This window comes from Triticum aestivum, chromosome 7D (genome assembly GCF_018294505.1).
Source record: "Triticum aestivum cultivar Chinese Spring chromosome 7D, IWGSC CS RefSeq v2.1, whole genome shotgun sequence".
NCBI lineage: Eukaryota > Viridiplantae > Streptophyta > Magnoliopsida > Poales > Poaceae > Triticum > Triticum aestivum.
This window is the reverse complement of record NC_057814.1, coordinates 51,340,317-51,412,405: the sequence shown is the minus strand read 5'-3', so window position 1 is coordinate 51,412,405 and position 72,089 is coordinate 51,340,317. Positions and strand designations below refer to the sequence as shown.

Here is a 72,089-nt window from a genome sequence, read left to right as displayed (position 1 = left end):
TATTCGTGTATTGCTATGGGTTGCTACGGGCCCGGGTTTCTACACCCCAATCACCACACACACCGTCTTCAAAATATTGGCCAAACCATGGACATGCAACTAGGAGCCCCATGCAAACCCACTATGGACATGTGTGCAACTAGGAAATGCAAACTAATTTACTTCGGGCACTTCATGCAAGCATGCAACTCATTTAGTTCATGGAACCGTAGACATGCATAAAAACAATTAACATTTAGTTTTAGTGCATCAGAGAATGATCCATCACAAAATTTAGTGCAAAAGGCCAAAATAAAAACAAGTAACATTTTATTGGGCCCCATTTTATTTGCCGAAGTTAGAGGTGGGCTGGTGCCCCTACGCGGGTGGGCTGGTGCCCCTACGCGGGTGGGCTGGTCACGGCCCAACATCTATTCGGCAGCCCAATTTTGTTTTTTACTAGAAACTGAATTTGGGTGTGTACTCTGTTAACTGCAGAACAAAAACAGAGGAAATAGAGCATGAACACTGAATAATTTGTGTTCCAAATTGCTGCTTCAATTCAGATACATAACTTGGCATGGCGCACAGATCACATCCTCTACCCTGACAGGCCTAAATGCCCATTCTAATGACGGATGAACAACAAATAAAACAAAAACAGAGCAATGATACAACAATAGAATCCCCCTGCAATGATATTTGCTTGCTTCTGCAAATCGATCATCTGCATTAGATGTTTCTTGATCTTCTTCAGTTCCTCGGTCAGTTCGGACTCCGCATGCAGTTCAGCATTGCGCGCATACATCGCCATCGGCACGACTCTGCCCGCCCCTCCGCCCGAGCTCCCCGTATTCTCCACAACAATCGGCGGCACCCCGCCCAAATTGAGCTCCCAGGTTGCAGCCACGCTCGAATCAACGTAGCCCTCAAACTGAATCCTATCAACATATTCATCAATCCACTCGAAATGGTAACATTTCTTCAAGATCTGAAAAGAACAACATGAACCCTAAATCCCAAATTCGAGGAGAAAAAACAAAATATGGAGAAATCAGAGCAAAAGACAGCGAAAGAACGGGCTAAGAACTGAGATCTAACCTTGCCATCCCTTCCTGCCATTGGTTTGCTCAAGCATTTCACAAATTCCCGCCCAATATTGCCATTGTCATCCCTCTTAGTGACCAACCGTTTAAGAGGGTCTGGGCGTGGGCAGTCAGGGCACCTTGTGAGCAGGACTGGTCCATACTGTCGCCATTTTGAGTGCGTGACGGAGGGGGTAGACATTTGCGCTAGGTCGCCGGAGAAGAGAAAGATTGGGGAAAGGGGATGAATGGGCGGCGGCGGGCGGACGGGCACGGGCGCTCGTCTCTTCTAGCTGCGAGGAGGTGGGTCCCGCGAATAGACAAGTGGTGGGTCCCGCGCTTACGTGGATAAGTGGTGGGTCCAGCCCCCAACAGCTAACGAGGGCATCAGTTGAGTTTAACAGCCATGTCGTGCGTGGGCTATTTGCCTGCTCAAAATTGTCGCACCACAGCCATTCGCTCGAACAACGTCTCACTCTTGCCAATTCACCTCAAATGTGTCGCACAGGAGCTATTGGCCCATTGATGCTGCATGAATTGTCGGAAGTGTAGCGGTTATCTTCTAAGCTCGCTGTGGAATTTGTTGGTTTAGCCATTTGTCTTTTTCCTGCTATATTATAGTACTATTTTTTGTTATCCATCTTTAATCCCTCAGGCTTGGGACTCATTTATATTTAATGTTAAATGCCCATCGACAGTTTGATGATTTTTACAGAATGTTTCATCTACACCAACCTAGAGGTCTAAGGTAGTACTGTAATAACCTTGTCGTACTTATTGTTATTTTGCTTGCATGGTCAGTTGGGAGTACAACGTTCCCTCCAGAAAATAACGACATGTATCACCGCAGGTGTGGAGGTGTTGAACCAAGCTCTGGATAATCAAGCAGAAGTGTTGGCATGTAGGAATTACATATTCGCTCGCTGTGGCACTGACTATGTGTTATGTCTTTTGTTTACTTTCAGGTTCAACACAAGTTGTTAATTTTCATAGAGTTGAGCTCCAGTTTCAGATCAACATTCTCTGAATCTTCCTCACCATGGATTCAGCGTGCGGGTATCTGAATTTTATGCTGTCCAATTCACTCACCTTTGTTTTTATGGTTAAATTTTTATCACTTGATCCACTACCATTAACAAGTTGAGCTGGCCTCTTTGATTATGAGTAGCCGATAAAAGAAGTCCACCATCTTCATTGCTGACGTAAGTTATAAGACATGGAAGTTTATACCTCCTTTTCAGTTGAACTATTGTTATTTGTTACTGTATTTTTCAAGACATCCGTGTAAGTTATTCTGAACATTTTCCACCTCTATATGTTGAATCAAAGCTTCTAGAGAAACAAAGTTCAGTGATCTCTGTTATGTGAAGGTAGTTGGTGTTATATTTTTGTCACCATATTTTTTTCGAAAAGGAGGTTATCACCCGGCCTCTGCATCCAAAAGATGCATACGGCCCATATTTTTGTCACAATATATGATTTTGCTTTTGGAGACATAGAGCATCTTGTGGCAATTTGCCTGAAGAAACCAGTTTGGTTTTCCATTTATTGGGCATTTCTTGAAAAGCAACTGCATTGCAGGGATCCCAACCGAGGTGCTGTATACTGTTGCTCTTGGTATTTGGCACATGCATTCATCAGAGGTAGGTTGCCCTAATGATGAGTGTACAACGAATGATCTTTGGAGATCAATTGGCGATCAGATATTCTGAAAGAAAATTGATATATCATTACTGTTTGTGACATAAAGATACCAAATCTCTAAGAAAATACCAGTGTTACAGGCTAAGTATAAGGGCAACGAAACGTTAGCGTGAACATCTACAGATTCTGAAACTGTCGTCTGTTATCATGCTTTGCAGATAGTGCAGATTTTCAGAGACCGCTGAAATCCACGACTTGCTGGCGAGTGCTTCGTTTTTTTTACTTTCAAGTTACCTTCTTGGTTTGGCAATCTGATATTTATCCCCGTAGGCTTATGTTGGCCATACTATTTTACACAGATTGGTCTGCCAGCGATTAGGACATAAAGTTTGTATGTCATTTTTCCATACTTGAGACATGGAATGTTTTTATTTCGTCCAGGTGGAAGATGATCGTCGTTACATGAGAAGAACGTAAAAAGGTAACTGATCTTTCCGTTTCTTACAGATAGCAGCATAATATTCCTATAAACGAAACAAAAAATTACATAAGGAAATTAACAGTAAGTTCACACTAAAGAAGTGGGTCTCGAGTATGCCTCCTGTCAATATTTCACGTAAGCCAACTTAGCCTGGCAATGAATAATGGATTACCATCAACATGGATATTTTTCTGAAAGATCACCCTAGCCGGCCCATGCGATAAAGTCCTACCTTTTAATCATTTCATTTACATTGTTTTGAAGAAAACAATTTATTTGAGAACCTTTGGTTATACAAAAAATTACATCATAACATATCAATAGGGCGTGGCTACAACTACTACACACTTAAGTGGTGAAGGAAAGGCTTTTTACAACAACAAAAAAAGCATGAACCAAGCAATGGCAGTTCAACATGGCTCGCCAGCAAGTATGTACCCAGCAAAATGAATTTGCGAGACAAACAATGATCTTGGTGAAAATATGCAACATTTCCTCAATGTGGTACCTAATGTACCCCCAACATTCTCACAGCAAGGATCCCATCGTTACATACACAGGAGCAAAGCCACCCGTTGGACGGGTATATGAATTTGCAAAAGCCATTTACCACTTCATTACACGCACTAATCCTGCAGGGACTACACTAGGATGATTTAACTAGGGTGGTCTGCAATCATTTATTTTCATGCAGTTGCATCGCCCTATACGATATGTTCCATAGAACGGACTGTATATGGTGCCAATAAGTAGACCTTATTAGTAATGTATCAGCGTGTACCTTTCCGTTCATCAATACGTATCATGTATAGCTGCAATAAATGTACCCCTTTTCTGTCTTTTATTGATGGACTCATCGTATATACTATTTCTGTGTTCTAACCATGGACGATTCTATCGTTACAAATATGACAATGCCCTTTATGACCTGTATAAATACAATATATCGACGGGTGCGGCGTGCCGCCGCACGGGCTATGCTAGTTTAGAAACGAAGATTGGAAGAAATTTAGGGAGTTTTAAGTTGCAAAGGTTTTTAAGGGTTATGCGTCAGTGCACCCCTCCTTTATTAGATCAACTGTTGAGAGGAACTTCACAACGTGCTTTTTTTGTAAGAAAACTTCCGATCTATTCATTTTTAATTATGGCAGTACAACGAACACCAGAAATAATAAAAATTACATCTAGATCCGTAGACCACCTAGCAATAATGTGCTTAAAAAAGTTCCGCATCGTGAGAATAATGCTAGAGCTGCATGGATAACTTACGGGTTTAACGGATTAACTAATCATAGACCAATAGGACTGGAGATTAGAGGAGGGAGGGCCCCACCCTGGCTGAAATTTGGGATGGGCGGGGGGATTAGTTAGAAGGGTTCCGTAAAACGCCCGTAATAGGTCTGTATGTTTAGGATTATTCTTTTTGTGACGCATAAGAATAGAAATTCAACACACGGTAGTGTTTTTGGTAGGAGCCACGCACACCATGTGTTTTAGTTCTATATATGGGCTGGATGTGAGTTCGTTCTCACCTAAGGATATGCAGAATAGTTTAGAAAGACACCTGTAATACTTTGTCATATCACACACATGATACCGCTCTCCTGTAATTAGTTTATTTTTAGAAACCACCATTTGTGAGTGTAATTTACAGTCGCATGGCCGTAAGCTGTCTATAAATCCCATGACCCCCGCTGTCGCCAAACAGTTGGGCGGCACGCCAGTCAAGGGCTACACTTCCATGTACCCCTAATAGCATACGCCTCGCACACCTGCTGTTGATCGCCGCTATTCCGGGAGCGGCTGGTTCGGCGGCCGCTTTGGTCCCGCACGCCACCAGCTCGGTCATGCAGAGAGAAGATGGGGTGGCACCGCGAGGGAAGACCGTTGGAAAGAAGAATAGCGATGTACAATGGTGTGGCGGTGGCAGGAGATTCGTAAAGAGCCTTCAAGAGACAGGAGAGAACCGACAGGTGACATATAGGATCGAAAGAACCACTGGCGAACACAACGTGATAGGATTGGAAGAACCACTGGCAAACACAACATGAGGCAAAACAAAAACAAATCGGTCGGCTAGAAAACTACAATGGTCACATCCCCTAAACTACACGTGTGTTCCCCTCATAATTCGCCTAGAGGCCGAAAAAACCTCCGAAGGAAAAAGAGAAACCTCTGTTCCTCCTACAGGAAATAGAGGCCAAAAAATCTCCAGAAAAAGAGAAAACTCTATTCCTACCGGAAATAGAGGCTTTACCTTACGATCTTGTTAACAAAATTGAATTGGGAGCGCCCTGACTGGAGTACAATTAACAGCGGAATAAAGGTGTGGGACGAGTTGACCAAATGATAATGCTGCTACAACTAGCAGTAAGAGCCTCTCTAGCAATCCCTTAAAATCTCTTACCGTATAACCGTTTTACAGGATACCGCAAAACGTCTTTTTCTAGTTTTCACAGTATGATTTTGTTCGGGCGTAACAGATCCCGTAAAAATCCTTCATGGTCCCGGCAAAATTGCACACCCCCCCCCCCCCTCCCCCAAAAGCACCCGCTAAACTACAATTGGGTCATATCACGCATGGGGCGAGCTTGCGGGTGGTTGAGCTACTGTTGCGGCGGGGATCGAGGTTCAAGGCCATGGCGGGGCAACGGCGGTGGCGGGAAGATGCGGCGGATTCTCTATTTGGCCGGAATCGAGCTTGGGAGATGGCGGCAGCGACTGCGACGGAAGCGGTTGGGACTGAAATTTCCCTCCCGTCAAACCACGTGAGGGATAGAAGAAACTGTAAAAAGAGGGAGAAATCCTGAAAATATGGTGGACAAAATATACAGCTCCCCATATTTTTTTTACAGGACGGACCGTTTTACAAGACCTTGTCGGGACGATTGATCTTTCCGATCCTGTAAAACAGAGGTTATTTTGCGGGATGAGGTGATATACAGGATCTACTAGAGATGCTCTAAGCAGTTCAAAGAGAAAAATGGGTTCCGGATTATTATTTTTCTATACAAAGTTCAGCAAGGCGTTAACTTTCAGCAGTTCCACACCACAAGAAGCAGATGAAATGGCGAACCAACCTGTGGTTGGATGGTTAGAGGGACTGTGGTATCCCCAGCCCACCAGGGTTCAAGTCCTGGTGCTCGCATTTATTCCTGGATTTATTTCAGGATTTCCGGCGATGCGCATTCAGTGGGAGGAGACTTCCCATCGACGACGAGGTGCCTACGGTGACTTCGTAAATTTCAAGATGATATGCCGGCTCAGTCTTTCGGAGGTGCTCATAGGGGTAGGATGTGTGTGCGCGCGTTTATAGGGGTGAGTGTATGCGCGTGTATATGAGCGCTTGCGTCTGTACTGTGTTAAAAAAAAGCAGACAAAATGGGCCTGCATTTGGCAAGCCGGGTAACACTAGCATGCAAAGATCTCAATGAGATTTTGTTTATTTAACACAACATTCAGAGACAAGAGCCATATTGGCATATACAAAACGGCAAACCGACACAAGGCAGAACCAACGGGCCCACAACTCAGACCATCTCCAATAGATAATGTATTTTATATCAACAAAAAGTGGTTGATGTAATATCTACATAATCAAAAAGTGGTTTTACATAAAAAAAGGGAGCCAACTCCAACATGATGTATAATAGAGGATGAAAAACTAGTGGTCCAATAGATGATATATAAAACTAGTTGAACTACTACATCATTTCAAACATACCAAGTTCATTTGAAGCAAACATAGTTCTTGAAACATAATTAAACATAGTTCAAACTACTATATTGCACCAAACTACTACTACTCCGAGTCTACTTGAACTACATCAAACTAAAACTACTGATCGTCACTCTTGAACTGACCCCAGAACTCATCTTTGCTGGGGTCATCGCAGTCGTCGAGCTTCTCCTCCTCCTTTGAGTCATCCCAACATGACTAGTCAGACTCGACGGAGATCACCGTCGAGTGGCCAGCCTGGTCCTCCGTCACTGCCTTCTTTTTCTGCTTGACGGCACGCTTCCAATAGAACTCCTGCTCAGCTTGGACATACTCCGGATGCTCCCGCACGAACGCCGCTTCATTCATCGGTAGTAATGGTGATGCCCGTCTTCTTCTTCTCGTCCATATGTCGTATGTTAAGATTCTTCGACCCGATGAACTCTGCGTCCTCCCGGGTTTCGATCTCCGGTAAGTTCATCTCGTGCCTCGGCCGGCCGAAACGCCAAGTGGCGATGTCGTACGCACGTGCGGCCACCTCCAGGTACTTGAAGGTGCCGAGCCAGTAGCGATACCCGTTACACTAGAACTCGACATGAACTTCCCGGACAGTTTCTCCCACACCCCGAAGAAGCCGGTCTTGCTCTTAGAGACCTTATTCAGAGGCATGGCGGAGTTGAGGCGTGCAGCTTCCAAATCGAGAGATGGTGCGGCGACGGCCGAGCATGTGTGTCTTCCAAAGCGAGCGACAACGCGACGACGGAGAAGCTTCAAATCGCGCGGAGGAGCGGTGAAAAATCGGTGAACTCGTGCGATTTCGGGGCATGGGGCGGCGGATCCGGAGGCAGTGGGAGTGGGGAGGCTGGGTCTTCCAGCATCGGGGTCTGGTGAGCAGGCGGCATGGAGCGACGGGAGGTAGGGCGTTCTCGCGGTTGGGGTCGGGGGAAGGGGTGGGTGGCAGTTGGGCTTTGCGCGGTGCGGCCGCATTTTACATCTGGCGCGGCCAAGTGATGTATATTTGTATGACTTGGCGGTGCATTTTACATCTGGAGTAAACTCATATGTAATTTTGCATCTACATTATCTGTTGGAGCGACTTTTTTTAGCCTAAGTGATGTATATTTTTGTTAGTTTTAAACTTGCACCACCTATTGGAGATGCTCTCGGTGAGAGCATGAGCGGCTCAACCACGGGAGACCGCGCAAATCGACCACCAAAACTGTTGGCAAGCTTTGGAACCATCACAACTCCTCGACCTAAACCTTGCTAACCCTATTATTTCTTTACACGGGGGCTAAATGCGTTCTTCTGACCTCGAGATCAAATGCTCATGCTGTAAACAAAAAAAATTCACTACGAAAATATTATTTTTTGCCGAGTACAACTGTCTTTGCCAAGTTATCTTTCACGGGTTCTCGGTAACATGGCCTTTGCCAAGTAACTTGTCAAGTAGCATACTCGGCGAACAGTGGGACTCGGTAGAGGACAGCCGTTGTCCAGATCCTTTCGTGGTGGCGGGACAGACGAAGATGCATGGAAAAGATCAATCTCACTAACACAATGCAGCAGAAATGAAGACGTTGATGAAGACATGCTAAAATGGCATGATTCCTACATCAATTGTTGTCGAATGTGGATAATGCTGCACAAAGCACTCCCGAAGCATGAAATGAAGCAAAAGCCTCCCGAAATATGTCAGCGAGTCTATTTAAGCAAGTTTCAATTTCCGACGGAGAGAAATACATACTGGATCAAAGGGGCATGAAAAACATGCTAAAATTGCATGATTCCTACATAGAAGTTGTTGTAGGAGGTTAATAGTGCTACACATAGCACTCCCGACTCATCAACCGAAGGAAAAGCCTCCCAAAATATGTCAACGGGTTTATTAAATCAGGTTTCAGTTTCGGATGAAGAGAAAATCTACAGACTTGATCAAAGGGCACGAAAAATGTGCTAAAATGCATGATTCATGCTTATAAGATGTTGTAGGAGGTGAATATAGTGTTTCGTAGACCAATCCCAAAGTATGAAACATGGCATGGAGGCAATAATAAAGTGTTATTGTATTTCCATGTTCGTAATGTTTATATTTCTGTGCTATAGTTGCCATGGCCAGCCTCAAACATCGCCGCAGCTGTGTCATCACACACTCGGCCGAGGAAAGTGGGGGGGGGGGGGGGGGGGGGGGGGGGGAGCGGACGCATCCACGACCAGCATATCGCTTGCCAGTGACGGGTGGCCCGACCACGTCGGCGCCTCCCATCCCTCCAGGCTCCAGCCAACCTCCCTACCGGACACCCCCTGTGTCGCCCCACCACGGAGGCCGGCGCAGATTCGCGCGAGGCCACTGACGACCGTTGTCCACCGGCAAGGGAGACCATAGCACATTGTTAAAGTAACAAGGATGCTGACAATAATGATAACGCATTGTTGGCAAAACAATGGTGTTGGACAGACCCTACTTCTGAAATACTACGAGATCCAATCGTCACTTTGTTATCATTATTAATTAGTTTATTAGTTTATTACCATATCATGTGTTAACGTATCCTCGTGTCCATACAAGACATTTACTTTGGGGTTGCGAAATATCATTTGTAACTGGTGGTCATAAAGTAACTTTCGGGTATATCAGAAAGTATGACAAGGGACTCATAGTTCGGGGTGTCAAGAGAGAAATATAGAAAGGGATATAAAGAAGAGAGTGAGAGAGACCCGAAACATTTTCTCCTCGAGCAAACTTCCAGGCGGATGAGGGTTTCTCCGCCTCCTGCCGGTGCCACCATCGGTTTGCCTCGTCTCCTATGGCCTTATGTCATAATACGGTAAATTAAAAACATCCATAAACCAAAGTTTTAAAAATATAGACATGTCATGTAAAATGTATGATACAGTACAATATAGTACTATCACGTGAAACCACAGGCGCTGCAGAAAAGAAAGATAACCACACGCGCCGCATATGCCGACTGGTAGTACTACAAGATTAGATGAGATGGAAAGGCCATGCCACATGCGATACGAGTACGTACGTCTAGCCCTAGCCGGAGACCATGCAATGCAATGTGTGGACCAAAACGGGAAGATGTAACTGCAATCGAGAGCATCATATCATGTTCAGTTTCTCTTCGTTCTCTCGATGGATCGATCGCAATCTCGGTCATCATGGACACACAATTAAGAGTCGCTAAAGAAAAGAAAAGAAAAGATCTTGTTTGATTACTGCTGCCATTAATGAAAGATCTCCTTCCTATCCTGCATTGCTTGATTACTGTTGCATTGCTTCGCTCTGGCCTCGTGCTCTATATCTCTTCCGAATCCGTCCAGTAGATACTAACTGCTGTGTTCGTCCTCTTCCTATCCTGCCGATCAACAAGTGTAACGCACATGCGCAGCCCAAGCGAAGGCAACCGACCCAGGCTTGCACATATCTTCCTCTTGCTGTTCCAGCGGCATGCGTGCGTGTGCGTCTTGGTGACTTGGTGTACTCTACTACGTGGTGGTATAGCGGGAGACAGAATAGAGAGAGCGATATGGGGAGCGGCGGGTTGTTGTTGCCGACCGTGGTGATGCTGTTGCTCAACGTGTTGTCGGCGGTGATGGTGGCGCTGGTCAAGGTGGCCATGGCCGGCGGCCTCGACCCGCTCGTGCTCGTCACGCTGCAGCAGCTCGCCGCCGCCATCTTCCTCGGCCCCATCGCGCACTTCACAGAGGGGTGAGTGAGCCCACACGGCATCCATCCATTTCTATTGAATGAAGCAATATAGTACTACGTTAGATGTAGCCTTTCTCTCATCTTCGTGTTGATCGGTCTCATTTCATCCATCAGCAAGTCGAGGCCCAAGATGACGCTCGAGATCTTCGCCTACCTCTTCGTCAGCGCCGCGCTCGGGTACACTCTTTTCCTTCATTGATCAAATCAACAACGGTTGCATCATATACACGTCTTCAACGTTTTTCATTCCTTGTTCGTGTACACGATCTTGCGTGGTGGCAGGGCGGCGATGAGGCAGTACATGGTCTTCGTGGGGCTGCGCTACACCACGGCGACCTTCGTCAGCGCCTTCTCCAACATCGCGCCCGTGCTCACCTTCGTGCTCGCCGTCGCCACCCGCTCCGAGTCGCTCCACCTCAGGGCCGCCACCGGTGCCGCCAAGCTCGCCGGCACGCTCGTCTCGCTCGCCGGCGCCATGCTGCTCACCTTCTACAGAGGCGTGGCCCTCACCCACCCCAACAGCGCCCACCAGCTCCACCGCTCCCCTTCATCCCCGCCGTCGCCAGGAGCGGACTCCGGCAGGCAGTGGACGCTGGGCACGGTGGCGATCCTCGGCAACTGCGTCTGCCTCGCCTGCTGGTACCTGCTCCAGGGCAGGATCGCCAGGAAGTACCCCTACGTCTACTCCTGCAACGCCTTCCTGTCCACCTTCAGCTTCCTCCAGGTCGCTGTCGTCGGCCTCTGCGTGAAGCGCAACCTCGCCGCCTGGATCATCACCAACAGGTTCCAGATCCTCACGATCCTCTACTCCGTAAGCTTCTGAATTGCTTGCGACGGTATGCCGCTGATCGTCTTAATTGATTAATTGTGCCTGAACTGGATGAGTTCAGGGCGTGGTGGCGACGGGCGTGTCCTTCGTGCTGCTGACGTGGTGCATCCAGAAGCGGGGGGCTGTGTTCGTCGCCGCCTTCGTCCCGGTGTCGCAGGTCATCGTCTGCATCATGGACGTCACCGTCCTGCATGAACCGCTCTACCTTGGAAGGTACAAACATACATACTGCTTACCCATGGCATGGTTGGCATCTGAAACTTATGCTTTGCAAACGTGTATGCATGCATGCAGTGTGGTGGGATCTGTGATTGTGATAGGTGGCCTGTATCTTCTGCTGTGGGGCAAGAGGCAGGAGGCCTTGCAGCAGCAGCCAGAAGTTGCTAAAGATGACCAAGAACAGCAGCAGCAGCAGCGGCAGCAAGTGCAGTCGCAGCCATGACTGAAGATTGAAAGACTCCATTGCGTGATGTGTTAACAAGTGCAGTAAATATGTTATCCAATAGTCTTTCCATATTCTAGTAATTATTAAGACCACCATTCTGGTGCAAATTAGGCTTCAGGATGCTATCATTCAAGAAGCTGTTTAGGCTCTAATCCAAACAACAGTAGGGTGACAATATGTACAGTATTGCCATGTTTCTGGAGAAGTGTATTTTGTGGGGACATGTATGTAATATTTTCACTTAAATTCTATTTATATATACATGTAATTTTTGGAGTAAAAGACTCTTGATTTTTTTTTGGCAACAATGAATAGTTTTTTTATTTTATTTTTAGTGAACCAGCTCACGGCAGAGGAGTAGTAGTGTACTATATATGTAACTTTAAATAGCCGATACAAGTTACAACAAAATATGGGAAATACGGCTTTATCATACATCTTGATCGCACGAGTAGGCGTGCGCACAGTGCAACAGAAAGTGTTGAGAATAAAAGTCCAAGAATTAGTAGACTTCAACATTCCATTGCTCGGACATCTTTAGTTGCTTCTGTAATCCAACTAATTCCTAGCATTGCAACAAATCTAAAATTCTGTACAACTTGCAATTATTGAATTAAACTGCTTTTAAAAGATTGGATAAACACAAATTCATAACCATATAATGTAGTAATATTTGTAGAAATTTTGTATGGTCAGTGTAAGTTATCATGTGACGATAATTAGAAAATATGGCGTGATGGTTGCTGAATACAATAGATTTGAATTAGGGGGTTTAATAACCTATTCTCTCCCTCTATTAATCCCCATATATAATATAAGATACAGTGTATGTGTATGTGTATAGCTGGCCAAACGGGCCGGGCCAATCAGGCCAGCCCACGAACATGCCGGCACGGCCCGCCAAGGGCCAGGCACGGCACGGGCTAAACGGGTCGTGCCCGGCACGCGGCACGCCCTGGGCCATGCTTGGGCTGCTAAGCTGAGCACGCGGGCCGACACGGCATCTTTTTTATATTTTTTTTATATATCTCTATATGGCCTAATACTAACCCACTAGGAAAAAATAGGCCCAAAACGCCCGGTAGGCCAAACAGTAGGCGGGCCAGCCCGATTACTACCTGGGCCTTGCCAGCATGGCATGGCCCGTATAATAATCATGCCCTTGCGGGCCGTGCCCGTGCCAGGCACGATTACAATGGGCTGGGCCGGGCCGGGCCGGGCCATGCGGCCAGCTGTGTGTGTGTGTATATGTGTGAGAGAAATCAACATCGGCTGGCAAGCAATATTGTGGGCTTGCTACCTCCTTGCTGGGCTCGTTGTCGTTTCATGGGCCTGAGTTGTGGGCTTTGTGATGCCTTTATCCCTAACATTTTCCTATCTTGGTCTCCCTTTACAAGGAGCATAATTTAAATGTTCTCCTGCCACGTACGGCCATGCCCATTTTGGCAGTCTCCATTGCAAGATTGGAAAACAACATCAAAATTTAAAGCAAGGGCGATATAAGTAGAAAAATACCTTCTTATGAGAACGTGCAGGAGCGTGTAGTACTTTTTTTGCGGAGGCAGGAGCGTGGAGTACGACAATGGATGCACACCCGAATGTATTGGTCGGTACATAAATCGTGTTTTGGACATGTATTCCGTGTGTACATGCTGCATTTCCCCGATCGGTTGATCGATCATCCAACTTTGCTCTCATCTTTTTCTGTTTCATTTTCAGTGGTAGTACGTTTTCTCTTTTCTTGTTTACGTTTTCCTTTCTAGGTACCTGCATGCGCGCTGGGAACTGTATTGGGGGAAAGTATCAGGTGATACTAGTATTTACATGATACTGTGATACCAACTAAATTAAAATTTAAACATGTCAAAAAATTCTAAAAAAAATCATTGATGTTCACAATACATATGTCGACAACTCCTAAAATATTCAGATCAAAATTCAAATACACAGGCAAAAACAATAAAAATGCAAATTCACCATGAATGGTGTCAAAAGGGACAAAACTGGAATATGAGTTGGGCGGACGAGACAGTGGAGAGTTGGCCCCATTGCAGGGAGCTCCTATAGGACGTATTCTGCGTCGAATGGAGCACGCGCCGCACAGGGTGATGCACGACTGGACCGGCCCACTGGAGCTGAATCGCGTTGAAAGCAAAACCGCGCGACGCTAAAAATCCCGAAAAATAAAGCAACGTGAGGATTCGAACTTAAGCATTCGATTTATACCTCATGAAGCTAACCACGTCAGCTTACAATTTTGTATAGAGCGAACTTTTAAGAACATAAAGTAGCGGAAGATTTGAAACATTTATGATTTTTTTATATTTCTTTGAACTAACGAACAATTTTGAGATTCTCATTCTTTCTGAAAACACAAACAATTTTAAAAAACGTGAACAATTTCGTAATTCCAAACATATTTAAAAAACAGGAAGAAATGGTGAAGAAACTTTGAAATCCTGAAAATTATGAACATTTTTCAAAAACATGGATTTTTTGAAATAACAACACTTTTATGAAAAAAGTGAACAAAAACGAAAAATAATTTAAAAAGTGAACAATTTATGAAAGTTAAACATTTTTCGAGCAGGTCAAGTTTTTGAATTGTTTTGAAAAAGTGAAGAATTTTTAAAGTTATTAACTCATTATCAATAACGTGAACATTTTTTGAATTTGGGAACAAATTTTAAAACCATAAACAGTTTTTGAATTTGAGAACAAATTTTGTAACCGCGAACTATTTTTAAAATCCAAACAAAATTTTCAAAACCCGAACATTTTTAGAAAAAATTGTTTTTTGGTTTATACTTTTTTGAAATGAAACAAAAAAGAGAAGAAAAAAGGAAAAAGAAAAACAAAAACAAAAAAGGGAAAACACGAACATTTTTTAAAAAGGGAACGTTTTTCATTTCCCAGAACATTTTGGAAAACACGACCATATTTTTTAAAAAATGAACGTTTTGTAAAAGTGAGAACAATTTTTTTAAGTTTACGAACAATTCTTGATACATGAACTTTTCTCAAAAAAAACTTGAAAAATAAGAAAGAAACGAAAAAAGGAAACCGAGAAGGAAAAGAAAAGAGGAAATAAAGTAGAAAAATAAACCCAAAAACGTAAAAAAAGAGAAAAAACCAAAAATAAAGAAAAAAGCGGTTTAGAGAACCTTCTAGAAGGTTCCCAAACCCAGAAAAAATCGGCTGGGAAACTATAGAAGATTCCCAAAACCGGAAACGCGAACACAGTAAATGGGCCAGCCCAGTTCACCCTTCGATCGCCAGCTCTTCTTATGCGAAGCCTCGACAGCTTGACGCAGAGAGCCTCAAATAGGATATTCCCCCATTGCATTCACATATGTTCGTAGTTCGCTTTAACTCTGGGCTGGGTTGCTAGCTATTCTGCAGACGCAGGCGAAGATAGATGGGTTTGGCCTAATAGGTTCAAGGTTTAGGTTTTATTTCTATTTCTACACAACCAGACTGAGTTTTAAATATTATATATGAAACTTTTTTCTAAAAGTCTATAAAAGCCACATTATATCAAAATAACTACACTGTAAAAAATTATTTCCAGACTAGAAACGGTTCCATAAATATTATTTACTTTGCAAATAACTCATTTAGGCATTTATAAATTCTGTAAAATTAATTCTAGGATTTAATAAATAATAAAAATGGTTTTAAAATATCCCAAATTGCAAGGGTACTATTTAGGATAAGTCCTTTCATCTCCTCTCTTTATTCACCATATTTGAGATTTTTGTTCCATTCTCTCTCTCTCTCTCTCTCTCTCTCTCTCTCTATCTCTCTCTCTCTCTCTCTCTATCTCTCTCTCTCTCTCTCTCTTAAGATGGTTAGAAAAATATTTCATGCAAATATTTCTGGTCAAAGTCATGCATCAAAGACCGTATGAAATTAAGTGCGCCTTATATTTTGGGAAGGAGGGAGTACTACTCTCTGCTACCACTCACTCAAACCTTCTAATCGCCTTTGTTATCTTTGCCCGTCCCTCGGTGAGTTTTTGCAAGGAGCGTAACTTAAATGGTATGCTTTGCTTCTACTGAAAAAAAGAAGAAGAAATGTTCTGCTGCCACGTCGTCTGTATGAGCTAGTAACCTAGCTGGCCAATGGAAATGGATGTAGTACCACTGCAGGCATGCAGCTCAGCCCCGAGCCCCAAACTGGGCGTGGCCGGTGCGGTGCCATGCCCATCTTGGCAATTGGCATTCTCCATTGCAAGATTGGAAACACCATTAAAATTCAGCTCAGTAGTGTAGCAGCTGCACGTACAGCCTAGCCGGGTTAACGTGCGCGATGCCTGGAATAGTGCTACATATACTAGTACTAATTGACGAACACAGCATATATAGTCATCAGCCGTCCAACTTTGGTCTGATATTTTCTTTTCGAATGGTACCTTCCTCTCATCTGAGTGAGAGAGAAAGTACAGCTCTGCATATATAGCCCAGCACATATATTTAAGCCCGGTTTTTCTTTTCTTGTTTGTTTTTTTTCCTTTCCTGGCACCTGCATATTGAAGTAGGCACCTCCTGCTTTGGGAAACGCTGCTCTGCCCTGGTCTTGATGGAAAATCAGACCAATTTTACACGGTTGTTGAGATAAAACTAGCATGTGAGATGGGGTGGATGACTCATCCACCCCTTGCATTGCATATATGATCGTTTGCAACTGCGCTGCGCGAATGCAGAATTAGTTTTTTTAAGGCAAGAATGCAGAATTAGATGAGCAGGCTATAACATTTGACGGAGTTTTTTTTAGGTGTATATGTTTTTGTTAGCACAAATCGAGGAGTATACATTTGATTGAGCGATGGAGGCCAAACCGGGAAGGTGGCCATGTTCCATAGGAAAATTAGAACATTAGCCGTGGGAAAAAATCCTGTGATGTGAACCAAATGACATCTCTTTTTCCTATCCTACTCGTAGGATTTGAGATACATGACACCACATTTCGTACAAGTTTTCCATTTCTAAGATATTTCTATCCTATGAGCTAATGGAGGCGTAAGACCTGTTAATGCCTATGATATAGTAATTCCATATGAGGACGACACGTACTACTATTCTTTGCACGGCACATGCTTAAGTTCTTCAACCACCACACAGATCCCTACATACATAGACGATTTCACGTGGTACGCACAGCTTCTTCCGCGTCTAAATCAGAAGAGAAGCACACTCCCAGTAGGTAGCAGCACATCACTTTCACCGGTACATTCCATGCATGGCCACTCACGGGACCATTTCCCTTGCGGGTGTTTCCGGTTCGTTCTATCCCCACGTCCGCCCGCTGGAATGATGTTATCAAAGAAGTATACATGCATTGCTCCAATCAGGGCCATATTTTCTCGTTCAACAGTAGCTTTCGCGGCAAAGAACGAAGCTAATCTTGCCGAGGGAAAAACGCCAAAGGGAAGCAGCCATGGAGCCACAACTGAAGCCAGCAGCCAGTGGCACACATTGCTCTCCCGCACATGCATGGCCTCCGTTACTTTGCTCAATCATTTGGCATGGAATCGCGAAGGCATCGCTGCTTCTGCAGAGTGCAACTGCAAGTTGCTCGGCAGCAAAGAGGTCCAGAGAGTGCTGGTGTTCTAGAAAAGCAGTTGGTGTGAACTGAGATCTTTCGCGAATAATTTGCCCGTAGTACCTTACTTATCTGTCAATTCAAGCATGGTCCGGATGCAAATATTACATGGTTAAAAAAATACCAAATTTAATTAAACTTTGAAAGAGCAAACGTTAGATGCATGCATCCATAGCGGTCACTTTGTGGACCATGGTTTACGATTCATAATTGTTCAGGATATTCTGAATCCAGCCAGACCAAGCAAATGGAAGCCGAAAGGAGCAGTGAGATATAGGAGGGAATCAATCACTTGTCTCTGACGACAGGAAGGAAGCACTTGTCTCTGAACTTAGCGCGCCAAGAGGAAGATGCCGGCCTTGAGGCTGGCTTATGACTCTCTTCATTCCTGCTAAAGCTAAACGTACAGGAGGCATGGGGAATGCAGCGTTCATCATGAAATGTGCTTTTCAGAATCCATTGAGGATGTTGTGGCTTTTTTTGAAATAGACGCAGGAGAGCTGCGTATTTCGATTGATTAGAAGAAGCGGTAAAGAAACCGATGCTCGGTTAATTAAGGGAAACCGAGCTAAAACCTTTACAAAGAGCACACCACACCTAGGCAAGGGCACAACAGGACATACAGGAAACGCCTAGAGGCCAAAAAGACCGCCACGAGCATGTAAGACGACATCACCGTCGCCGGAGAGAAACGACATTTCCGACGAAAGAGGAGCGAACATGTGCCTCTCCGATCCCGAGAGGGCGCCCAACCTGACTCGCCAGGCGCTGCAAGCATGTCGTGTGCGCTCCAAGTGCCCACCACCATCGCCCCCGACGGACATGTCACCGAGGGGAGCTCCTGCCGCACTCCTGCCGACCAACGACCAGCCCAGACGGATGCACCACCAATGGCACCAAGCACACCAAAACACTGCCCGCTTCAGATCCACCGCGCCACCACTACCAAGTGCTCCCGGCATCCAACTTGACTCCAAGGCAATGCTTTCAACAAAGTAATGACGCCAATGGCGCCACCATTACACACGGTTTTCACCGGGAGACAAGAACTCGAAGCAGGGAGAGGCGTCGGATCCCCTCGATGGCGCCTCCAACAAGGCAAAATCACACCTGAAGGCATCATTTGACACCAGCCCAGACCGAAGTCGAGCATGACTTTCGTCAGGGAGCCGAGCACCTATGCCGGAGACGGCGTCTCCAACACACCACCACCAAACCGGAGCAGCAGACGCCACCTGCTACACCGCCCAAGAACCAGCCGAAGCGCCGCCGGCGCGCAAGCCAGAGCAACCCGAAGGCCGTGCCCCGACCATGCCACCGCGGACCACCATCCCCACAAGGTGCCACCAAGCAACCCGACTGCAGACAGTCGCAGGCCGACCCACCTTCGGGCCTCCGGTCGCCAAATTCCGGATCCGGCCGCTCCAGGCCAGAGGCCGCCCGCCGCCCCATCGATCTGGTCCACCTCCAGATCCACCACGCCCGCAGCACCGACGACATCCCAAGATCACGCCGGAGGAGAGAAGCAGGGCCGCTGGCGAGCGCCCGGGCCACCACCACCCTCGCCGGACCAGATCTGGGCAGGGGACGCCCCGAACCGTCGCGAGCAGGCATCACGGGCGGCCACCACGCTGCCACCGCAGTCGTAGCGGCGGCGCCACCGTCGAGAGCCCCTGGGCGCCGCCGCCCCAGCTTCCTGGCACGGAGCCCTGCCATGACACCGCTGCCCGCAGCTCCATGCCTCCGCCGCGTCGCCGCGTAGATCTGGAGGACATCTCGCTGCAGCCCGGCACCTCGCGCCCGTGCCCCGCGCCCAAAGCTGCCCTGCCGCCACCTTCCTTGGGCCAGCCCGAGCTTCGCTGGGATGAGCCCTCCGGCGGCGGCGGGACGAGAGGAGGAGGGGAAGAGAGCTGTGGCGGCTAGGGTTCGCTAGTAGAAAACAGGGCTTAGGTCATAGGGCAGTTTTCACATTAGCCCTGGTTCAGTCACGAACCGGGACTAATGTGAGCATTGGTCCCGGTTCGTGCGGCCAGGGGCCTGGGCCTCGTGGGGGCATTGGTCCCGGTTCGTCCGGACCCTTTGGTCCCGGTTGGTGGGACAAACCGGGACCAATGGGCCACGCTCCTGGCCCACCACCCTTTAGTCCCGGTTCATACCACAAACCGGGACTAAAGGGCTGGTCCTAGTTGCGGCCAGTGTTTAGTCCCACCTCGCCAACCGAAGGGCGCTCACACCAGTTTATAAGCCCGTCCGTCTATGCCTTGTTGAGCTTCTCTTAAAGTGAAAATAGATGCCCTTATACAGGGAATTTCACCTAAATTCACAGTAAATCGAAATTTACAGTGAATTTAGGTTTAATTTTCTCTATAAGCGCATCTATGTTCATTTTTTATATTTATAAAATAAATAAACCTTAATAAAATAAATAAAACTAAATAAACCTTAATAAAATAAAATAAAATAAACTATAGTAACTACAATAAATAAACCTTAATAAATTAAGTAAAAATAGCAGCAGTAAAATAAATAAAAATAGCAGCAATAAAATAATTAAAGTAAAATACATAAGTAATTAGAAAAAAATAAATAAGTTTTTTGTTGTAAGTAGAAACAAAACAAAACAAATAAAGCAAAAGAGAAAAAAAACACGTCCCTCCCTGCCTTGTTGAGCTCCTCTCAAAATGAAAATAGATGCCCTTATACAGGGAATTTGGCCTAAATTCAGAGTGAGTTTCTCTGAAATTGATAGAAATTTATTATGAATTTAGGTTGAATTTTCTCTATAAGCGCATCTATGCTCATTTTTTATGTTGGGTTGGCGATCTTTACAGACTTTTTGTGTGTTGAATATGCACCATTCAAAATCAGTCTCTGCTTTGAATGGTGCATTTTGAACACACAAAAAGTCAGGAGTTCAAATAAGTTTTAAAAAATGAAATCCCTTTGTAACAGACGAGTTTCCGTATGAAATCCTGATACTTTGAAAGAGATTGTCCGTTTTGTACACGAAATGCATCCAGTTTTTGCCGTAACCCTCTCAACTTTCTTGCACATGCTATGTGGATGAAATGATGATACCATGCAAACTTTCAACCTTTTCAGAGTTCATTTGAAATGCTTTTCAATTTTAGGGTCTTATAGCTCAAAATAATTAGTAAATGCATGAAAAATAACAAATGAAGTCAGAAAGGATTGAAAAATGATGATGTGGCTTTGAATGGTGCATTTTGAACACACAAAAAGTCAGGAGTTCAAATAAGTTTTAAAAAATGAAATCCCTTTGTAACAGACGAGTTTCCGGATGAAATCCTGATACTTTGAAAGAGATTGTCCGTTTTGTACACGAAGTGCATCCAGTTTTTGCCGTAACCCTCTCAACTTTCTTGCACATGCTATGTGGATGAAATGATGATACCATGCCAACTTTCAACCTTTTCAGAGTTCATTTGAAATGCTTTTCAATTTTAGGGTCTTATAGCTCAAAATAATTAGTAAATGCATGAAAAATAACAAATGAAGTCAGAAAGGATTGAAAAATGATGATGTGGCTTTGAATGGTGCATTTTGAACACACAAAAAGTCAGGAGTTCAAATAAGTTTTAAAAAATGAAATCCCTTTGTAACAGACGAGTTTCCGTATGAAATCCTGATACTTTGAAAGAGATTGTCCGTTTTGTACACGAAGTGCATCCAGTTTTTGCCGTAACCCTCTCAACTTTCTTGCACATGCTATGTGGATGAAATGATGATACCATGCAAACTTTCAACCTTTTCAGAGTTCATTTGAAATGCTTTTCAATTTTAGGGTCTTATAGCTCAAAATAATTAGTAAATGCATGAAAAATAACAAATGAAGTCAGAAAGGATTGAAAAATGATGATGTGGCTTTGAATGGTGCATTTTGAACACACAAAAAGTCAGGAGTTCAAATAAGTTTTAAAAAATGAAATCCCTTTGTAACAGACGAGTTTCCGGATGAAATCCTGATACTTTGAAAGAGATTGTCCGTTTTGTACACGAAGTGCATCCAGTTTTTGCCGTAACCCTCTCAACTTTCTTGCACATGCTATGTGGATGAAATGATGATACCATGCCAACTTTCAACCTTTTCAGAGTTCATTTGAAATGCTTTTCAATTTTAGGGTCTTATAGCTCAAAATAATTAGTAAATGCATGAAAAATAACAAATGAAGTCAGAAAGGATTGAAAAATGATGATGTGGCTTTGAATGGTGCATTTTGAACACACAAAAAGTCAGGAGTTCAAATAAGTATTAAAAAATGAAATCCCTTTGTAACAGACGAGTTTCCGGATGAAATCCTGATACTTTGAAAGAGATTGTCCGTTTTGTACACGAAGTGCATCCAGTTTTTGCCGTAACCCTCTCAACTTTCTTGCACATGCTATGTGGATGAAATGATGATACCATGCCAACTTTCAACCTTTTCAGAGTTCATTTGAAATGCTTTTCAATTTTAGGGTCTTATAGCTCAAAATAATTAGTAAATGCATGAAAAATAACAAATGAAGTCAGAAAGGATTGAAAAATGATGATGTGGCTTTGAATGGTGCATTTTGAACACACAAAAAGTCAGGAGTTCAAATAAGTTTTAAAAAATGAAATCCCTTTGTAACAGACGAGTTTCCGTATGAAATCCTGATACTTTGAAAGAGATTGTCCGTTTTGTACACGAAGTGCATCCAGTTTTTGCCGTAACCCTCTCAACTTTCTTGCACATGCTATGTGGATGAAATGATGATACCATGCCAACTTTCAACCTTTTCAGAGTTCATTTGAAATGCTTTTCAATTTTAGGGTCTTATAGCTCAAAATAATTAGTAAATGCATGAAAAATAACAAATGAAGTCAGAAAGGATTGAAAAATGATGATGTGGCTTTGAATGGTGCATTTTGAACACACAAAAAGTCAGGAGTTCAAATAAGTTTTAAAAAATGAAATCCCTTTGTAACAGACGAGTTTCCGGATGAAATCCTGATACTTTGAAAGAGATTGTCCGTTTTGTACACGAAGTGCATCCAGTTTTTGCCGTAACCCTCTCAACTTTCTTGCACATGCTATGTGGATGAAATGATGATACCATGCCAACTTTCAACCTTTTCAGAGTTCATTTGAAATGCTTTTCAATTTTAGGGTCTTATAGCTCAAAATAATTAGTAAATGCATGAAAAATAACAAATGAAGTCAGAAAGGATTGAAAAATGATGATGTGGCTTTGAATGGTGCATTTTGAACACACAAAAAGTCAGGAGTTCAAATAAGTTTTAAAAAATGAAATCCCTTTGTAACAGACGAGTTTCCGTATGAAATCCTGATACTTTGAAAGAGATTGTCCGTTTTGTACACGAAGTGCATCCAGTTTTTGCCGTAACCCTCTCAACTTTCTTGCACATGCTATGTGGATGAAATGATGATACCATGCCAACTTTCAACCTTTTCAGAGTTCATTTGAAATGCTTTTCAATTTTAGGGTCTTATAGCTCAAAATAATTAGTAAATGCATGAAAAATAACAAATGAAGTCAGAAAGGATTGAAAAATGATGATGTGGCTTTGAATGGTGCATTTTGAACACACAAAAAGTCAGGAGTTCAAATAAGTTTTAAAAAATGAAATCCCTTTGTAACAGACGAGTTTCCGTATGAAATCCTGATACTTTGAAAGAGATTGTCCGTTTTGTACACGAAGTGCATCCAGTTTTTGCCGTAACCCTCTCAACTTTCTTGCACATGCTATGTGGATGAAATGATGATACCATGCCAACTTTCAACCTTTTCAGAGTTCATTTGAAATGCTTTTCAATTTTAGGGTCTTATAGCTCAAAATAATTAGTAAATGCATGAAAAATAACAAATGAAGTCAGAAAGGATTGAAAAATGATGATGTGGCTTTGAATGGTGCATTTTGAACACACAAAAAGTCAGGAGTTCAAATAAGTTTTAAAAAATGAAATCCCTTTGTAACAGACGAGTTTCCGTATGAAATCCTGATACTTTGAAAGAGATTGTCCGTTTTGTACACGAAGTGCATCCAGTTTTTGCCGTAACCCTCTCAACTTTCTTGCACATGCTATGTGGATGAAATGATGATACCATGCCAACTTTCAACCTTTTCAGAGTTCATTTGAAATGCTTTTCAATTTTAGGGTCTTATAGCTCAAAATAATTAGTAAATGCATGAAAAATAACAAATGAAGTCAGAAAGGATTGAAAAATGATGATGTGGCTTTGAATGGTGCATTTTGAACACACAAAAAGTCAGGAGTTCAAATAAGTTTTAAAAAATGAAATCCCTTTGTAACAGACGAGTTTCCGTATGAAATCCTGATACTTTGAAAGAGATTGTCCGTTTTGTACACGAAGTGCATCCAGTTTTTGCCGTAACCCTCTCAACTTTCTTGCACATGCTATGTGGATGAAATGATGATACCATGCCAACTTTCAACCTTTTCAGAGTTCATTTGAAATGCTTTTCAATTTTAGGGTCTTATAGCTCAAAATAATTAGTAAATGCATGAAAAATAACAAATGAAGTCAGAAAGGATTGAAAAATGATGATGTGGCTTTGAATGGTGCATTTTGAACACACAAAAAGTCAGGAGTTCAAATAAGTTTAAAAAATGAAATCCCTTTGTAACAGACGAGTTTCCGGATGAAATCCTGATACTTTGAAAGAGATTGTCCGTTTTGTACACGAAGTGCATCCAGTTTTTGCCGTAACCCTCTCAACTTTCTTGCACATGCTATGTGGATGAAATGATGATACCATGCCAACTTTCAACCTTTTCAGAGTTCATTTGAAATGCTTTTCAATTTTAGGGTCTTATAGCTCAAAATAATTAGTAAATGCATGAAAAATAACAAATGAAGTCAGAAAGGATTGAAAAATGATGATGTGGCTTTGAATGGTGCATTTTGAACACACAAAAAGTCAGGAGTTCAAATAAGTTTTAAAAAATGAAATCCCTTTGTAACAGACGAGTTTCCGTATGAAATCCTGATACTTTGAAAGAGATTGTCCGTTTTGTACACGAAGTGCATCCAGTTTTTGCCGTAACCCTCTCAACTTTCTTGCACATGCTATGTGGATGAAATGATGATACCATGCCAACTTTCAACCTTTTCAGAGTTCATTTGAAATGCTTTTCAATTTTAGGGTCTTATAGCTCAAAATAATTAGTAAATGCATGAAAAATAACAAATGAAGTCAGAAAGGATTGAAAAATGATGATGTGGCTTTGAATGGTGCATTTTGAACACACAAAAAGTCAGGAGTTCAAATAAGTTTTAAAAAATGAAATCCCTTTGTAACAGACGAGTTTCCGTATGAAATCCTGATACTTTGAAAGAGATTGTCCGTTTTGTACACGAAGTGCATCCAGTTTTTGCCGTAACCCTCTCAACTTTCTTGCACATGCTATGTGGATGAAATGATGATACCATGCCAACTTTCAACCTTTTCAGAGTTCATTTGAAATGCTTTTCAATTTTAGGGTCTTATAGCTCAAAATAATTAGTAAATGCATGAAAAATAACAAATGAAGTCAGAAAGGATTGAAAAATGATGATGTGGCTTTGAATGGTGCATTTTGAACACACAAAAAGTCAGGAGTTCAAATAAGTTTTAAAAAATGAAATCCCTTTGTAACAGACGAGTTTCCGTATGAAATCCTGATACTTTGAAAGAGATTGTCCGTTTTGTACACGAAGTGCATCCAGTTTTTGCCGTAACCCTCTCAACTTTCTTGCACATGCTATGTGGATGAAATGATGATACCATGCCAACTTTCAACCTTTTCAGAGTTCATTTGAAATGCTTTTCAATTTTAGGGTCTTATAGCTCAAAATAATTAGTAAATGCATGAAAAATAACAAATGAAGTCAGAAAGGATTGAAAAATGATGATGTGGCTTTGAATGGTGCATTTTGAACACACAAAAAGTCAGGAGTTCAAATAAGTTTTAAAAAATGAAATCCCTTTGTAACAGACGAGTTTCCGTATGAAATCCTGATACTTTGAAAGAGATTGTCCGTTTTGTACACGAAGTGCATCCAGTTTTTGCCGTAACCCTCTCAACTTTCTTGCACATGCTATGTGGATGAAATGATGATACCATGCCAACTTTCAACCTTTTCAGAGTTCATTTGAAATGCTTTTCAATTTTAGGGTCTTATAGCTCAAAATAATTAGTAAATGCATGAAAAATAACAAATGAAGTCAGAAAGGATTGAAAAATGATGATGTGGCTTTGAATGGTGCATTTTGAACACACAAAAAGTCAGGAGTTCAAATAAGTTTTAAAAAATGAAATCCCTTTGTAACAGACGAGTTTCCGGATGAAATCCTGATACTTTGAAAGAGATTGTCCGTTTTGTACACGAAGTGCATCCAGTTTTTGCCGTAACCCTCTCAACTTTCTTGCACATGCTATGTGGATGAAATGATGATACCATGCCAACTTTCAACCTTTTCAGAGTTCATTTGAAATGCTTTTCAATTTTAGGGTCTTATAGCTCAAAATAATTAGTAAATGCATGAAAAATAACAAATGAAGTCAGAAAGGATTGAAAAATGATGATGTGGCTTTGAATGGTGCATTTTGAACACACAAAAAGTCAGGAGTTCAAATAAGTTTTAAAAAATGAAATCCCTTTGTAACAGACGAGTTTCCGTATGAAATCCTGATACTTTGAAAGAGATTGTCCGTTTTGTACACGAAGTGCATCCAGTTTTTGCCGTAACCCTCTCAACTTTCTTGCACATGCTATGTGGATGAAATGATGATACCATGCCAACTTTCAACCTTTTCAGAGTTCATTTGAAATGCTTTTCAATTTTAGGGTCTTATAGCTCAAAATAATTAGTAAATGCATGAAAAATAACAAATGAAGTCAGAAAGGATTGAAAAATGATGATGTGGCTTTGAATGGTGCATTTTGAACACACAAAAAGTCAGGAGTTCAAATAAGTTTTAAAAAATGAAATCCCTTTGTAACAGACGAGTTTCCGTATGAAATCCTGATACTTTGAAAGAGATTGTCCGTTTTGTACACGAAGTGCATCCAGTTTTTGCCGTAACCCTCTCAACTTTCTTGCACATGCTATGTGGATGAAATGATGATACCATGCCAACTTTCAACCTTTTCAGAGTTCATTTGAAATGCTTTTCAATTTTAGGGTCTTATAGCTCAAAATAATTAGTAAATGCATGAAAAATAACAAATGAAGTCAGAAAGGATTGAAAAATGATGATGTGGCTTTGAATGGTGCATTTTGAACACACAAAAAGTCAGGAGTTCAAATAAGTTTTAAAAAATGAAATCCCTTTGTAACAGACGAGTTTCCGTATGAAATCCTGATACTTTGAAAGAGATTGTCCGTTTTGTACACGAAGTGCATCCAGTTTTTGCCGTAACCCTCTCAACTTTCTTGCACATGCTATGTGGATGAAATGATGATACCATGCCAACTTTCAACCTTTTCAGAGTTCATTTGAAATGCTTTTCAATTTTAGGGTCTTATAGCTCAAAATAATTAGTAAATGCATGAAAAATAACAAATGAAGTCAGAAAGGATTGAAAAATGATGATGTGGCTTTGAATGGTGCATTTTGAACACACAAAAAGTCAGGAGTTCAAATAAGTTTTAAAAAATGAAATCCCTTTGTAACAGACGAGTTTCCGGATGAAATCCTGATACTTTGAAAGAGATTGTCCGTTTTGTACACGAAGTGCATCCAGTTTTTGCCGTAACCCTCTCAACTTTCTTGCACATGCTATGTGGATGAAATGATGATACCATGCCAACTTTCAACCTTTTCAGAGTTCATTTGAAATGCTTTTCAATTTTAGGGTCTTATAGCTCAAAATAATTAGTAAATGCATGAAAAATAACAAATGAAGTCAGAAAGGATTGAAAAATGATGATGTGGCTTTGAATGGTGCATTTTGAACACACAAAAAGTCAGGAGTTCAAATAAGTTTTAAAAAATGAAATCCCTTTGTAACAGACGAGTTTCCGTATGAAATCCTGATACTTTGAAAGAGATTGTCCGTTTTGTACACGAAGTGCATCCAGTTTTTGCCGTAACCCTCTCAACTTTCTTGCACATGCTATGTGGATGAAATGATGATACCATGCCAACTTTCAACCTTTTCAGAGTTCATTTGAAATGCTTTTCAATTTTAGGGTCTTATAGCTCAAAATAATTAGTAAATGCATGAAAAATAACAAATGAAGTCAGAAAGGATTGAAAAATGATGATGTGGCTTTGAATGGTGCATTTTGAACACACAAAAAGTCAGGAGTTCAAATAAGTTTTAAAAAATGAAATCCCTTTGTAACAGACGAGTTTCCGTATGAAATCCTGATACTTTGAAAGAGATTGTCCGTTTTGTACACGAAGTGCATCCAGTTTTTGCCGTAACCCTCTCAACTTTCTTGCACATGCTATGTGGATGAAATGATGATACCATGCCAACTTTCAACCTTTTCAGAGTTCATTTGAAATGCTTTTCAATTTTAGGGTCTTATAGCTCAAAATAATTAGTAAATGCATGAAAAATAACAAATGAAGTCAGAAAGGATTGAAAAATGATGATGTGGCTTTGAATGGTGCATTTTGAACACACAAAAAGTCAGGAGTTCAAATAAGTTTTAAAAAATGAAATCCCTTTGTAACAGACGAGTTTCCGTATGAAATCCTGATACTTTGAAAGAGATTGTCCGTTTTGTACACGAAGTGCATCCAGTTTTTGCCGTAACCCTCTCAACTTTCTTGCACATGCTATGTGGATGAAATGATGATACCATGCCAACTTTCAACCTTTTCAGAGTTCATTTGAAATGCTTTTCAATTTTAGGGTCTTATAGCTCAAAATAATTAGTAAATGCATGAAAAATAACAAATGAAGTCAGAAAGGATTGAAAAATGATGATGTGGCTTTGAATGGTGCATTTTGAACACACAAAAAGTCAGGAGTTCAAATAAGTTTTAAAAAATGAAATCCCTTTGTAACAGACGAGTTTCCGTATGAAATCCTGATACTTTGAAAGAGATTGTCCGTTTTGTACACGAAGTGCATCCAGTTTTTGCCGTAACCCTCTCAACTTTCTTGCACATGCTATGTGGATGAAATGATGATACCATGCCAACTTTCAACCTTTTCAGAGTTCATTTGAAATGCTTTTCAATTTTAGGGTCTTATAGCTCAAAATAATTAGTAAATGCATGAAAAATAACAAATGAAGTCAGAAAGGATTGAAAAATGATGATGTGGCTTTGAATGGTGCATTTTGAACACACAAAAAGTCAGGAGTTCAAATAAGTTTTAAAAAATGAAATCCCTTTGTAACAGACGAGTTTCCGGATGAAATCCTGATACTTTGAAAGAGATTGTCCGTTTTGTACACGAAGTGCATCCAGTTTTTGCCGTAACCCTCTCAACTTTCTTGCACATGCTATGTGGATGAAATGATGATACCATGCCAACTTTCAACCTTTTCAGAGTTCATTTGAAATGCTTTTCAATTTTAGGGTCTTATAGCTCAAAATAATTAGTAAATGCATGAAAAATAACAAATGAAGTCAGAAAGGATTGAAAAATGATGATGTGGCTTTGAATGGTGCATTTTGAACACACAAAAAGTCAGGAGTTCAAATAAGTTTTAAAAAATGAAATCCCTTTGTAACAGACGAGTTTCCGTATGAAATCCTGATACTTTGAAAGAGATTGTCCGTTTTGTACACGAAGTGCATCCAGTTTTTGCCGTAACCCTCTCAACTTTCTTGCACATGCTATGTGGATGAAATGATGATACCATGCCAACTTTCAACCTTTTCAGAGTTCATTTGAAATGCTTTTCAATTTTAGGGTCTTATAGCTCAAAATAATTAGTAAATGCATGAAAAATAACAAATGAAGTCAGAAAGGATTGAAAAATGATGATGTGGCTTTGAATGGTGCATTTTGAACACACAAAAAGTCAGGAGTTCAAATAAGTTTTAAAAAATGAAATCCCTTTGTAACAGACGAGTTTCCGTATGAAATCCTGATACTTTGAAAGAGATTGTCCGTTTTGTACACGAAGTGCATCCAGTTTTTGCCGTAACCCTCTCAACTTTCTTGCACATGCTATGTGGATGAAATGATGATACCATGCCAACTTTCAACCTTTTCAGAGTTCATTTGAAATGCTTTTCAATTTTAGGGTCTTATAGCTCAAAATAATTAGTAAATGCATGAAAAATAACAAATGAAGTCAGAAAGGATTGAAAAATGATGATGTGGCTTTGAATGGTGCATTTTGAACACACAAAAAGTCAGGAGTTCAAATAAGTTTTAAAAAATGAAATCCCTTTGTAACAGACGAGTTTCCGGATGAAATCCTGATACTTTGAAAGAGATTGTCCGTTTTGTACACGAAGTGCATCCAGTTTTTGCCGTAACCCTCTCAACTTTCTTGCACATGCTATGTGGATGAAATGATGATACCATGCCAACTTTCAACCTTTTCAGAGTTCATTTGAAATGCTTTTCAATTTTAGGGTCTTATAGCTCAAAATAATTAGTAAATGCATGAAAAATAACAAATGAAGTCAGAAAGGATTGAAAAATGATGATGTGGCTTTGAATGGTGCATTTTGAACACACAAAAAGTCAGGAGTTCAAATAAGTTTTAAAAAATGAAATCCCTTTGTAACAGACGAGTTTCCGTATGAAATCCTGATACTTTGAAAGAGATTGTCCGTTTTGTACACGAAGTGCATCCAGTTTTTGCCGTAACCCTCTCAACTTTCTTGCACATGCTATGTGGATGAAATGATGATACCATGCCAACTTTCAACCTTTTCAGAGTTCATTTGAAATGCTTTTCAATTTTAGGGTCTTATAGCTCAAAATAATTAGTAAATGCATGAAAAATAACAAATGAAGTCAGAAAGGATTGAAAAATGATGATGTGGCTTTGAATGGTGCATTTTGAACACACAAAAAGTCAGGAGTTCAAATAAGTTTTAAAAAATGAAATCCCTTTGTAACAGACGAGTTTCCGGATGAAATCCTGATACTTTGAAAGAGATTGTCCGTTTTGTACACGAAGTGCATCCAGTTTTTGCCGTAACCCTCTCAACTTTCTTGCACATGCTATGTGGATGAAATGATGATACCATGCCAACTTTCAACCTTTTCAGAGTTCATTTGAAATGCTTTTCAATTTTAGGGTCTTATAGCTCAAAATAATTAGTAAATGCATGAAAAATAACAAATGAAGTCAGAAAGGATTGAAAAATGATGATGTGGCTTTGAATGGTGCATTTTGAACACACAAAAAGTCAGGAGTTCAAATAAGTTTTAAAAAATGAAATCCCTTTGTAACAGACGAGTTTCCGTATGAAATCCTGATACTTTGAAAGAGATTGTCCGTTTTGTACACGAAGTGCATCCAGTTTTTGCCGTAACCCTCTCAACTTTCTTGCACATGCTATGTGGATGAAATGATGATACCATGCCAACTTTCAACCTTTTCAGAGTTCATTTGAAATGCTTTTCAATTTTAGGGTCTTATAGCTCAAAATAATTAGTAAATGCATGAAAAATAACAAATGAAGTCAGAAAGGATTGAAAAATGATGATGTGGCTTTGAATGGTGCATTTTGAACACACAAAAAGTCAGGAGTTCAAATAAGTTTTAAAAAATGAAATCCCTTTGTAACAGACGAGTTTCCGGATGAAATCCTGATACTTTGAAAGAGATTGTCCGTTTTGTACACGAAGTGCATCCAGTTTTTGCCGTAACCCTCTCAACTTTCTTGCACATGCTATGTGGATGAAATGATGATACCATGCCAACTTTCAACCTTTTCAGAGTTCATTTGAAATGCTTTTCAATTTTAGGGTCTTATAGCTCAAAATAATTAGTAAATGCATGAAAAATAACAAATGAAGTCAGAAAGGATTGAAAAATGATGATGTGGCTTTGAATGGTGCATTTTGAACACACAAAAAGTCAGGAGTTCAAATAAGTTTTAAAAAATGAAATCCCTTTGTAACAGACGAGTTTCCGGATGAAATCCTGATACTTTGAAAGAGATTGTCCGTTTTGTACACGAAGTGCATCCAGTTTTTGCCGTAACCCTCTCAACTTTCTTGCACATGCTATGTGGATGAAATGATGATACCATGCCAACTTTCAACCTTTTCAGAGTTCATTTGAAATGCTTTTCAATTTTAGGGTCTTATAGCTCAAAATAATTAGTAAATGCATGAAAAATAACAAATGAAGTCAGAAAGGATTGAAAAATGATGATGTGGCTTTGAATGGTGCATTTTGAACACACAAAAAGTCAGGAGTTCAAATAAGTTTTAAAAAATGAAATCCCTTTGTAACAGACGAGTTTCCGTATGAAATCCTGATACTTTGAAAGAGATTGTCCGTTTTGTACACGAAGTGCATCCAGTTTTTGCCGTAACCCTCTCAACTTTCTTGCACATGCTATGTGGATGAAATGATGATACCATGCCAACTTTCAACCTTTTCAGAGTTCATTTGAAATGCTTTTCAATTTTAGGGTCTTATAGCTCAAAATAATTAGTAAATGCATGAAAAATAACAAATGAAGTCAGAAAGGATTGAAAAATGATGATGTGGCTTTGAATGGTGCATTTTGAACACACAAAAAGTCAGGAGTTCAAATAAGTTTTAAAAAATGAAATCCCTTTGTAACAGACGAGTTTCCGGATGAAATCCTGATACTTTGAAAGAGATTGTCCGTTTTGTACACGAAGTGCATCCAGTTTTTGCCGTAACCCTCTCAACTTTCTTGCACATGCTATGTGGATGAAATGATGATACCATGCCAACTTTCAACCTTTTCAGAGTTCATTTGAAATGCTTTTCAATTTTAGGGTCTTATAGCTCAAAATAATTAGTAAATGCATGAAAAATAACAAATGAAGTCAGAAAGGATTGAAAAATGATGATGTGGCTTTGAATGGTGCATTTTGAACACACAAAAAGTCAGGAGTTCAAATAAGTTTTAAAAAATGAAATCCCTTTGTAACAGACGAGTTTCCGTATGAAATCCTGATACTTTGAAAGAGATTGTCCGTTTTGTACACGAAGTGCATCCAGTTTTTGCCGTAACCCTCTCAACTTTCTTGCACATGCTATGTGGATGAAATGATGATACCATGCCAACTTTCAACCTTTTCAGAGTTCATTTGAAATGCTTTTCAATTTTAGGGTCTTATAGCTCAAAATAATTAGTAAATGCATGAAAAATAACAAATGAAGTCAGAAAGGATTGAAAAATGATGATGTGGCTTTGAATGGTGCATTTTGAACACACAAAAAGTCAGGAGTTCAAATAAGTTTTAAAAAATGAAATCCCTTTGTAACAGACGAGTTTCCGGATGAAATCCTGATACTTTGAAAGAGATTGTCCGTTTTGTACACGAAGTGCATCCAGTTTTTGCCGTAACCCTCTCAACTTTCTTGCACATGCTATGTGGATGAAATGATGATATCATGCCAACTTTCAACCTTTTCAGAGTTCATTTGAAATGCTTTTCAATTTTAGGGTCTTATAGCTCAAAATAATTAGTAAATGCATGAAAAATAACAAATGAAGTCAGAAAGGATTGAAAAATGATGATGTGGCTTTGAATGGTGCATTTTGAACACACAAAAAGTCAGGAGTTCAAATAAGTTTTAAAAAATGAAATCCCTTTGTAACAGACGAGTTTCCGGATGAAATCCTGATACTTTGAAAGAGATTGTCCGTTTTGTACACGAAGTGCATCCAGTTTTTGCCGTAACCCTCTCAACTTTCTTGCACATGCTATGTGGATGAAATGATGATACCATGCCAACTTTCAACCTTTTCAGAGTTCATTTGAAATGCTTTTCAATTTTAGGGTCTTATAGCTCAAAATAATTAGTAAATGCATGAAAAATAACAAATGAAGTCAGAAAGGATTGAAAAATGATGATGTGGCTTTGAATGGTGCATTTTGAACACACAAAAAGTCAGGAGTTCAAATAAGTTTTAAAAAATGAAATCCCTTTGTAACAGACGAGTTTCCGGATGAAATCCTGATACTTTGAAAGAGATTGTCCGTTTTGTACACGAAGTGCATCCAGTTTTTGCCGTAACCCTCTCAACTTTCTTGCACATGCTATGTGGATGAAATGATGATATCATGCCAACTTTCAACCTTTTCAGAGTTCATTTGAAATGCTTTTCAATTTTAGGGTCTTATAGCTCAAAATAATTAGTAAATGCATGAAAAATAACAAATGAAGTCAGAAAGGATTGAAAAATGATGATGTGGCTTTGAATGGTGCATTTTGAACACACAAAAAGTCAGGAGTTCAAATAAGTTTTAAAAAATGAAATCCCTTTGTAACAGACGAGTTTCCGGATGAAATCCTGATACTTTGAAAGAGATTGTCCGTTTTGTACACGAAGTGCATCCAGTTTTTGCCGTAACCCTCTCAACTTTCTTGCACATGCTATGTGGATGAAATGATGATATCATGCCAACTTTCAACCTTTTCAGAGTTCATTTGAAATGCTTTTCAATTTTAGGGTCTTATAGCTCAAAATAATTAGTAAATGCATGAAAAATAACAAATGAAGTCAGAAAGGATTGAAAAATGATGATGTGGCTTTGAATGGTGCATTTTGAACACACAAAAAGTCAGGAGTTCAAATAAGTTTTAAAAAATGAAATCCCTTTGTAACAGACGAGTTTCCGGATGAAATCCTGATACTTTGAAAGAGATTGTCCGTTTTGTACACGAAGTGCATCCAGTTTTTGCCGTAACCCTCTCAACTTTCTTGCACATGCTATGTGGATGAAATGATGATATCATGCCAACTTTCAACCTTTTCAGAGTTCATTTGAAATGCTTTTCAATTTTAGGGTCTTATAGCTCAAAATAATTAGTAAATGCATGAAAAATAACAAATGAAGTCAGAAAGGATTGAAAAATGATGATGTGGCTTTGAATGGTGCATTTTGAACACACAAAAAGTCAGGAGTTCAAATAAGTTTTAAAAAATGAAATCCCTTTGTAACAGACGAGTTTCCGGATGAAATCCTGATACTTTGAAAGAGATTGTCCGTTTTGTACACGAAGTGCATCCAGTTTTTGCCGTAACCCTCTCAACTTTCTTGCACATGCTATGTGGATGAAATGATGATATCATGCCAACTTTCAACCTTTTCAGAGTTCATTTGAAATGCTTTTCAATTTTAGGGTCTTATAGCTCAAAATAATTAGTAAATGCATGAAAAATAACAAATGAAGTCAGAAAGGATTGAAAAATGATGATGTGGCTTTGAATGGTGCATTTTGAACACACAAAAAGTCAGGAGTTCAAATAAGTTTTAAAAAATGAAATCCCTTTGTAACAGACGAGTTTCCGGATGAAATCCTGATACTTTGAAAGAGATTGTCCGTTTTGTACACGAAGTGCATCCAGTTTTTGCCGTAACCCTCTCAACTTTCTTGCACATGCTATGTGGATGAAATGATGATATCATGCCAACTTTCAACCTTTTCAGAGTTCATTTGAAATGCTTTTCAATTTTAGGGTCTTATAGCTCAAAATAATTAGTAAATGCATGAAAAATAACAAATGAAGTCAGAAAGGATTGAAAAATGATGATGTGGCTTTGAATGGTGCATTTTGAACACACAAAAAGTCAGGAGTTCAAATAAGTTTTAAAAAATGAAATCCCTTTGTAACAGACGAGTTTCCGGATGAAATCCTGATACTTTGAAAGAGATTGTCCGTTTTGTACACGAAGTGCATCCAGTTTTTGCCGTAACCCTCTCAACTTTCTTGCACATGCTATGTGGATGAAATGATGATATCATGCCAACTTTCAACCTTTTCAGAGTTCATTTGAAATGCTTTTCAATTTTAGGGTCTTATAGCTCAAAATAATTAGTAAATGCATGAAAAATAACAAATGAAGTCAGAAAGGATTGAAAAATGATGATGTGGCTTTGAATGGTGCATTTTGAACACACAAAAAGTCAGGAGTTCAAATAAGTTTTAAAAAATGAAATCCCTTTGTAACAGACGAGTTTCCGGATGAAATCCTGATACTTTGAAAGAGATTGTCCGTTTTGTACACGAAGTGCATCCAGTTTTTGCCGTAACCCTCTCAACTTTCTTGCACATGCTATGTGGATGAAATGATGATATCATGCCAACTTTCAACCTTTTCAGAGTTCATTTGAAATGCTTTTCAATTTTAGGGTCTTATAGCTCAAAATAATTAGTAAATGCATGAAAAATAACAAATGAAGTCAGAAAGGATTGAAAAATGATGATGTGGCTTTGAATGGTGCATTTTGAACACACAAAAAGTCAGGAGTTCAAATAAGTTTTAAAAAATGAAATCCCTTTGTAACAGACGAGTTTCCGGATGAAATCCTGATACTTTGAAAGAGATTGTCCGTTTTGTACACGAAGTGCATCCAGTTTTTGCCGTAACCCTCTCAACTTTCTTGCACATGCTATGTGGATGAAATGATGATATCATGCCAACTTTCAACCTTTTCAGAGTTCATTTGAAATGCTTTTCAATTTTAGGGTCTTATAGCTCAAAATAATTAGTAAATGCATGAAAAATAACAAATGAAGTCAGAAAGGATTGAAAAATGATGATGTGGCTTTGAATGGTGCATTTTGAACACACAAAAAGTCAGGAGTTCAAATAAGTTTTAAAAAATGAAATCCCTTTGTAACAGACGAGTTTCCGGATGAAATCCTGATACTTTGAAAGAGATTGTCCGTTTTGTACACGAAGTGCATCCAGTTTTTGCCGTAACCCTCTCAACTTTCTTGCACATGCTATGTGGATGAAATGATGATATCATGCCAACTTTCAACCTTTTCAGAGTTCATTTGAAATGCTTTTCAATTTTAGGGTCTTATAGCTCAAAATAATTAGTAAATGCATGAAAAATAACAAATGAAGTCAGAAAGGATTGAAAAATGATGATGTGGCTTTGAATGGTGCATTTTGAACACACAAAAAGTCAGGAGTTCAAATAAGTTTTAAAAAATGAAATCCCTTTGTAACAGACGAGTTTCCGGATGAAATCCTGATACTTTGAAAGAGATTGTCCGTTTTGTACACGAAGTGCATCCAGTTTTTGCCGTAACCCTCTCAACTTTCTTGCACATGCTATGTGGATGAAATGATGATATCATGCCAACTTTCAACCTTTTCAGAGTTCATTTGAAATGCTTTTCAATTTTAGGGTCTTATAGCTCAAAATAATTAGTAAATGCATGAAAAATAACAAATGAAGTCAGAAAGGATTGAAAAATGATGATGTGGCTTTGAATGGTGCATTTTGAACACACAAAAAGTCAGGAGTTCAAATAAGTTTTAAAAAATGAAATCCCTTTGTAACAGACGAGTTTCCGGATGAAATCCTGATACTTTGAAAGAGATTGTCCGTTTTGTACACGAAGTGCATCCAGTTTTTGCCGTAACCCTCTCAACTTTCTTGCACATGCTATGTGGATGAAATGATGATATCATGCCAACTTTCAACCTTTTCAGAGTTCATTTGAAATGCTTTTCAATTTTAGGGTCTTATAGCTCAAAATAATTAGTAAATGCATGAAAAATAACAAATGAAGTCAGAAAGGATTGAAAAATGATGATGTGGCTTTGAATGGTGCATTTTGAACACACAAAAAGTCAGGAGTTCAAATAAGTTTTAAAAAATGAAATCCCTTTGTAACAGACGAGTTTCCGGATGAAATCCTGATACTTTGAAAGAGATTGTCCGTTTTGTACACGAAGTGCATCCAGTTTTTGCCGTAACCCTCTCAACTTTCTTGCACATGCTATGTGGATGAAATGATGATATCATGCCAACTTTCAACCTTTTCAGAGTTCATTTGAAATGCTTTTCAATTTTAGGGTCTTATAGCTCAAAATAATTAGTAAATGCATGAAAAATAACAAATGAAGTCAGAAAGGATTGAAAAATGATGATGTGGCTTTGAATGGTGCATTTTGAACACACAAAAAGTCAGGAGTTCAAATAAGTTTTAAAAAATGAAATCCCTTTGTAACAGACGAGTTTCCGGATGAAATCCTGATACTTTGAAAGAGATTGTCCGTTTTGTACACGAAGTGCATCCAGTTTTTGCCGTAACCCTCTCAACTTTCTTGCACATGCTATGTGGATGAAATGATGATATCATGCCAACTTTCAACCTTTTCAGAGTTCATTTGAAATGCTTTTCAATTTTAGGGTCTTATAGCTCAAAATAATTAGTAAATGCATGAAAAATAACAAATGAAGTCAGAAAGGATTGAAAAATGATGATGTGGCTTTGAATGGTGCATTTTGAACACACAAAAAGTCAGGAGTTCAAATAAGTTTTAAAAAATGAAATCCCTTTGTAACAGACGAGTTTCCGGATGAAATCCTGATACTTTGAAAGAGATTGTCCGTTTTGTACACGAAGTGCATCCAGTTTTTGCCGTAACCCTCTCAACTTTCTTGCACATGCTATGTGGATGAAATGATGATATCATGCCAACTTTCAACCTTTTCAGAGTTCATTTGAAATGCTTTTCAATTTTAGGGTCTTATAGCTCAAAATAATTAGTAAATGCATGAAAAATAACAAATGAAGTCAGAAAGGATTGAAAAATGATGATGTGGCTTTGAATGGTGCATTTTGAACACACAAAAAGTCAGGAGTTCAAATAAGTTTTAAAAAATGAAATCCCTTTGTAACAGACGAGTTTCCGGATGAAATCCTGATACTTTGAAAGAGATTGTCCGTTTTGTACACGAAGTGCATCCAGTTTTTGCCGTAACCCTCTCAACTTTCTTGCACATGCTATGTGGATGAAATGATGATATCATGCCAACTTTCAACCTTTTCAGAGTTCATTTGAAATGCTTTTCAATTTTAGGGTCTTATAGCTCAAAATAATTAGTAAATGCATGAAAAATAACAAATGAAGTCAGAAAGGATTGAAAAATGATGATGTGGCTTTGAATGGTGCATTTTGAACACACAAAAAGTCAGGAGTTCAAATAAGTTTTAAAAAATGAAATCCCTTTGTAACAGACGAGTTTCCGGATGAAATCCTGATACTTTGAAAGAGATTGTCCGTTTTGTACACGAAGTGCATCCAGTTTTTGCCGTAACCCTCTCAACTTTCTTGCACATGCTATGTGGATGAAATGATGATATCATGCCAACTTTCAACCTTTTCAGAGTTCATTTGAAATGCTTTTCAATTTTAGGGTCTTATAGCTCAAAATAATTAGTAAATGCATGAAAAATAACAAATGAAGTCAGAAAGGATTGAAAAATGATGATGTGGCTTTGAATGGTGCATTTTGAACACACAAAAAGTCAGGAGTTCAAATAAGTTTTAAAAAATGAAATCCCTTTGTAACAGACGAGTTTCCGGATGAAATCCTGATACTTTGAAAGAGATTGTCCGTTTTGTACACGAAGTGCATCCAGTTTTTGCCGTAACCCTCTCAACTTTCTTGCACATGCTATGTGGATGAAATGATGATATCATGCCAACTTTCAACCTTTTCAGAGTTCATTTGAAATGCTTTTCAATTTTAGGGTCTTATAGCTCAAAATAATTAGTAAATGCATGAAAAATAACAAATGAAGTCAGAAAGGATTGAAAAATGATGATGTGGCTTTGAATGGTGCATTTTGAACACACAAAAAGTCAGGAGTTCAAATAAGTTTTAAAAAATGAAATCCCTTTGTAACAGACGAGTTTCCGGATGAAATCCTGATACTTTGAAAGAGATTGTCCGTTTTGTACACGAAGTGCATCCAGTTTTTGCCGTAACCCTCTCAACTTTCTTGCACATGCTATGTGGATGAAATGATGATATCATGCCAACTTTCAACCTTTTCAGAGTTCATTTGAAATGCTTTTCAATTTTAGGGTCTTATAGCTCAAAATAATTAGTAAATGCATGAAAAATAACAAATGAAGTCAGAAAGGATTGAAAAATGATGATGTGGCTTTGAATGGTGCATTTTGAACACACAAAAAGTCAGGAGTTCAAATAAGTTTTAAAAAATGAAATCCCTTTGTAACAGACGAGTTTCCGGATGAAATCCTGATACTTTGAAAGAGATTGTCCGTTTTGTACACGAAGTGCATCCAGTTTTTGCCGTAACCCTCTCAACTTTCTTGCACATGCTATGTGGATGAAATGATGATATCATGCCAACTTTCAACCTTTTCAGAGTTCATTTGAAATGCTTTTCAATTTTAGGGTCTTATAGCTCAAAATAATTAGTAAATGCATGAAAAATAACAAATGAAGTCAGAAAGGATTGAAAAATGATGATGTGGCTTTGAATGGTGCATTTTGAACACACAAAAAGTCAGGAGTTCAAATAAGTTTTAAAAAATGAAATCCCTTTGTAACAGACGAGTTTCCGGATGAAATCCTGATACTTTGAAAGAGATTGTCCGTTTTGTACACGAAGTGCATCCAGTTTTTGCCGTAACCCTCTCAACTTTCTTGCACATGCTATGTGGATGAAATGATGATATCATGCCAACTTTCAACCTTTTCAGAGTTCATTTGAAATGCTTTTCAATTTTAGGGTCTTATAGCTCAAAATAATTAGTAAATGCATGAAAAATAACAAATGAAGTCAGAAAGGATTGAAAAATGATGATGTGGCTTTGAATGGTGCATTTTGAACACACAAAAAGTCAGGAGTTCAAATAAGTTTTAAAAAATGAAATCCCTTTGTAACAGACGAGTTTCCGGATGAAATCCTGATACTTTGAAAGAGATTGTCCGTTTTGTACACGAAGTGCATCCAGTTTTTGCCGTAACCCTCTCAACTTTCTTGCACATGCTATGTGGATGAAATGATGATATCATGCCAACTTTCAACCTTTTCAGAGTTCATTTGAAATGCTTTTCAATTTTAGGGTCTTATAGCTCAAAATAATTAGTAAATGCATGAAAAATAACAAATGAAGTCAGAAAGGATTGAAAAATGATGATGTGGCTTTGAATGGTGCATTTTGAACACACAAAAAGTCAGGAGTTCAAATAAGTTTTAAAAAATGAAATCCCTTTGTAACAGACGAGTTTCCGGATGAAATCCTGATACTTTGAAAGAGATTGTCCGTTTTGTACACGAAGTGCATCCAGTTTTTGCCGTAACCCTCTCAACTTTCTTGCACATGCTATGTGGATGAAATGATGATATCATGCCAACTTTCAACCTTTTCAGAGTTCATTTGAAATGCTTTTCAATTTTAGGGTCTTATAGCTCAAAATAATTAGTAAATGCATGAAAAATAACAAATGAAGTCAGAAAGGATTGAAAAATGATGATGTGGCTTTGAATGGTGCATTTTGAACACACAAAAAGTCAGGAGTTCAAATAAGTTTTAAAAAATGAAATCCCTTTGTAACAGACGAGTTTCCGGATGAAATCCTGATACTTTGAAAGAGATTGTCCGTTTTGTACACGAAGTGCATCCAGTTTTTGCCGTAACCCTCTCAACTTTCTTGCACATGCTATGTGGATGAAATGATGATATCATGCCAACTTTCAACCTTTTCAGAGTTCATTTGAAATGCTTTTCAATTTTAGGGTCTTATAGCTCAAAATAATTAGTAAATGCATGAAAAATAACAAATGAAGTCAGAAAGGATTGAAAAATGATGATGTGGCTTTGAATGGTGCATTTTGAACACACAAAAAGTCAGGAGTTCAAATAAGTTTTAAAAAATGAAATCCCTTTGTAACAGACGAGTTTCCGGATGAAATCCTGATACTTTGAAAGAGATTGTCCGTTTTGTACACGAAGTGCATCCAGTTTTTGCCGTAACCCTCTCAACTTTCTTGCACATGCTATGTGGATGAAATGATGATATCATGCCAACTTTCAACCTTTTCAGAGTTCATTTGAAATGCTTTTCAATTTTAGGGTCTTATAGCTCAAAATAATTAGTAAATGCATGAAAAATAACAAATGAAGTCAGAAAGGATTGAAAAATGATGATGTGGCTTTGAATGGTGCATTTTGAACACACAAAAAGTCAGGAGTTCAAATAAGTTTTAAAAAATGAAATCCCTTTGTAACAGACGAGTTTCCGGATGAAATCCTGATACTTTGAAAGAGATTGTCCGTTTTGTACACGAAGTGCATCCAGTTTTTGCCGTAACCCTCTCAACTTTCTTGCACATGCTATGTGGATGAAATGATGATATCATGCCAACTTTCAACCTTTTCAGAGTTCATTTGAAATGCTTTTCAATTTTAGGGTCTTATAGCTCAAAATAATTAGTAAATGCATGAAAAATAACAAATGAAGTCAGAAAGGATTGAAAAATGATGATGTGGCTTTGAATGGTGCATTTTGAACACACAAAAAGTCAGGAGTTCAAATAAGTTTTAAAAAATGAAATCCCTTTGTAACAGACGAGTTTCCGGATGAAATCCTGATACTTTGAAAGAGATTGTCCGTTTTGTACACGAAGTGCATCCAGTTTTTGCCGTAACCCTCTCAACTTTCTTGCACATGCTATGTGGATGAAATGATGATATCATGCCAACTTTCAACCTTTTCAGAGTTCATTTGAAATGCTTTTCAATTTTAGGGTCTTATAGCTCAAAATAATTAGTAAATGCATGAAAAATAACAAATGAAGTCAGAAAGGATTGAAAAATGATGATGTGGCTTTGAATGGTGCATTTTGAACACACAAAAAGTCAGGAGTTCAAATAAGTTTTAAAAAATGAAATCCCTTTGTAACAGACGAGTTTCCGGATGAAATCCTGATACTTTGAAAGAGATTGTCCGTTTTGTACACGAAGTGCATCCAGTTTTTGCCGTAACCCTCTCAACTTTCTTGCACATGCTATGTGGATGAAATGATGATATCATGCCAACTTTCAACCTTTTCAGAGTTCATTTGAAATGCTTTTCAATTTTAGGGTCTTATAGCTCAAAATAATTAGTAAATGCATGAAAAATAACAAATGAAGTCAGAAAGGATTGAAAAATGATGATGTGGCTTTGAATGGTGCATTTTGAACACACAAAAAGTCAGGAGTTCAAATAAGTTTTAAAAAATGAAATCCCTTTGTAACAGACGAGTTTCCGGATGAAATCCTGATACTTTGAAAGAGATTGTCCGTTTTGTACACGAAGTGCATCCAGTTTTTGCCGTAACCCTCTCAACTTTCTTGCACATGCTATGTGGATGAAATGATGATATCATGCCAACTTTCAACCTTTTCAGAGTTCATTTGAAATGCTTTTCAATTTTAGGGTCTTATAGCTCAAAATAATTAGTAAATGCATGAAAAATAACAAATGAAGTCAGAAAGGATTGAAAAATGATGATGTGGCTTTGAATGGTGCATTTTGAACACACAAAAAGTCAGGAGTTCAAATAAGTTTTAAAAAATGAAATCCCTTTGTAACAGACGAGTTTCCGGATGAAATCCTGATACTTTGAAAGAGATTGTCCGTTTTGTACACGAAGTGCATCCAGTTTTTGCCGTAACCCTCTCAACTTTCTTGCACATGCTATGTGGATGAAATGATGATATCATGCCAACTTTCAACCTTTTCAGAGTTCATTTGAAATGCTTTTCAATTTTAGGGTCTTATAGCTCAAAATAATTAGTAAATGCATGAAAAATAACAAATGAAGTCAGAAAGGATTGAAAAATGATGATGTGGCTTTGAATGGTGCATTTTGAACACACAAAAAGTCAGGAGTTCAAATAAGTTTTAAAAAATGAAATCCCTTTGTAACAGACGAGTTTCCGGATGAAATCCTGATACTTTGAAAGAGATTGTCCGTTTTGTACACGAAGTGCATCCAGTTTTTGCCGTAACCCTCTCAACTTTCTTGCACATGCTATGTGGATGAAATGATGATATCATGCCAACTTTCAACCTTTTCAGAGTTCATTTGAAATGCTTTTCAATTTTAGGGTCTTATAGCTCAAAATAATTAGTAAATGCATGAAAAATAACAAATGAAGTCAGAAAGGATTGAAAAATGATGATGTGGCTTTGAATGGTGCATTTTGAACACACAAAAAGTCAGGAGTTCAAATAAGTTTTAAAAAATGAAATCCCTTTGTAACAGACGAGTTTCCGGATGAAATCCTGATACTTTGAAAGAGATTGTCCGTTTTGTACACGAAGTGCATCCAGTTTTTGCCGTAACCCTCTCAACTTTCTTGCACATGCTATGTGGATGAAATGATGATATCATGCCAACTTTCAACCTTTTCAGAGTTCATTTGAAATGCTTTTCAATTTTAGGGTCTTATAGCTCAAAATAATTAGTAAATGCATGAAAAATAACAAATGAAGTCAGAAAGGATTGAAAAATGATGATGTGGCTTTGAATGGTGCATTTTGAACACACAAAAAGTCAGGAGTTCAAATAAGTTTTAAAAAATGAAATCCCTTTGTAACAGACGAGTTTCCGGATGAAATCCTGATACTTTGAAAGAGATTGTCCGTTTTGTACACGAAGTGCATCCAGTTTTTGCCGTAACCCTCTCAACTTTCTTGCACATGCTATGTGGATGAAATGATGATACCATGCCAACTTTCAACCTTTTCAGAGTTCATTTGAAATGCTTTTCAATTTTAGGGTCTTATAGCTCAAAATAATTAGTAAATGCATGAAAAATAACAAATGAAGTCAGAAAGGATTGAAAAATGATGATGTGGCTTTGAATGGTGCATTTTGAACACACAAAAAGTCAGGAGTTCAAATAAATTTAAAAAAATGAAATCCCTTTGTAACAGACGAGTTTCCGTATGAAATCCTGATACTTTGAAAGAGATTGTCCGTTTTGTACACGAAGTGCATCCAGTTTTTGCCGTAACCCTCTCAACTTTCTTGAACATGCTATGTGGATGAAATGATGATACCATGCAAACTTTCAACCTTTTTAGAGTTCATTTGATATGCTTTTATAAACTCTAATAGCAAAAGGAATCAACTAAAAAGCTTTTATAGACCTCTAGTATTTTCGTAAAGAATTAAAATTTAAACTATTCAAATTTGGAAACTAATGGAGTAACAGAAAGTTTATAATTATTCTGAGCTAAAAGCAAAAAGAATAAAAAATAAAGCAAAAATCAAAAGAAAATAAATAATTCAAAAAACAAAAAATACTGGAAAAAATAAAAAAATGCCGCCTAATGGGCCACACGGCCTGCATACGACTAGAAACCCATCTGCACATGGGCCAGGATGCAGGCCCGCAGGCCCAATAGGCCCAACATGGCAGTGACAAGGGTAGGCATGTAATGCCTGCATATTAGAGAGGAGCTCAGCACCTGAGCTGCAACGCAGCTTATAAACAGGTGCTGAGCTCTCTCAGCTAGCGAGGTGGGACTAAACTTCCCACCGCACCGCGCCAGCACATTAGTCCCGGTTGGTGGCACCAACCGGAACCAATGCCCGCCCTTTAGTCCCGGTTGGTGCCACCAACCGGGACCAAAGCCCTCTGCTTCCCGCCCTTTGGGCTGGTGAAAAGAGGCCTTTGGTCCCGGTTGGTGCCACCAACCGGGACTAAAGGGTGGCATTGGTTCCGGTTTGTGCGTTGAACCGGGACCAAAGCCTTTGCTATATAAGCCAGCACTTAGGAAATTTTCAGATTTCCATCGCCAGTTTCCCCCCGCCCGACGACGCCGCGAGCTCGATCTACGCCGCCAGGCTGCCCCGCCGCCGTCGCCGTCGCCCGTGCCCCCGAGCCCACGCCATCGCCCGTCGCCGTCGTCCTCCGCCCCCCGCCGCCGTCGCCGTCGGCCTCCGCCGCGCGCCCCCGAGCCGTCGCCCGTACGTCACCGTCGCCCTCCGCCCCCGGCCCGCCGCGGTCGCCGTCGCCCTCCGCCACCCACGCCGTCGCCCTCCGTCGCCCGATGTGAGCCGCCGCCACGCCACGGCTCTGTTTATTTTTTCATATAATTTGTATTATTTTTTTGTTCATTGCATTTTTTCATATATATAATGTATATATATATATGTATGTGGTAGCTATATGATGAATGGATGTGGCTATGTATGTATGAATATAATGTTCATACAATTTTTTTGTTTATATACGTTTTTTCATATATGTATTAATTTTTTATTGAGGTTAATTATTAGTACATATCGATTTTAGGTTAGTGCTTAGTAGTTGAACTAGTTGATTTAATAAAACTATTTTATTAAATTTTACTATATATAGAAGTAGTTTATTTTTAGTAAGAACTACTTTATTTTATATATTTATAGTAAGTGCTTAGTAGTTGAACTAGTTGATTAATTAATAGAACTATTTTATTAAATTTTACTATATATAGAAGTAGTTTATTTTTAGTAAGAACTACTTTATTTTATTTATTTATAGTAAGTGCTTAGTAGTTGAACTAGTTGATTAATTAATAAAACTACTTTATTTTATTTATAGTAAGTGCTTAATTAGTAGTTGAACTAGTTGATTTAACAAAACTAGTTTATTTTACTATAGAAGTAGTTTATTTTTAGCAAGGAAATTAATAGAACTAGTTTGTTTTTTTAGTTAAAGCAATTATTCCCGCATCGACGTCGACGATGCCTATCCCGCATCCTCGTCGTCGACTCGGCGGAGGAGGCCGGCTTGATCAGAGGGGCCATGTCCGGGACTGGGCTCCGCCGGGCTGGTTTTGGGAGGTGCTACCTTCCGGTGGGCGTAGGTTGGTGAGGAACCAGCCCGTCGTTGACCCGATCCTTGTTTGGTGGCGCTCGCGTGGGCCAGTGACGGTGCCGAGGCTTCCGGACACCGCGGAGGTGGTACGTCACCGTGTCAGCGAGGAGGACCAGCACGTCCGTCGCTACATGGTTGCGTTGGAGGGCAGGTTCGACAATACCTGGCAGGTTCTTCAGGGATCTCACTGGAGCTATGATCCTGTGATGGTTCCGTCCCTTTGGGTGTCCACCGCCCGCGCCGATACCCGTCGGGCGCTACTGTTCTAGCTGTACTAGCGATGCTATATGTATGATAGTATTCGAGGTGTATTAGTGATAATATTCGACGATGTACGGACGCATGGAGATGATGTAGTTTTGCTTATAATTGAATGCATCCTAATTTGAATACTACTTTATTTTGTGATTTGATTTTGCTTATTGAATGCTCAAAGTGGAAAACTACTCCGATCCTACTTTGAATGCTAAAATTGGAGAGCACTATGATTAGTTGATAGCTTATAGGGTTTTTGTTTTCGCAGAAATCTAGGAGCCCCCGGCCCCTCCATCATCCCCGCCGTCGTCCCCGTCACCGCCCCCTCCGACATCGAGGTGAGACCAGCCAAATCCTCTTTTAGAAAGATAATTAAACGATATTTCGGGTTGACTGTAAGTCTGTCGAGTCTCCACCATATATGAGAGGACGAAGAATCCCGACTGTTGTCGTGGGGGTAGCTTCTCCTTCGTTCCCGTGTGCTAGACAATTTGGTGTAATGCACTCGAGAACGAAAGGAGGAGCTACCATCACCGACGGTCGCAAATGTCAGAGAGGAATCAGTGAGGGAGAGTTCCACCATATATATATGAGAGGACGAAGAATCCCGACTGTTGTCGTGGGGGTCGCTTCTCCTTTGTTCCCGTGTGCTAGACATTTTGGTGTAATGCACACGGGGACAAATGGAGGAGCGACCATCACCAACGGTCGAATGTATACACCACGTGAGCTGAGAGTTTTCAAGAAAAGACTCGACAAACCGATAGTCAACCCGTGATGAATAATAATGATCTAACTTAGGTTTTTTAGTACATATATTTAATTGTAGATGTTTAATATTTGAATTATGAACATAGGAAATGTCGTACTCGGACGACGAAAGTCTCCCGGGGGAGTGCGACTGGTGCCACGACGACCGAGGTCAGTGCGACAGGCCTCACCTGGACGAAGATCGGCGCTTCAGTATTAAGCTGGAGGAGACCTTCGATGTTGAAACGGTACGCAACGACGACAAGTGTTATTTTTTCGTAATTAAGCACGACTTCAACTATTTCAACGTGTACTTTTCATCTTTTACAATTCGGCTAGCTTATCCCATGCCATGCAAGACGCTACGTCTTGGAGAGGATGGGTTTTGAAGACCATGAAAGTATGGAAACAAAGAAAATTCACCTAAGGACCCATCATGATATAGATTTTGAAGTAAAGCTGTATAATTCTGAGAGCGTAACCCATTTTGGTTGCAAAAATTGGGAAGCATTTTGCAAGATGTATGGTTTTGATGAGGGTATGCTTGTCACCATGGATCTTGGTGATCCTGACATCGAGCAAGACAATATGGACATTTGGGTCCTTGTTGATACGCCTCCAATTCTACCGCTATGTGAGTTTCTCAAACATAGTTATTAGCTAATTTATATTGTTCATTTCAAAATAGTTGACAGCTTATTTTCATTGACAGCTTATTTTGATTGTTCAAACAATGTGCGGAACATGGTAGACAGAACCTACTACACCGATGGCTCTGAGTTAACTTATAAGGAGAAAACTCATCTGGTCGGATTTTGTACTGATATTGAGAATTACAATATCTACAATCAAACTCCTCAACATTATGGTCAATACGTGCCACTAGTGCACGTGTTGAACTACGGTAACTACTATGGAGATACCCTGGTAAGATTTCTTACTATTACGACATCCGTGCATATTTTGCATAGTTCTAAAACTAGTACATCATTGCTAACTATGAAGTTATTACTATGTTTTTCAACAGATAATCCCAGAGGATTGTGTGCCTCATTTGATGTATCAGAATGGTAGGCTTGATGTTTTGAATATACAACCAGGTCATCCTACGAATCTCAACTGTCCATACCGGATTTCTAAAAGAAGTGGAGACATGCAAATCAAAGAATGGAAAAAATGTATGGACAGTCGCAAGGAGGTTCTTGGAAGCAAAAGGAAGCGAAGCGCAAGAATTGGAGACAGGATGATCTCCATTCTCCATAATGGAGAGTCAGGGTCTATATTGTTTTATGCTATTTTACCTTAAAGAGGGTATTTCGGTCCTACCTAATACTGATGATCATGTGCTAAGAACAATTAAGTAGGGTTGGTTCGATGACTGTGAGGATGATGATCGTATGACTTGTTATTAATAACGAGTAGAAGTTGTATGATGATGATTAGTAGGACTTGTTATTATATATGATGATGCATGATGCGCGCATGAAGAGTTATTATATATCAGCGGGTGAAATGAACATGGATTGGATTGAAGTGAAGGCAACATGCATGTGGTGCGTGTCGAAAGTAGTACAATCCAAACTTGATCAAGTTAGGATTTGTATTACTTTCGAAATGCACCACATGTTGCCTTCACTTCAATCTAAGCCATGTTTAGGCATAACAGTACGTAGCGTTGGTAAACCAAGCACGGAGATATAAGAGAGGGCACTTCTCTCTAATAGCTACCTAATAACAACCTAAATTAACACCCCAAAACCCCCAAACCCCCCCCCCCCCTTCAAAAAAAAACAAAAACCCCAGCCCCTGAAATGCTGACGCGTGGATGCCTATTGGTCCCGGTTGGTGTCACCAACCGGGACCAAAGGCCCTCCGTCCTGGGCTGGCCGCAGCGGCCCCGTGGAGGACCTTCTGTCCCGGTTCATGTAAGAACCGGAACTAAAGGCCAAGGGCATTAGTAACGACCTTTTAGTCCCGGTTCACGAACCGGGACAATAGGCCCTTTTTCTACTAGTGGTTGTCTCCCCCGAGCCGCCAGGGAGGCGACGCGGGGGTTATGATCTTTTGTGCAACGCGCTAACTGTAGAAATGGAAAAGAGCCTCCTCGTATGTTGTGGCTTTTGATTGCAAAAAAAAAAAGAGAGTGGAGCTGGAGCTACAACAGACTTGCATCAAAACTGCAATGCTCTCTTAATGTGGTTTCTGGACAAGGGTCAATCAGCATGCCTGAAAACAACAAAACTAAAGACATGCTACTCGTCAAGCTTGTCTCAGGAATTGGTTAATTAATTAGGACATGAAAAAAATCATTTAGGTTACGCGTTACGAAATTTACATCATGACACTTTTTTTGTTTAGCACATTTATAGCTGTGGCACTACGAGAGACAGGCAGAGAGAGTTGCCATCTAGCGAGCATGACGTTAGGGTGACCTGTGCTGGCCTAGATAATTGGTGACCACAAAACTGGTTTCCTTTGTGGAGCATGGCAAAGTTTTCATGGAAGAATGATGCATATAGCTATTGCTCCCTCCGTTCCTAAATACTTGTCTTTCTAGGCATTTTAACAAGTGACTACATACAGAATAAAATGAGTGAATCTACACTCTAAAATATGTCTACATACATCCGTATGTGATATTCATTTGAAATGCCTAGAAAGACAAGTATTTAGGAACGGAGGGAGTAGAAGTTTTCTTGTTCTGAATCGTTGCTAGTATCTGCCATGCAAGTGGTTTCCTTTCAGAAGCAGGTGCAAGATGTACTAGGCGTGTGTGACCACAGTAGTAAGTTGTTCAGCGTTCAGACATGCAATTACTATCATAATCAATGCTGGAGAGGACAGAACCCTACAGGGATTTTGAAGATAAGGTTTGGAATTCTCTCACTGGTGGCCATGGATGGCAAGCTTACAACGATTTTCACCAAACTGGCCACTCAGTCACTGATGTACTTACTCCCTACGTCCCTAGTGTGAGCCAGCCAAGGACGACGAAAACATGCTTTGGGTCATCGTTTAGCTGGCTGGATGGAGAGGTGGTTGTGACGACGATTTGGCAGACCACGAGCCCTAGTTTTGAGTTTTGACCTCTTCTTCCTTCTTCATGTGATACACAACACTCTGGCCATTAACTCTTGCACCTCTCTGGCCATTAACTCTTTTGGCGCTCGGGCCATTAAAAGCTTTTTCTTCGCCCCAAGGCAGCCATACGTGGCATTTTTTTTTTGCTCAAGTATATTTAACTCGCATGATGAACTATGTATAAATCAATAAAAGGTTGTGTGCATCACTCGATGCAATGGCTAAGACTACCCACAGTGGGAGTAACATAGGTAGTAACATCACACATATCTAGATAAAATAGATGATGTGGCAAGCAATAAATGAAGAAATGGAGTAAAGTGGTAACATAGCTAGCTACTCCCTCCGTCCTAGTTCGCAAGGCAAAGTTTTCAAATATCTTGGCCCAAGGTGAATTTCCATTGGCTCTGATTTTCCACGTAAAAAACCGCCCGATCGCTGCATGCAGCGCCAATCTCGCGCTCCTTCCTCTGCCCTGCGCGTTGTTTCCGCCTCGCGCGCTCCTTCCTCCTTCGGCGCGATATTTTCCCCTTAAATTTTGCTATCGCGCCCAGATTTCTTTCCTAAACCAGAGATTTGATTCCGCGCGCAAGGATTTCGTTCCAAACTCAAACGAAAGCAGCGCCCAGATTTCTTTATATAGCCATGGACTTACGGAGACGAACAGCCCAGTCTAGCGCCAATCTCATCTCCTCTCCTCCTCGATTTCATGGCGTCGGACGGGGGAGACGAGGGACATCGTCGTCCGCCGCCTCTTGGCCTCCGAGGCCTGACTCGCGCTGCCTTCCTTCCTCGTTCCGGCGATGGCGGCGGCCTTCCTCCACTTCGTACTCGTCATGGCGGCGGCCTTCCTCCACTCGGTCTTGCAGGTCGAGGACCACTGCCGTCGTTCTCCATTGGAACGGCTGCCTCTACACCGGTGTCCAGCCCCAGCGTCGGAGGGAGACGCCGCGTCGGTCTGTCGCGCCCACCTCGACCTCCTTCTCCAAATCAGGCAGGCTCGTCGAACTGGGCCACCTCGCCGGGCGGGAGCGGCAGTGCAAGCGCCGCCGGAAGGACGTCCTCCTACGTCGGCTTGAACATCATGAACAGCTCCATCTGCGTCGGACCAAATTCGTCCGTATTCTGCACGAGAGGTACGTAGTCCTTCTTGCCTGTGATACGCTATGTTTTGTTAGGAATAATTTGTTCTGTGACTGTGATATCCTTGCATACTCAAGTGTACAAATAATTTGTTCTATGTAGACCGTACCAGTGAGTTTGCTGCATCTACTAACGGCAGAGAAGGCGGCTGGCGTGGCGCTGGATATAATCCAAATTTTGACAACGCTGACGAGTATCCTCCACGCCCGGAACATGTAGAAGCACCTTCTGCAAAAGAGATTGATTTGAGTAGGTTTTTCATCTCCAACTCAACCATGATTTGTTTTCAGTTTTGTTTAGTAGCAGCATATTTGGTTTGTGCTTATGATTTGTTTTCATGTGTGTAGATGCTTTGGCTAACAAGAATAACAGAGAACAGTACACTGTCGAAGACAAGCGTAATATTTACGCTATGCTGCTTGCTCGAAATGGAGAGCGTGGAAGGTTAAAGAAGGGGGTTTTGGATTCTGTTGTACGTGATGGAAATTGTTCTCGGAGGTGCGTGAGTAGGATTTGGAAAGAAACGAAGACAGGAGGTGGCGTTAACTCTATCAAGAACAATTTGAAGTTAAAAACGGGAAGGAAGAAAATGAGTTTGGATATTGAGGCATTAGAAGCCATTCCACCTGGTGAGAGGACCACAATTCGACAAGTTGCTGCTGGACTTAACATGTCCAAAAGCACAGTTCACCGTAGGTATGAAAAAAAAAGCATTAGTTCTTACATTTCGATGATGACCGAAATCATGATCAACTTTTCTTGTTTCTGTCTAGGTTGAAGGAGAAGGTAATGAGACGAGTTTCAAATGAACTGAAACCTTCATTAACTGAAGCCAACAAGAAGGCACGTGTGGCGTATTGCCTTGAGAATTTGGAGCCAAGTTCATTGGAGGACAATCCCACTTTTAAAGCTAGTTTTAACAAGGTTCATTTGGATGAGAAGATCTTCTACCGTACAAGGAAGACACAGAAAATGTACTTGAGTCATAGAGAGGAAGCACCAGAAAGAGAATGCAAACATAAAAACCACATCCAGCAGATCATGTTCTTGTCCGCTATGGCAAGGCCAAGGTATGATTCTCAAGGAAATTGTGTGTTTGATGGAAAAATAGGTGTGTGGGCATTTGTTGATTGGGTGCAAGCTCAAAAGAAGAGTGCTAACAGGTAAACTACCATGATGTTTTTTAAGCATGATCTACATCAAGTGTGAAATTCGTTTGCTAAAGTAACATATTTTTTCTTTCAATGTAGAGGGAGAGGAGAATGGGAGCTCAAGCCTTCATCTTCGGTGGACAGGAACAAAAGTAGGGAGTACATTGTGCAGTATGTACTGCCTGCTATAAAGGAAAAATGGCCTGAGAGTGATAGATGGAACACCGTGTACATTCAGCAAGACAATGCAAGAACTCATGTTTTAGCAAATGATCCCATTTTTGCAATGGAAGCGGCAAAGGGAGGTTGGGATATCAGAATTGTAAATCAACCACCAAATTCACCTGACTGTAACATACTTGATCTTGGGTGGTTTGCCTCCATTCAATCTATGTTCCATAGGAAAATGCCCAAAACCCTTCCAGAGATTGTTCAGAAGGTAGCACTCCATTTTAGCTATGCAACTTCTTAATATTTGTGCACAGCGACCTAACTTCATGTTTTTTCAATTGTTCCACGGGTTAATGAAAGCCTTGCTCAGTACCCACATCGTAAGCTTAATAGAATCTGGTTAAGCCATCAAGCTTGTATGAGGGAAATTATTAAGCACAAGGGGTCGATGCACTATGATACACCTCACATGAAGAAAAAAACATTAGAGAGGCTAGGTCTACTGTCGGTCCGTCTGACGGTTGATAAAGATTATGTTGACGCTGCCATTGAGTATTTGAACTCACCTTAGGAGGAATGAGTGTTTTAGTTTATCACTGGAACAGTTGCACTTTGTTGTTTAATCGCAGCAACAAAACTCATGTGATCACAAGAATTGGTCGTGCTCATTATACAATGCCCGCCCATGACTGCACATTCTCAAAGCATGGTGTACAAATGTTGTGGTCATTTTAGATGAGTACGTGAGACAAGTATACAAATATTGTGATCAATTTTTTACTAGCAACATCTTTGGTTTAAGTTTTTGTTTATCACTGGAACAGTTTGCCACTGCAATATATATTTTCAGTACTCCATACTCACAATCTAAACGGAAATAACCACTGCAATATCCTCACAATCTATAGATCACAAATAACAACTGCAATATTCATTCCATGATTCACATCAAGATTCATAATTCGAAAATAAATTCCACTGCAACAAGATCATGATTCATAAAACACACACCATCTTCACACATCAAGAGACATGGCTATTTCTTCCTCAACATAAACCCTAATTCATCTCGGTGTCAGCCACAAATGCATTCTCATCTTCGGCAACTGCAGTGGTGTTGCGACCGCAACGAGAACACACACCATCTTCACCTACTCCGACAATCGTCGCGCAGTCCTTGCACCAGTAGTCGTCACAGAGAAGTGGATTTCCACACACATCACAAGGTACCACGTCCATTGGCACCGGCAAGGAGCAAGCTAGACAACGGAATATCGAAGAATCACCTCGAACACCATAGTTACAGCACATTGCCAGGAACAAGCATCCATCACATGAAGATTCCAACGTAGTCCTCCGTCCAATCGCAAGATTGGTGTTGCGAATGTACCTTGCCCTAGCCGAGAACCTTGAATCACCAGCTCCGACATTCGTTCCACGATCTACTTTCTGAAAAAGATCTTGAATGGTTGTGTAAATCATCTCAAATTCATCCTCAAGTTCTTCCACCTCGCCTTGTGTGACTTCCACCTCGCCATCTGCCTCCTCCACCTTGGCATCTGCCTCCTCTACCTCGGCATCTACCTCCCCCACCTCGGCACAGACCTCCTCCATGCCCTCCACGTCCATGATAGTTGGGGGGGAGATGAGGCAATGAACTGAATGTGTGGGAAGAGGAGGAACATGCGTTGCCATTTTATACAAGTTTCAGCATGCAAAACAGTAACTGTTTCACACTGCATTGTGGAAGAGGAAGATGAGAGGAAGTACTCCAACACGCATTAGAATTGTGGTGCATGCAGCGTGGGAAGAGGAGTAAGTGTTGTGGTGCATGCAGATTTAGTGGAGTGGTTTCCCACGGTGAAAGAGGAGTGGATCAGCTTTTGCATGCAAACATTTATGGACTACTAGTGCCAAATTGAATACAAATGTGCCTAGGGGGTGGAAGATTTTGGGACAAATAGTTTTTGGGATTTTGCCTTGCGAACTGGGACGGAGGGAGTACTAGTAGTATGAGTAACATCACACATATCAAGGCAAAATGAGTCTATAGCCTAATAAATGAAGTGTTGCATGTTACCACACATATGTTACTCCCCACTATAGAGGTAGTAACATAGACTAGTAACATGTGCATGTTACTAGTCTATGTTACTACCCATTGTGGCCAGTCTAAGGGTGTTCCCCTCTCGAAAAAAAACTATTGCCAACTCTTGGGACAACAAATATGGAGTCATTTGTTAGAATATTTGGGCATGGGCAATAGCTAATTCCACTCAAAGGCCCATCTATATGGCAGAAAAAAGTGGAGTTGCAATATTTAGTCCACCCAACTAGTGGAGGTGAAGTTTGACCTCCTTATATAAAGAAGTCTATGCGCTTCACTAAGTATAAGTGATAGGTATGACCGTATGAATGCAGAGGGGGTCATCCTCCTTTTCGAAAAAAAAGTGATGGGTATGAGGACAGAAAGAGAACCCACACACATGTGTTCGCCTCGCCTTACCGAGCTCAGGAGGGGGCACGCGACATGCGCGTGAATTGTCCACCAAAATCCGTTACATGACCTGGCATGAGTGCAGCTTCCATTCATTGTTTTATTTATTTTTTGTTTTCTGACCATTAAGTTTGTGGGTTGGAAACCTATTTGGGTTAGACCGTGATCGTGATACGTCGGTTCTCCTTTATAAATGATATATCGGCCACCATCGAAGACACATCGTTGCTCTGTGCCGTCATCGTAGTCTACTCCATCCCGATCGCATGCATGCAACGATGAACGTGGGAGCGGGCTGGCTCCATTGATTGCACAGAGAGAGAGGGCAAATAAGGTTTTTGAGAAGCCCTTCATGCGGTTGCTCGTGTTTCTTCACCACATGTCGTCTTCCTCTCAAGTCAGGCAGCGATACGCATCACCGTCTCCATCGTTGTCCGCTTTGAACGGTATTTGGCAATATCTTCGTCAACAACATCGCCTCTGCAATAGTCACAACTATTTCATCTGCAAATGAACAGTGCACGCGACATGTTTCATTCTACTCTTTAATTAAGGTTGATGCATGTATGATGTTGTTGACTAATTAGTACAATGGAGATATACATGCCAATAGTTGCTTTAATCGTGATTTATGTTGTTGAATTCATCATAAATTGTCTATTCATCCAATGACCCAAATAATTTTTTTTTGCGGGAGAACGATCCAAATAGCTTAATGTCGGCAATTTTCTGAATTAACTATGGCAGATTTTTGTGATTCACTAAGGCTGGATAAATTCACCATCATGCACTTTAAGAAGTGGAAGGTAAAGGCCATGCATTGACTTAGGCTTTGAAAGCATCCTTAGTTAGTAATGGCGAGCCTGAAGGAAGATCTTTGACGATGATGAGAGAAAATTCGAGGGACCCAATACTATCTTTGTGGAATGTGTCCTATTTACTCAATGGCTCGATTACGATGGTTGATGTCAATCGACTTAACCGATGAAACTGACTCTTTTTCGATGGCGGTTGCATCCTTGATGTGTTTCCTCGGTAAGATCGGATTCTGTCTTTCGCAGACGACACATTTGAAAAACAAAGGTTCCGCTCAAGGTTAAGATTTTAGTGTGGCTTGTAAAACAATAAGAATGTCATTTGCGATAGCCATCATGGCCACACAAGGAAGAGTGCGGCCATCGTCACAATTTTAGGCCCTGTTGAGGAGGAGTAATAATCCAAGGCTTTGGGGAGGCAATGCCACGAGCGGACCACTGTTAAACAACCATTGCAGGTGCACTAAACAACAGAGGCTACGACAACAACCGCCTCCAGGCTCTGCAGGAGCCCATTGTTTTGTTTTTACCTGCCCTCTGCGCCACATAAAAACGCAGGCACGGGACGGGAGTGCATGGCTTAGGAGGAGCCAGGGAATTTATCTTTTGTCCTAATACGTGTCATCTGCCACCAAGAAGAAGCAGACTATTATTAGGTTAGAAACACTGCACTTGAGCTGAGCATGAGCATTGCAAATCCAAGAGGATCATTTCCTCATTATTCAGAGAGCAGTGACATGCATTGCGCGCGCGCATGATCGATCCATCGATCATTGTGAGATCACCGGAAGCTGCCTTTTGGCCGCCCATGTCGATCGCACCAACACTTTTCATGATGAACACCATAGACAAAAAATAAAAAGGGACTTGTGTCAGCTCAGCTCACACTTTCTTTCATCAACACTTTGTTCTTTTTGGACGATGGTCCATACACAAGTGAAGACCACCACAGATGAATGGGAACTTGGTAAAAATCGTAAATGTACTGCTACTTGTCTTAGTTTGGCTTAAGCATTTGCCATGGCATCAATCAGTCAGTCTGCGGCCGTCCATGTGATGTCGCCCTCGAAGATCCAATGGCAGACCTCTGTTTTGCCGGGCTCACCGCCGAGGAGCACGAACGCGCCATGGCTCGGGCTCCAGTCGGACGTGTCAAGGTGGCAGATGGCCACCCCGCGGTTGATCCTCTGATCGTCGGAGCCGGCGGCGAAGATGTCGGCCTCGTACACCCGCGCCTTGGGCACCGAGTGGCAGTAGTACACCAGGTACGGGAACAGGCTCTGGTGGCACGACACGGCCCGCGCCGGCACCGCCTCGCCGCCGGTGACGCTGCCCAGCCTGACCTCCGCGCCGCTGCCCGCCGTCGAGGCCGTGCTGCGCACCACGATGTCGTCGCCCAGCATCTCCACGGCGAAGTCCACGACGTCCTCGGCCGACGTCGCGCACCGCTTGGTCTCGCCCCGGCTCGGCGCGCGCCCGCACTCCGCCACCGTGGACGCCACCGCCTTGCCCAGCGCCGTGTCCGGCGGCGCCCTGAAGGCCTCCCACACGGCGCTCGCCTCGAACGGGATCTTCCTGGCGATGTCCCTCGGCAGGAACGCCCTCGGCGGCAGCTTGTCCCTGATGTCCGGCATCGGCATCCGGTTCCCGGCCACCAGCTCCCTCTCCCTGAAGAACTTGCCCGGCTCCGGAGACCACTTCGTCTTCTTCAGACGCTGATGCTGCTCCTCGGATGTGGATGCCGTCGTCGCCGCCGCCGACGTGTTGTGGTACTCCTTGAAGTCGACGCCGGTCTTGGCGTACGCCTTGAACGTGGTGTTGTCGCCGGCGTACCCCTTGAACTCGATCTCGTGGTTGCGGTTGCCGCCCTGGCCGTACCCTTTGAAGTCGACGCTGCCGGCGTTGGCCGACCCGCCGTAGCTCTCGAACTCGGCGGCCCCGCCGTTGGCGCCCTTGCCGACGTAGGACGCGAAGCTGTCGTCCCCGACGTTGGACCCGTCGCGGTACCCCTTGAACGTGTCCACCCCGGCGTTGCCGCCGGCCCCGTAGCTCCGGAACGTGTTCTCCGGCACGTTCCCCTCCACGCCGTACCCTGTGAAGCTGTCGGTGGCGCCGTTGGCCGACTCGCCGTAGTTGGCGAAGCCGGAGCTGAGCGTGTTGGTGTCGTTGCCGTACGACGCGAAGGTCTCCCGCAGGCTGTTGCCGCTCTTGCCGTAGCCGGCGAAGCTGCTCTCCCCGCCGTTGGACTCCTGGGAGTAGGACGTGAACCCGCGGCTCCGCCCGTTGGCCCCGGCGTCGTAGTTGGTGAACCTGGACTCCGGCACGTTGGTGTTGGCGGCGTAGGCGGTGAAGGAGCCCGACCCGCCCGTGGCGCCGCCGGCGTAGGAGGTGAAGTTGGCGGTCACCACGTTGCCGTTGGCCTCGTAGCTGCTGAACGAGTCCGCCCACGCCGACGAGTCCCGGCCGTAGCGGCGGAACGAGTCGGCGGCGATGTTGACGTCCGGGGAGTAGTTGTTGAACCCGTCGGTGCCGGCGCCCGCGCCGGAGCCGTAGTTGGTGAAGTTGGCGTCCCTGTAGCTCGTGAACGGGCCCTTTCGGGCGGCCAGCGACGCCTCATAAGAATCAGAATCAGAATCAGAGGACGAGGGGCACAGCAGGGCGGCCTTGGAGCAGAGCGTGGGCAGGCGGGCGCGGATGTCGGGGAGCGAGGAGGGGAAGGAGGCGGCGTCGGCGGCGGGCAAAGGGGAGAGCTTGGAGACGAAGAAGGCAGGATGGGGGCGGTTGTTGGGCACCTTGCGGTTCCAGTACCGGATGAAGGCCGCCTTCGCCGTGAACGGGTTCACCGACGAGGAAGACGCGGCCGGGGCGCCGGCGGCATTGCCAGGGAGCAGCAGGAGGAGCAGTAGGAGCGGGGTGGCGAGGACGGGGCGGGGAGGAGAAGCCATCGGAGGCCAGGACGGAGGTTTGGGGGCTGGGGGATTGGAGCTGGAGGCGAAGAGAGATTAATAGGAAGCAGAGTGAGAGTGGGAATGGAGGGAGTGTGAAACTGTGACTCGCAACGACCGAGTTCGAGCATGGCAGCAATTTGAACAAGCTTTCAAGTTTCAAGAGAGCATGACCGAGGGAGGCGGGCAGAGGAACACGCATTTACGCGTGATGAATTCTCATGCCGTCGTCTGGTACTGCAGGTCCGTAGAGACCATTAATGACCCCGTGTGTTTCAGGTTCATTACTCTGATAACTTTGTAGTTTCCTCTTGGCACCCTAATAATCAACTTCATGGAGGCAAATCAACTGAGCAGGGTGTGCTCTGTTTTCAACTTTTCACGCATACATAATTGCTTAAACGCATTTCAACATCGATTTTTCTGCCACATGTTCCACGAATGCCGTTCCATGGTAAAAATTTGCAAGCGAGCAAAACATTTGTTAATGTCTGCTAAAAAAAACTTTTTTATTATTTCTTTTGATTTTACTCTTCTCCCGACCGAGCTCATGCGATGCGAGCTCAAGCTGAGATGACCACTTTCACTCATGCATTATATATCCTATTATCAGGCTGCCACCCAAATCGGTTGAGTAAACCCGAGTGTCAAGCACAACCACTCACCCGGATTTGAATCTTAAGTTTAGGTTACATTTACACCCCGTCAACCAGTGACCGAAATAATTCATAGTACCATAATCAAACTAATTACCGAATGAATATAATTCTTTGTTATGAAGTATTTGTTTCAAACTCAAAAGTGGTTTGCGTTTTTTTAAAGCGACCACAATCAAACAAAGAGTGAGAATGAAATGTGCTTCTCAAATATGGTGGATACATATTTTAGTCGGAGTTCATCTTGATTTTTCTTCCTATTTGAAATAAAGAGAGGAGATGAAAGGACTTCTCCAGATAGGACCCTTGCAATTTGGTATATTTCAAACCATTTTTGGTATTTGTAAAAACCTACTAGAATTAATTGAAGGGAATATATAAATGTCTAAATGAGCTATTAGAAATAATTATGAAAATGAGTTTAGTCCGGAAATATTTTTTATGGGCCCATTGTAGTTATTCTGATTTAATGTGATTTTTTTTGGATTTTCTAGGAAAAAGGTGTGATAACATTAAATCAAAACCTTTTCTGTTTATTTAGAAATAGAAACTAAACCTTGAACCTATTTGGCCGAATCTATCTATGTCCCTCTATCTCTCGCCCGCGCGCACAGAATAGCAACCAAGCCCATAGATCAAGGGAGTTTCGCGGAGTGCACTATATAGCCTGCTCTTCCACACCAGTGCAGCACCTCCCCCGGCCCCCTTCCTGACCTTACCGTCGCCACCCCACCTCGCCCGCGCCGCCGCTGCCATCCTGGCCTCAAACCCTCCCCAGCCCCTCTGTTCATTTCCTTTACCCTCGGCCTCAACCCTAGCGCCACCGCTCTCAGATTCGAACTCTTGTCTCACGTGCCCCCCTCATGGAGCCAGTCCAAGGCATGCTTGCCATCACCTTTCTACTTCCAGATCGAGACCAATGTGGTGTTTCTCTCTGAGGGTTGGACTAGACCAATGTGGTGCAGAAGGAAGGGATAGTGCTGGATATCAGAACAGCTAGAGGACAGAGGTTGATGGGCACATTGAAGGTCTTATTTGGGCCCGATGCGCCATAGTGTGGTGGCTCGTTCACTGATGTGCGCTTACTTTCAAGGAGATAGCAATTCCTTTTATCATGTGTGCATCTTTGTGGTCTTAACAGAAGGCAATGATTGTGTGGTAGAGAAGTAGTAGTCTTTTTTTGAACGATAACAGGAGAGCTGTTATATTCATTGTGAAGAAGAAGATGGTACAAGGACCCAAACTGCTTGGTTTATTAAAAGGAAAACCAGGCAAAAATCTGCACAACGCCTAGCTAGACTAGGCATAAAGCACACAAAACATACAACATGCCAGAAGGCCACACTCCACAACACACCCGGCCGGGCACTCGAGCGCCTGCGCTTCTTCTAGAGTACACACCGAAAACCGTTGTATCAATCCGAGCTGCCACCGAGAAGTAGTAGTCTTGTTGGCTAGCTTGCTGCTCTTACAAGTTCAGCTATATTGTTTTTTTGTGAGTCATAAAATCTAGGCGTTCTGCTTTACATGGGCATGATTTATACTTCATTTCTGCCTCGCTAGTTAGCTTACAAGACAACTGCACAACAAGTTCAAGTGATTAAAATTGCCGGTTGTGCAATCAAGTGAAGTTTGTAAATTTGCCTATCGTCATTTTTTTTTAAATTTTTTTAAGAATCTCTTTTGGATATTCGAAACGTCATTGTATTAGTCAGCAATAGTTCAGTTCGAATAGTAATCCCGTAAGCTTTCCTAGAATCTCATGTTGTTATGGCATCTAGTTGATTTCGCCTTGGTCTGATTTTGTACAGGGTAGCTCTAATCAGCATGAGAAAGCTTCTACCCCAGGAGATTCGTCCTGATCAGTCCGAAAAATATTTTTAATGCTTCAAACCAGATATATATTTCTAGGAAAAGTTTTACCAGAATGTGCTTATCCTACAATAAAATTGTCCATGCTTTTACATCCAACCTGGTGTACCACTGCCACTCGGTGCCCAAGGCGCGGGTGTACGATAGTCGCAAGATCAATCGTGCGGCGGCGATATGTCACCTTGAGACCTCTGACTGGAGCCCGAGTCATGGGGCGTTCGTCCTCCTCGGCGTTGAGCCCGGGAAAACAGAGGTCTCCCATTGGATCTTCGAGGGCGACATGACATGGGCAGTCGCAGATTGATTGATTGATGCCATGGAGTAGTAGTACATTTACCAAGTTCTCATTCACCAGTGGTCTTCTCACTTGTGTATGGACCATCGTCCAAAAAGAACAAAGTGTTGAAAGAAAGTGTGAGCTGAGCTGACCGAAGTCCCTTTTTTATTTTATTTTATGTTGTCTATCGTGTTCATGATTAAAAGTGATGTTTGGATTCTTGGTGCCATCGACATGGGCGGCGAGAAGGCAGCTTCCAGTGATCTCACAACGCTCGATCGACCATGGGCGCGCGCATTGCATGTCACTCCTTGAGGATCTGAGAATAATGAGGAAATGATCCTCTTGGATTTGCAACGCTCATGCTGAGTGCATGTGCAAGCGCAGTGCTTCTAACCTAATAATCTGCCTCTTCTTGGTGGCAGAGGACACATATTAGGACAAAAGATAAATTCCCTGGCTCCTAAGCCATGCACTCCCGTCTCGTGCCTGCGTTTTTATGTGGCGCAGAGCACATGTATAATCCTGCAGAGTCTGGAGGTGGTTGTTGTCGTCGTAGCCCCTGTTATTTAGTGCATCTGCAAGGGCGGTTTAACAGTGGTCCGCTTTTGGTGTTGCCTCCCCAGACGGCAACTGATTAAGCCTTGGATTATCACTGCTCCACAGGGCCTAAGATTGTGATGATGGCCACTTTTTCCTACACAATATACATGGTCGGTTGATCATGATGGCTATCACAAAAGGGCATGCTTATTGTTTTACAATGCCGAGAATGCCAATCTGTAGTCACAAACACCTCTCCATCCAGCCAGCTAACGATGAAATAATGTTTTTTCTTTGAAAGGATGCTGAAATGATGTTCCAAACCATGCTTTTGTCGTTCGTGGCTGGCTCACACCAGGGACGGAGGGAGTGGCCGGTTTGGTGAATCGTTGTTAAGCCTATCATCCATGGTCACCAGCGAGAGAAGAGAAAACCTTATCTTCAAATCTCTGTAGGTTTCTGACCAGCATTGATTATGATGATTGCATGTCTGAACTCTGAGCATTTACTACTGCCATCCAGCTGTGGTCACAGACCTAGGGATATTTGGTTCAGAAGTCCTAGGACTTTTTCTAGTCCCAGGGACTAATCAAAAAAGACTCTCTAGTAGAGTCTTTTCTAGTCCCTGTAGAAAAAGTCCCTCCGTTTGGTTACTAGGGACTTTTTAGGGACTTTTTCTAGTCTCTGGGACTAAAAAGTCCCTGAACCAAACACCCCCCTAGTGCTTCTGAAATGAAACCACTTGCATGGCAGATAGCAACGATTCTTCAAAACAACAAAAAACTACAGTAGTAGTTCCTCTAGCTTCTAGCTATGCATCATTTTTTTTCCATCAAAACTTTATCTTTTCCACTAGCAATTAGCCGGCAAAAGCTGATCAAAGCCCAAGATCCATCTCTTGGCAAAGTAAAAGAGTGACAAAGGAAAGCAGTTTTGTGGTCACCATTACTGTCAATTATCTAGGTCAGTACATGGCATCCTTACGTCTACTTTGGGTCAAAGTTTGACCACATATTTCACTAGCAAAATGTTAATGCATGTCATTAACAAATATATTGTTGGATTCGTATTTGATTATAGTTTTCAATGGTATTATTTTTGCTGCATGTAATTTATATTTATTAGTCAAAATCATGGTCAAAATATGACCTAAAATACGCCGGAGCCTGATAAACCAGGACGGATGCAGTAGACGGCAAATCTATCTGCATGTCTGTCGTAGTGCCACAACTATATATGCTAAACACCATTAACTCAAGTCTCGAGAGGAAAAATGGTAATGATGTTAAATTTTAATCCTAGCTAAATTTTTTTCATGTCCTAATTAATTAATTAGTTCCCGAGACAAGCTTGACTCGTGCTGATTGATCCTTGTCCAGAAACCACACACAAAGAATATTGCAATTTCCATGCAAAGTCTGTTGTGGACCCGTTTCCACTTTGCGACCAAAAGCCACAACATCCTCAATTGATTCTGAAAAGAGCATTGCCCCCAAGATTTTCGAGTGCTCCAAAAAGAAAAATTCTTGGGTTCAAATGGCCATGCAAAACAACTTCTGGGTGACTCAGATCAGCTTCCACCAAGGTCTAGCTCTGGAACACATTCAACAGTTTGCTTCCCTTTGAGAGAAGCTTAGTTCCATACAGCTCACCGATGATGTCCCTGGTAAGATAACTTGGAAATTCACTTCAGACGGTATCTACTCAGCTTCTTTGACTTACAATGTGCAATTTGAAGGTCACACTCGCTCGTCCATGCACGCGACTCTTTGGAAATCTTGGGCGCCTTCAAAGTGCAAGTTTTTTCCTAGTTGGTGATGGAAAACAAAATTTGGTCATCGGATAGACTTGAGGGCCAAGGATGGTTATGCGGTCTCTGTCCACTATGTAACCAAACCGAGGAGTCGCACACACATCTTCTTTGCCACTGCCCCTTGTCGATGCGGGTGTGGTGCTACATTTTTCAACGGTTTGGGCTCCAGAATGTCAATCCTAGAGATTGGAGGTCTGCAACTACTGTCAAAGATTGGTGGCTTGGGATCATCCAATCGAGGTCCATCTTGCAGAAAACAATGTCCTCCCTGTTGATGCTGGTCTCTTGAGAGCTCTGGAAGGAGCGCAACGTTAGGGTCCTCTGCAACTCTGTGACCCCCACTGCGATTATAGTGCGCATTGTTTCCAAAAAAAAAACACTACGACTAGGGACGGAGGGAGTATATCAGTGATTGAGGTGAGTGACCAGTTTAGTGAATCATTTTAAGGTGAGGGGAAACCTTATCTTCAAATCTCTGTAGGTTTCTGTCTAGCATTGAATTGCATGTTACTCCGAACAATTAGCATCCAAATGTGGTCACACACCTAGTACTACAGCTTTGAAAGGAAACCACTAGCTCTAGCTGATTGAACTGCATAGCTTATTGCAACGATTCCCTGCCACGTACTCCCTCCATTCCAAAATATAGTGCGTCCGCGTTTTCCGAGGTCCAACTTTGACCATAAATTTAACCAACAAGACCGGCTGCGGCGGGAATTTTTTTATATAATTGAAAACTTTTTTGAATACGAATTCACTAGTATAACTTTTGCTCCCGCCGCAGTCGATCTCCTTGGTTAAATTTATGGTCAAAGTTGAAGCACGGGAATAAAGGAAGCACTATATTTTGGAAGGGAGGGAGTATCATTCTTCCATTTTTTTAAAATCTTTTCCTTGAGCAATCAGCCAGCAAAAGCTGATCAAAGCCCAACATCTATCTATTGGCTACTATGCTAAAGGTTCACTGTATCATCATCATCATCATCTTAGAAAAGTAGAAGAGCGACAAAGGAAAGCGATTTGTGTCCTCTGATTATCCAACTAGGCAAGCATAGGTCATCCTGACGTCATGCTCGCTAGATGGCCAATCTCTCTGCATGTCTGTCGTAGTGCCACAGCTATATATCTTGAACACCATTAACTCAAGAAAAAAAATTGCCAGGACGTTAAATTTTAATCCTAACCTAAATGTTTTTTTTCTCGTCCTACTAATTGATTAATTCCCGAGACAAGCTTGACGAGTATGGAGTATGTCATCCCTCATCAGTTCTGTTCTTCTCAGGCATGCTGATTGATCATTGTCCAGAAACCACATACAAAGAGCATTGCAGTTTTGATGCAAACTCTGCTGTGGTTTCAGCTCCACTTTGCGACCAAAAGCCAGCATCCTCCATGATGAAACATGCATTCCCCATGCCTCCATGTACGTTTAGCTTTGGTAGGAAGGTGGAGGGACAGAGGTCATCAGTCTGCCTAGTTGTTTGACATTCGATCTCGCGGCCGGCATCTTTCTCTCCAAGTTGGTGCGCCAAGGTCAGAGACAAGTGCTTCCTTCCTATTGTCAGAGATTCCCCCCATATCTCTCTGTTCCTTTCAGCCTCCATTTGCTTGGCCTGCCCGAATTCAGCATTCTGAACAATTATTTGCGCTCGCATTCTGTAGAAGAATGCTTCTGGCTGCTGAATTATTGGGCAATCCGTTCCATGGCTGCTTCCTTTTGGTGTTTTCTTTTCTCAACAGAATTAGTTTCATTCTTTGCCAGGAAAGCCAGTCTTGAACGAGAAAGTTTGGCGCTCATCGGAGCAATATTCCTTTTCTCTCATAACATCATTTCAGCGGGCGGGCGTGGGGATAGATAAGAAAGAACCAGAAACATCCGCACGGCAAATGCATGGTCCCGTGAGTGACCATGCATGCATGGAATGTACCGATGAAAGTGATGTGCTGCTACCTACCGGGAGTGTGCTTCTCCTCCGATTTAGACGCGGAAGAAGCTGTGCGTACCACACGTGAAACCGTCCATGTACGTATAGGGATTTGTGCGGTGGTTGAACTACTTAAGCATGTGCACTGCAAACAATAGTACGTAGTACGTGTGGTCCTCATACGGAATTTCACTACTATCTTAATTAGCTTATGGAACTGTACATTTGGCTCTTGCTCATGGATGTTGTCACGTCGGAGAAGAAATAATGATTTAATTTTTTTGCTGATGAAATAATGATTCAATTAACTCAGGTCAAAATATATGCTAATTCATTTTGTCAGAAATGTACTTGCTCTGTGAAGAAATATAAGATCAGTGGTATAAATGATCTTACATTGAGTAGTTCCCTACGGTAGAAAGCGGGGCTTCTGTAGCGTCATCACCAACACCATCTAGTTAATTAATTGCAAGGAATTAAAATGCGGTCTACCTGTGGGTCGAGTGAACGGCAAAGGGGCAAGGGTTGATGAGATGCATTTTTACGGCAACTAGGTACTACACTCTACCATATAACATCAATTGACTGTGCATCGGTATGGGAGTCCAACAAATGTCAACACAATAAGAGGAGCAAACACCAGAGACTAACATGTGAATTATCTGGTCATGTGTTTTCTATTCTTGTATTTGATCGGGCGCGACGAGAGGGGATGGCTTGCGACATGCAACTCTCGTGCGACACGCAACTCCCAGAGGGAAGATCGCGCTGGAGCCAATCTGAGCGTTGATCAAAACTCCCATCGACCCGCGTCGCTCACCTAACACAACCTCTATGGACCATCAATGTCGAAGCTAAATCCGGCAGATCACTCGGTATGGTATCCTAACAAAACGACTTGGCATGACGGTAATGAGGACAAGGATTTTACCTAGGTTCGGGGCTCTATAGGAGATAATACTCCACCTCATGATTTGTTTTATTGCGTTGGGGTGTATACAAAGTACAAAGTACCAAAGGATTGTAATATGTCTATCTACGAGTCCGGACCCCCCAACTTATATAACATACCGGGGGTTCTAGGGTTACAGATCCTAGTTAGTTTTTTTAGGGGTGTCAGATACTGGTCAGCAACATAGGTGGAGATAGATCCTTCCGCGGCTTCGTCTACTTGTCTTGTACGTCATTTCTTCTGGAGTTTCCACGTAATCTGCCATGGGCCGCCTGAAGTGGCCTGGGATGGATCCAACCTAGGGGTCCTCAGCCTGACCCACCAGTTCAGGAACCAATGTGGCGAGGACCCCCTCGGCCGGGACACTGACATAATGTTTTGAGTGAAGTGCGAATAAAAGTAATTCATGCGAAAAGAAGCAAAAGAACAACACAGAGTAAATAAAGCGATGAAACCGACAATAGGATTGAGGCATTCTCACGGAGTCTGGAATCCCCACTAGCAAGTTCTAGGTTCGATACTTGAGTCACTCTTTATGTTTGTAATTGGGCAGAGCTGAGTACACAGTATATGAGCTACTTGTGTTGTCTTCATTGTTGGGGAACGTAGTATTTCAAAATTTTTACCTACGATGACGCAAGATCTATCTAGGAGATGCATAGCAACGAGACAGGAGAGTGTGTCCATGTACCCTCGTAGACCGAAACCGGAAGCGTTTAGTAACTCCGTTGATGTAGTCGAACGTTTTCACGATCCAACCGATCCAAGTACCAAACATACGGCACCTCCGTATTCAGCACACGTTCAGCACGATGACGTCCCTCGAGCTCTTGATCCAGTTGAGGACGAGGGAGAGTTTCATCAGCACGACGCCGTGGCGACGGTGATGATGAAGTTACCGGCGCAGGGCTTCGCCTAAGCACTATGACGATATGACCGAGGTGTGTAACTATGGAGGGGGGGCACTGCACACGGCTAAGAGAAGACTTGGTGTGTTATTGGGGTGCCCCCTGGTCACGTATATAAAGGAGGGAGGGAGAGAAGCCGGCCCTCCTAGGCGCGCGCCAAGTGTAGCGAGTCCTACTAGGACTCCCAAGTCCTAGTAGGATTCCCTTTCCTTTTCGTAGTAGGAAAGAAGGAAAGGAGGGAGAGGGAGAAGGAAATGGGGGGCCGCGCCCCCACCCCTTGTCCAATTCGGTTTGAGAAGGGGGGAGGCGCGCGCCACCTCGTGGACCTTCTTCCGTCTCTCCACTAAAGCCCAATAAGGCCCATTAACTTCCCCCGGCGAATTCGCGTAACTCTCCGGTACTCCGGAAAATACCCGAATCCCTCGGAACCATTCCGATATCCGAATATCGACTTCCAATATATTGATCTTTACCTCTCGAGCATTTCGAGACTCCTCGTCATGTCCATGATCTCATCCGGGACACCGAACAAACTTCGGTTCATCAAATCACATAACTCATAGTACAAATCGTCATCGAACGTTAAGCATGCGGACCCTACGGGTTCGAGAACTACGTAGACATGACCGACACACATCTCCGGTCAATAACCAATAGCGGAACCTGGATGCTCATATTGGCTCCTACATATTCTACGAAGATCTTTATCGGTCAAACCGCATAACAACATACGTCATTCCCTTTGTCATCGATATGTTACTTGCCCGAGATTCGATCATCGGTATCATCATACCTAGTTCAATATCGTTACCGGCAAGTCTCTTTACTCGTTCCATAATGCATCATCCCGCAACTAACTCATTAGTCACATTGCTTGCAAGGCTTATAGTGATGTGCATTACCGAGAGGGCCCAGAGATACCTCTCCGATACACGGAGTGACAAATCCTAATCTTGAACTATGCCAACTCAACAAACACCATCGGAGACACCTGTAGAGCATGTTTATAATCACCCAGTTACGTTGTGACGTTTGATAGCACACAAGGTGTTCCTCCGGTATTCGGGAGTTGCATAATCTCATAGTCAAACGAATATGTATAAGTCATGAAGAAAGCAATAACAATAAAACTGAACGATCAACATGCTAACCTAACGGATGGGTCTTGTCCATCACATCATTCTCTAATGATGTGATCCCGTTCATCAAATGACAACACATGTCTATGGTCAGGAAACTTAACCATCTTTGATTAACGAACTAGTTAAGTAGAGGCATACTAGGGACACTCGGTTTTGTCTATGTATTCACATATGTACTAAGTTTCCGGTTAATACAATTCTAGGATGAATAATAAACATTCATCATGATATAAGGAAATATAAATAACAACTTTATTATTGCCTCTAGGGCATATTTCCTTCAGTCTCCCACTTGCACTAGAGTCAATAATCTAGTTCACATCGTCATGTGATTTAACACCAATAGTTCACACCTTTATGTGATTAGTTCACATCTCCATGTGACTAATACCCAAAGGGTTTACTAGAGTCAATAATCTAGTTCACATCGCTATGTGATTGACACCTAAAGAGTGATCATGTTTTGCTTTGTGAGAGAAGTTTAGTCAACGGGTCTGCCACATTCAGAGCTGTATGTATTTTGCAAATTTTCTATGTCTACAATGCTCTGCACGGAGCTACTCTAGCTAATCGCTCCCACCTTCAATATGTATCCAGATTGAGACGTAGAGTCATCCGGATCAATGTCAAAGCATGCATCGACGTAACCCTTTATGACGAACTCTTATCAACTCCATAACCGAGAAACATTTCCTTAGTCCTCTTAGGTAACTAAGGATAATTTTGACCGCTGTCCAGTGATCCACTCCTGGACCACTATTGTACCCTCTTGCCAAACTCATGGTGAGGTACACAATAGGTCTGATACACAGCATAGCATACTTTATAGAACCTATGAATGAGGCATATGGAATGACTTTCATTCTCTTTCTATTTTCTGCCGTGGTCGGGTTTTGAGTCTTACTCAACTTCACACCTTGCAACACAGGCAAGAACTCCTTCTTTGACTGTTCCATTTTGAACTACTTCAAAATCTTGTCAAGGTATGTTCTCATTGAAAAATCTTAGCAAGTGTCTTGATCTATCTCTATAGATCTTGACGCTCAATATGTAAGTAGCTTTACCGAGGTCTTTCTTTGGAAAACTCCTTTCAAACACTCCTTTATGCTTTCCAGAAAATTCTACATCATTTCCGATCAACAATATGTCATTCACATATACTTATCAGAAAGGCTGTAGTGCTCCCACTCACTTTTTGTAAATACAGGCTTCTCGAAAAGTCTGTATAAAACCATATACTTTGATCACACTATCAAAGCGTACATTCCAACTCCGAGAGGCTTGCACCAGTCCATAAATGGATCGCTGGAGCTTGCACATTTTGATAGCACCTTTAGGATCGACAAAAACTTCTGGTTGCATCATATACAACTTGTCTTTAAGAAATCCATTAAGGAATGCAGTTTTTGACTTCCATTTGCCAGATTTCATAAAACGTGGCAATTGCTAACATGATTCGGACAGACTTAAGCATCGATACGAGTGAGAAAATCTCATCGTAGTCAACACCTTGAACTTGTCGAAAACCTTTTGCGATAATTCGAGCTTTGTAGATAGTAACACTACTATCAGCGTCTGTCTTCCTCTTGAAGATCCATTTATTCTTAATTCCTTGCTGAGCATCGAGCAAGTCAACCAAAGTCCAGACTTTGTTCTCATACATGGATCCCATCTCAGATTTCATGGCCTCAAGCCTTTTCGCGGAATCTGGGCTCATCATCGCTTCCTCATAGTTCATATGTTCGTCATGGTCAAGTAATATGACCTCCAGAACAGGATTACCGTACCACTCTGGTGCGGATCATACTCTGGTTGACCTACGAGGTTCGGTAGTAACTTGATCTTAAGTTTCATGATCATCATCATTAGGTGTAGGAATCACTGGAACTGATTTATGTGATGAACTACTTTCCAATTCGGGAGAAGGTACAATTACCTCATCAAGTTCTACTTTCCTCCCACTCACTTCTTTCGAGAGAAACTCCTTCTCTAGAAAAGATCCATTCTTAGCAACGAATATCTTGCCTTTGGATCTGTGATACAAGGTGTACCCAACAGTTTCTTTTATGTATCCTATGAAGACACATTTCTCCGATTTGGGTTCGAGCTTACACTAGTAGAAAAAGGGTCATCTGTCCCGGTTCGTAAGGCCCATTTGTCCCGGTTGTTGAACCGGGACTAAAGGGTCGTTACTAAAGCCCTAGGCCTTTAGTCCCGGTTCTTACATGAACCGGGACAGATGGGCCTCCACGTGGCCGGTGCGGCGAGCCCACGCAGGAGGGCCTTTGGTCCCGGTTGGTGGCACCAACCGGGACCAAAAGGCCTCCACGCGTCAGCATTTCAGTGGCTGGGTTTTTTTGTTTTTTTTGAAAGGGGGGAGGGTTTAGGGGGTAATTTAGGGTGTGTAAGCTAGCTAACAGAGAGAACTGTCCTCTCTTATTTCCGTGCTTGTTTACCAACACTACTGCTATGCCTAAACATGGCTTAGATTAAAGTGAAGGCAACATGTGGTGCATGTTGAAAGTAATATTAATCCTAACTTGATCAAGTTTGGATTAGTACTACTTTCGACATGCACCACATGCTTGTTGCCTTCACTTCATTCCAATCCATGTTCATTTCACCCATTTATATATAATAACTCTTCATGCCCGCATCATGCATCATCATAATAACAAGTCCTACTAATCATTATCATACAACTTCTACTCGTTATTAATAACAAGTCATACGATCATCATCCTCATAGTCATCGAACCAACCCTACTTAATTGTTCTTAGCACATGATCATCAGTATTAGGTAGGACCTAAATACCCTCTTTAAGGTAAAATAGCATAAAACAATATAGACCCCGCCTCTCCATTATGGAGAATGGAGAT

The 72,089-nt window shown here is 41.8% G+C and overlaps 3 protein-coding genes across 3 annotated transcripts; 2 read left to right on the top strand and 1 right to left on the bottom strand.

Moving 5' to 3' along the window:
* The first annotated feature begins 10,359 nt into the window (after positions 1-10,359).
* On the top strand, positions 10,360-12,093 carry LOC123169010 (WAT1-related protein At3g30340-like). Its single transcript, XM_044586873.1, has 5 exons — positions 10,360-10,625; positions 10,740-10,802; positions 10,908-11,436; positions 11,516-11,667; positions 11,749-12,093. The coding sequence occupies exons 1-5, from the start codon at positions 10,444-10,446 to the stop codon at positions 11,894-11,896; spliced, it is 1,074 nt and encodes a 357-aa protein (XP_044442808.1). The 5' UTR covers positions 10,360-10,443; the 3' UTR covers positions 11,897-12,093.
* Positions 12,094-51,107: 39,014 nt separating this feature from the next.
* Positions 51,108-53,385, top strand: LOC123170757 (uncharacterized). Its single transcript, XM_044588530.1, has 5 exons — positions 51,108-51,534; positions 51,644-51,790; positions 51,889-52,237; positions 52,315-52,704; positions 52,792-53,385. The coding sequence occupies exons 1-5, from the start codon at positions 51,108-51,110 to the stop codon at positions 53,162-53,164; spliced, it is 1,686 nt and encodes a 561-aa protein (XP_044444465.1). The 3' UTR covers positions 53,165-53,385.
* Positions 53,386-57,047: 3,662 nt separating this feature from the next.
* LOC123167576 (BURP domain-containing protein 12) lies at positions 57,048-59,320 on the bottom strand. Its single transcript, XM_044585412.1, has one exon. It carries the CDS (start codon positions 59,118-59,120, stop codon positions 57,210-57,212), a length of 1,911 nt encoding a protein of 636 aa, XP_044441347.1. The 5' UTR covers positions 59,121-59,320; the 3' UTR covers positions 57,048-57,209.
* Between the last annotated feature and the right edge of the window lie 12,769 nt (positions 59,321-72,089).

Excerpts from the sequence above, each read along its gene's own strand:
- LOC123167576 (XM_044585412.1), bottom strand. The coding sequence starts at position 59,120 with ATGGCTTCTCCTCCCCGCCCCGTCCTCGCCACCCCGCTCCTACTGCTC.
- LOC123170757 (XM_044588530.1), top strand. The coding sequence starts at position 51,108 with ATGGCGTCGGACGGGGGAGACGAGGGACATCGTCGTCCGCCGCCTCTT. Across the intron at positions 51,791-51,888 it reads TGCAAAAGAGATTGATTTGA|ATGCTTTGGCTAACAAGAAT; the intron begins GTAGGTTTTTCA and ends TCATGTGTGTAG. Across the intron at positions 52,705-52,791 it reads CAAAAGAAGAGTGCTAACAG|AGGGAGAGGAGAATGGGAGC; the intron begins GTAAACTACCAT and ends CTTTCAATGTAG.
- LOC123169010 (XM_044586873.1), top strand. The coding sequence starts at position 10,444 with ATGGGGAGCGGCGGGTTGTTGTTGCCGACCGTGGTGATGCTGTTGCTC. Across the intron at positions 11,437-11,515 it reads TCCTCACGATCCTCTACTCC|GGCGTGGTGGCGACGGGCGT; the intron begins GTAAGCTTCTGA and ends GGATGAGTTCAG. Across the intron at positions 11,668-11,748 it reads GAACCGCTCTACCTTGGAAG|TGTGGTGGGATCTGTGATTG; the intron begins GTACAAACATAC and ends GCATGCATGCAG.